We start from the raw sequence: 67,581 nt of genomic DNA, 5'->3' as shown, positions 1-67,581 counted from the left end.
CGTGTCCCCTCCCCAGGTTCCTTCCATGGGGACGTGGGCCACCAGATGCGTCCCCTCCCCAGGTTCCTTCCATGGGGACGTGGGCCACCAGACGTGTCCCCTCCCCAGGTTCCTTCCATGGGGACAGGAGCCACCAGACGTGTCCCCTTGCCAGTCTCCTTCCATGGGGACATGGGCCACCAGACGCGTCCCCTCCCCAGGTTCCTTCCATGGGGACGTGGGCCACCAGACACGTCCCCTCCCCAGGTTCCTTCCATGGGGACGTGGGCCACCAGATGTGTCCCCTCCCCAGGTTCCTTCCATGGGGACAGGAGCCACCAGATGTGTCCCCTCCCCAGGTTCCCTCCATGGGGACGTGGGCCACCAGACGCGTCCCCTCCCCAGGTTCCCTCCATGGGGACGTGGGCCACCAGACGCGTCCCCTCCCCAGGTTCCTTCCATGGGGACGTGGGCCACCAGACGTGTCCCCTCCCCAGGTTCCTTCCATGGGGACGTGGGCCACCAGATGCGTCCCCTCCCCAGGTTCCTTCCATGGGGACGTGGGCCACCAGACGTGTCCCCTCCCCAGGTTCCTTCCATGGGGACGTGGGCCACCAGACGTGTCCCCTCCCCAGGTTCCTTCCATGGGGACGTGGGCCACCAGACGCGTCCCCTCCCCAGGTTCCTTCCATGGGGACGTGGGCCACCAGATGCGTCCCCTCCCCAGGTTCCTTCCATGGGGACGTGGGCCACCAGATGCGTCCCCTCCCCAGGTTCCTTCCATGGGGACAGGAGCCACCAGATGTGTCCCCTCCCCAGGTGCCCTCTATGGGGACGTGGGGAAGGCATGGAGGGGACACGGGGGGACGTGAGGGGACACATGGGGACACGGGCCACCAGACGCATCCCATCCCCAGGTTCCTTCCATGGAGACGTGGGCCACCAGACGCGTCCCCTCCCCAGGTTCCTTCCATGGGGACAGGGGCCACCAGACGCGTCCCCTCCCCAGGTTCCTTCCATGGGGACGTGGGCCACCAGACGTGTCCCCTTGCCAGTCTCCTTCCACAGGGACATGGGGAGGTCACTGAGGGGACGTGGGGGGGACGCGGGGGGAGGTGGGACCCCACATACCCGTCAGCAGGAGGAGCACCGTGATGGGCAGCAGCTCCATGGCCCTGAGGGGGACGCGGAGGAGGGTCAGTGGGGCCACCGGCCTGTCCCTGTCCCCTCCCTCTGTCCCCGCGTCCCCCCTTCCCTCCCGTCTTCCTTCCCTCCTCCCTCCGTCCCCCCTCCTTCCTCCTTCCCATCCCTTCTTCCATCCTTCCTCCTCCTCCTCCTCTCCTTCCCTCCTCCTTCCCTCCCTCTTTCCTCCTTCCTTCCTCCTTCCCTCCCTCCATCCCCCCCTTCCGTCTCCCTCCTTCCGTCCCCCTTCCGTCTCTCCTTCCTTCCTCCTTCCGTCCTCTTCCCTCCTGCCATCCTCCTTCCGTCCCCCCGTCCCCCTCCTCCCAGCTCCCGCCTTCCATCCGCCTTCCGTGTCTTTCCTCCTTCCACCCTCCTCCTGTCTCTCCTTCCATCCCCCTTCCATCTCCCTCCTTCCATCTCTCCTCCTTCTATCCCTCCTTCCATCCACCTTCCGTGTCTTTCCTCCTTCCATCCCTCCTTCCACCTTCTTCCATCCCTCCTTCCATCTCCCTCCTTCCATCTCCCTCCTTCCATCCTCCTTCCATCTCCCTCCTTCCATCTCCCTCCTTCCATCTCCCTCCTTCCATCCCCCCTTCCATCTCTCTTCCCTCCTTCCATCTTCCTTCCATCTCCCTCCTTCCATCCCTCCTTCCATCTCCCTCCTCCCATCCTCCTCCCATCCCCTTCCTTCCATCTCTCTTTCCTCCTTCCATCCTCCTCCTTCCATCTCCCTCCTTCCATCTCCCCCTTCCATCTCTCTTCCCTCCTTCCATCTTCCTTCCATCTCCCCCCTTCCATCCCTCCTTCCATCTCCCTCCTCCCATCCTCCTCCCATCCCCTTCCTTCCATCTCTCTTTCCTCCTTCCATCCTCCTCCTTCCATCTCGCTCCTTCCATCTCCTGCCTTCCATCCACCTTCCGTGTCTTTCCTCCTTCCGCCCTCCTCCTGTCTCTCCTTCCATCCTCCTTCCATCTCCCCCCTTCCATCTCCCCCTTCCATCTCCCCCCTTCCATCTCCCTCCTTCCATCTCCCTCCTTCCATCCTCCTCCCATCTCCCTCTTTCCGTCTCCCCTTTCATCCCTCCTTCCATCTCTTCTCCCTCCTTCCATCTCCCTCCTTCCATCTCCCTCCTTCCATCCTCCTCCCATCCCCTTCCTTCCATCTCTTTCCTCCTTCCATCTCCCCCCTTCCATCTCCCCCCTTCCATCTCCGTCCTTCCATCCCCCCTTCCATCTCCCCCCTTCCATCTCCCCCCTTCCATCTCCCCCTTCCATCTCTCTTCCCTCCTTCCATCTTCCTTCCATCTCCCCCCTTCCATCCCTCCTTCCATCTCCCTCCTCCCATCCTCTTCCCATCCCCTTCCTTCCATCTCTTTCCTCCTTCCATCTCCCTCCTTCCATCCCTCCTTCCATCCTCCTCCTTCCATCTCGCTCCTTCCATCTCCCGCCTTCCATCCACCTCCCGTGTCTTTCCTCCTTCCATCATATTCCTGTCTCTCCTTCCATCCCCCCTTCCATCTCCCCCTTCCATCTCCCCCCTTCCATCCCTCCTTCCATCTCCCTCCTTCCATCCTCCTCCCATCCCCTTCCTTCCATCTCTCTTTCCTCCTTCCATCTCCTCCCTTCCATCTCCCTCCTTCCATGTCTCCTTCCATCTCGCTCCTTCCATCTCCCGCCTTCCATCCACCTTCCGTGTCTTTCCTCCTTCCACCCTCCTCCTGTCTCTCCTTCCATCTCCCCCTTCCATCTCCCCCTTCCATCTCTCTTTCCTCCTTCCATCCCTCCTTCCATCTCTCCCTCTTTCCTCCTTCCATCCCCTTCCCTCCATCCTTCCCCCCTTCCATCTCCCCCCTTCCATCTCCCCCTTCCATCTCTCTTCCGTCCTTCCATCCCTCCTTCCATCTCCCTCCTTCCATCTCTCCCTCTTTCCTCCTTCCATCCCCTTCCCTCCATCCTTCCCCTCCTTCCATCCCCCTCCTTCCATCCCTCCTTCCATCCCTCCTCCCGTCTCTCCTTCCATGCCCTTCCCTCCATCCTTCCCCTCTTCCATCTCCCTCCTTCCATCTCTCTTTCCTCCTTCCATCCCTCCTTCCATCCCTCCTTCCATCCCTCCTCCCGTCTCTCCTTCCATCCCCTTCCCTCCCTCCTTCCCCTCTTCCATCTCCCCTCCGTCTCCCCCCCCGTGTCCCCCGCTGTCCCCTGCCTGTCGTTGCGTGTCCGTCCCTCGTCCGTCCGTGCGTCCGTCCCCGCCCGTGGGTGCGTGTGGCTGTGGGCGCCCAGGGGTGCGGTTGGGGCATTGAGGGCGGGGGTGGATTTGGCGGATTTTGGGAAGGGTTGGGAGGGGCCGGGTCACCGAAAAGGTGGGGGGGAAAGGGTGGGGGGGACAGGAGGGAGGAGGGAGGGACGGGGGGATGGAAAGAGGGATGGAAAGAGGGAGGGATGGGGGGATGGAGGGGGGGATGGAGGGACGGGGGGATGGAAAGAGGGATGGAAAGAGGGAGGGATGGGGGGATGGAGGGACAGGGGGATGGAAAGAGGGATGGAGGGAGGGACGGGGGGATGGAAAGAGGGATGGAAAGAGGGAGGGATGGGGGCATGGAAAGGGGGATGGAGGGACGGGGGGATGGATGGGGGGATGGAGGGATGGATGGGGGGATGGAAAGGGGGATGGAGGGATGGGGGAGGGAGGGGTGGGGATGGAAAGGGGGATGGGGGAGGGAGAGGGAGAGATGGGGGATGGGAAGAGGGATGGATGGGGGGATGGAGGGGGATGGGGGAGGGATGGAAGGAGCGATGGGGGGCGGCGGGGGGGGAGGGAGAGAGGGGTTGGAAGGAGGGTTGGGGCAGGGATGAGGGACAGGGCGGGGGGACGGAAGGAGAGGTGGCCGTGGGGAGGAGACGCTCCCAGGGGTCTGGTGTGTCCCCCCCCGTGTCACCCCCGATGCTCCCAGGGGTCTGGTGTCCCCCCCGGGTGCTCCCAGGGGACCCAGGTGTCCGTGTGTCCCCCCGTGTCACCCCAAATGCTCCCAGGGGTCTGTGTCCCCCCCCATGTCACCCCAGATGCTCCCAGGGGTCTGTGTCCCCCCCATGTCACCCCAGATGCTCCCAGGGGTCTGGTGTCCCCACCCTGTGTCACCCCAAATGCTCCCAGGGGTCTGTGTCCTCCCCGTGTCACCCCAGATGCTCCCAGGGTCCCTGTCCCCCCTGTGTCACCCCAGATGCTCCCAGGGGTCTGGTGTCCCCACCCTGTGTCACCCCAAATGCTCCCAGGGGTCTGGTGTCCCCCCCGTGTCACCCCAGATGCTCCCAGGGGACCCAGGTGTCTGGGGTCCCCCCCATGTCACCCCAGATGCTCCCAGGGGTCTGGTGTCCCCCCCCGTGTCACCCCAGATGCTCCCAGGGGTCCCTGTCCCCCCCGTGTCACCCCAGTTGCTCCCAGGGGTCCATGTCCCCCCCGTGTCACCCCAGATGCTCCCAGGGGACCCAGGTGTCTGGGGTCCCCCCCATGTCACCCCAGGTGCTCCCAGGGGACCTGGGATCCCCCCCCGCCCTGGCCCCCGACGCCACCCCGGATGCTCCCAGTATCCCCCAGTTGGACTGGAAGGCATCTCCCCAGTTTAAGACCGGCCGGGACGGGGGGAGGAAGCGATTGGCGGGCGCCCGGGTTCTCCGCCAGCTCCCCCGGGGAGACGCCGCCCTGCGTTTGTGGGTGCCGGGACGCCGGGGCTCCCCTCCCTCCCGCTGCGGTTTGGCAAAGCTCAACCCCGGCTCCTCCACCGCGGCCTCCCTTCACCCCCCCCCAACCCCCCCCCCCCCCCCCCCCCCCCCCGCCTCTCCGCCATTCCCTGCTCCGGCCTCAGTTTCCCTCCGGCCTCGTTATCTGCCCTAATTACCCCCTCCCCGTAACGCGGCCGGGGCGGGGTGGCGATTCGCCCCGTGACTCACCGCCGCCTTTCCCTCCCGCTGACTCAACCGTCGCGGGGTTTTTGTTGGTTTTTTTTTTTTGGGGTGCTCCCAAAAAAAGCGGGAGGAAGGCGGGGGGCGGGAGGGGGGGGGGAAGGGGTGTCCATCCCTCCCGTCCCCGCAAAAAAAACCCGGTTTTGCCCGTTTTCGCCCGCTTTGGCTTCATTCCTGCCCGATTTGGCCCATTTTCGCCTGCCTTCGCCCAGTTCTGCCCCAGTTAACCCCGCTTCGGCCCAATAGCACCCATTTTTGCCCCGTTTTTCGCTCCCTTCTACCTGGTTTTGGCCATTTCTGCCCATTTTTGCCTCACTTCTGCCCGATTTTGCCCATTTCTGCCTGATTTTTGCCCAGTTCTCCTCAGTATGACCGACTTTGGCCCAATATCATCCATTTTTTGCCCTGTTTTTCGCTCCCTTCTGCCTGATTTTGTCCATTTCTGCCCATTTCTGCCTCACTTCTGCCCAATTTTGCCCATTTCTGCCTGATTTTTGCCCAGTTCTCCTCAGTATGACCCACTTCGGCCCAATATCACCCATTTTTGCCTGTTTTTTTGCTCCCTTCTGCCTGATTTTGTCCATTTCTGCCCATTTCTGCCTGATTTTTGCCTGGTTCTGTTCACTATGACCCGCTTTGGCTCAATATCACCCATTTTTGCCCGTTTTTTCACTCCCTTCTGCCTGATTTTGGCCATTTCTGCCCATTTTTGCCTCACTTCTGCCCGATTTTGCCCATTTCTGCCTGATTTTTGCCCGGTTCTGCTCAGTATGACCCGCTTCGGCCCAATATCACCATTTTTGCCCCATTTTTCGCTCCCTTCTACCTGGTTTTGTCCATTTCTGCCCATTTTTGCCTCACTTCTGCCTGATTTTGCCCATTTCTGCCTGATTTTTGCCCAGTTCTCCTCAGTATGACCGACTTTGGCCCAATATCATCCATTTTTGCCCTGTTTTTCGCTCCCTTCTGCCTGGTTTTGTCCATTTCTGCCCATTTCTGCCTGATTTTTGCCCGGTTCTCCTCAGTAATGACCCACTTTGCCCCAATATCACCATTTTTGCCCGTTTTTTCACTCCCTTCTGCCTGATTTTGTCCATTTCTGCCCATTTCTGCCTCACTTCTGCCCGATTTTGCCCATTTCTGCCTGATTTTTGCCCGGTTCTGCTCAGTATGACCCGCTTCGGCCCAATATCACCCATTTTTTCCCCGTTTTTCGCTCCCTTCTGCCTGGTTTTGGCCATTTCTGCCCATTTCCGCCTCACTTCTGCCCAATTTTGCCCATTTCTGCCTGATTTTTGCCCAGTTCTCCTCAGTATGACCCACTTTGCCCCAACATCACCCATTTTTGCCCCGTTTTTCGCTCCCTTCTACCTGTTTTTGTCCATTTCTGCCCATTCTGCCTGATTTTTGCCTGGTTCTGTTCACTATGACCCGCTTTGGCCCAATATCACCCATTTTTGCCCGTTTTTTCACTCCCTTCTGCCTGATTTTGTCCATTTCTGCCCATTTCTGCCTCACTTCTGCCCGATTTTGCCCATTTCTGCCTGATTTTTGCCTGGTTCTGCTCAGTATGACCCGCTTCGGCCCAATATCACCCATTTTTGCCCTGTTTTTCGCTCCCTTCTGCCTGATTTTGTCCATTTCTGCCCATTTCTGCCTGATTTTTGCCGGGTTCTCCTCAGTATGACCCACTTCGGCCCAGTATCACCCATTTTTGCCTGTTTTTTTCGCTCCCTTCTGCCTGATTTTGTCCATTTCTGCCTCACTTCTGCCCAATTTTGCCCATTTCTGCCTGATTTTTGCCCGGTTCTGCTCAGTATGACCCGCTTTGGCCCAACATCACCCACTTCTGCCCAATTTCGGCTCAATTCCGACTGTTTTTGTCTTACTTCCGCCTGATGTTGCCCCAGTTTTCTCCGCCTTTGCCCAGTTCGGCCCAGTTTGGCCCAGTTCTGCCCAATTTGACCCGCTTTTGCCCGACTTTGGCCCAGTTCTGCTCCGTTTGACCCCGCTTGGCACCTCCCCAGGTGGCCCCCAAGAGGTCAAGAGATGCCGTGGAGATGCGAGGGGGGGGGGTTTATTGAGGGTTGAAGGTGGGTCTGGGGTGGGGTTGGGGGTCTGGGGTGGGGTCGGAGGTCTGGGGTGGGCTCGGTCCATCCGTGGTGGGCTCGGTCCATCCGTGGTGGGATCTCTGGTGGGGTTGGTCCGTCCACGGTGGGTTCTCTGGCGGGCTCGGTCCATCCACGGTGGGCTCGGTCCATCCACGGTGGGATCTCTGGTGGGGTCGGTCCATCCATGGTGGCGTCAGTGCATCCGTGGTGGGGTCGGTCCATCCACGGTGGGCTCGGTCCATCCATGGTGGGATCTCTGGTGGGCTCGGTCCATCCACGGTGGGCTCGGTCCATCCATGGTAGGGTCAGACCATCCATGGTGGGGTCGGTCCATCCGTGGTGGGATCTCTGGTGGGGTCGGTCCATCCACGGTGGGCTCGCTCCACCCACGGTGGGGTCGGTCCATCCACGGTGGGATCGGTCCATCCACGGTGGCATCGGTCCACCCACGGTGGCATCGGTCCACTCATGGTGGGGTCTGTGGTGGGGTCAGTCTGGTCATTGTGGGGTTGGGGGTAGGTTCAGTCCATTCATGGTGGCATCAGGTTGTCCATGATGGGATTCATGATGGATCCGAGTGTCCATGGTGGGGGTCAGCCCAGCCGTGGTGGGGTCAGCCCGTCCACGATGGGGTCAGACCAGTCATGGGGGGGGGGTCCATGGTGGGTTTGGAGTGTCGGTGGTGAGGTCAACCCAACCACGGTGGAGTCCATGGTCGGGCCAACCCGCCCATGACGGGGTCAACCCAACCACGGTGGGGGTCCACGGTGGGGTAGGTGAGTCCATGGTGGGGTTCTTTGGTCCTTGATGGGGTCAACCCAACCATGGTGGGATCCATGGCGGGGGTCAGTCCATCCGTGATGGTGTTGGTGGATCTGCGGTGGGGTTGATCCTTTCTCGGTGGGGTCGGGGGGGGTCCTCGGTGGGTTCCATGGTGGGGTTGGCGGGGCTGTGGTGGGGTCGGCGGGTCCGTGGTGGGCCAAGGAAGACTCAGTCCTCCCCCATTGTCTCCAGGATCCAGGGCAGGTAGTTGTAGACCTGGCTGTAGACCCCCGGCTTCCCCGCCTGCCCGCAGGGGTGGTCGCCCCACGAGACGATGCCTTGCAGGACCCCGTTGCAGATGAGGGGTCCCCCTGAGTCACCCTGGGGACAAAAGGGACCATGACAGGACCCGGGGCGAGGGAGGACACCAGGACGGAGGTGGCCACGGCGGGGGGGGCGAAACGTGGCCATCGATGGGGATGGCGGCTCTTGGGACCCAGAGCTGTGGGACCAGGCGCGGCGAGGGTGGGGTGGCAGGGACTGAAGAGAGGTGGCCGCGGGAGACGAGGAGGTGGCCATGGGGCGTGGTCATGTCTCGAATCCCAGGGGACAAGGGGAGCAAAGGGACGCGGTGGCAAAGGGGGACACGGGGACAGAGCCACATCTCAAAGCCGAGGGGACGGGGGGGACGAAGGCACGTGGCCACGGGAGATGGGTACGTAGGGACGGGACACGGAGATGTGTCCACATTCCAAAGCCCAAGGGACAAGGGGGAGGTGGCTGTGGGACACGGGGACAAGGCGACGGGACGTGGGGACAAGGCGATGGGAGACAGGGACAAGGCGACGGGACGCGGGGACAAGGCGACGGGACAGGGGGACACAGCTACATCTCAAAGGCCAGGAGATGAGGAGGACCAGCCATGGTGGGACACGGGGGCACGGTTGCGTGACATAAGGACGAGGTGATGGGACATGGGGACAGAGCTACACCTCAAAGGCCACGGGATAAAGGGGACCAAAAGGACGTGGCTGTGGGACAGGGGGACGAGGCGGTGGGACACGGAGTTGTGACCCTTCAAAGCCTGGGGACGAAGAGGACCAAAAAGAGGGGACGGTGGGACAAAGGGATGAGGCCGCAGGACACGGGGTGGTCGCCCCACCATGGGACAGGAGGAGGTGACCCCGGGGACGAAGTGATGGGACATGGGGACGCAAAGCCAATGGGACAAGGCGGGGACCAAAGGGATGGGGCTGTAGGACGTGGTGGTGGGACAGGAGGCCGTGGGGAGGGGACAGGAGGTCGTGGGGAGGGGACAGGAGGCCGTGGGGAGGGGCCGTGGGGACGTGGGGAGGGGACGTGGGGACGTGGGGAGGGGACGTGGGGACCTGGAGGTACCTGGCAGGAGTCCTTGCCCCCCGCAGCCACGCCGGCGCACAACATGTCCTTGGTGACTTTGCTGCCGTAGACCTTCTGGCAGTCGTTGTCCCCCACCACGGTGACGTTCACGCACTGGGGGGTGTCAGGGTAGGTCTCTGGGGGGGGGGGAAGGGGCGACACGTGTCCAACGGAGCCCTGGACATCTGGGACCCTTCTCGGAAGAGATGCCACCACCCAACCCAACCCAAGGCAGGTGGAGGCGTCCATCCCTTGGACACCTGAGTCTTGTCTTCAGAGATGCCACCACCCAACCCAATGCAGGTGGAGGTGTCCATCCCTTGGACACCTGGGTCCTGTTGTCCAAGATGCCACCACCCAACCCAACCCAAGGCAGGTGGAGGTGTCCATCCCTTGGACATCTGGGTCCTGTTGTTCGAGATGCCACCACCCAACCCAACCCAATGCAGGTGGAGGTGTCCACCCCTTGGACACCTGAGTCTTGTCATCAGAGATGCCACCACCCAACCCAACGCAGGTGGAGGTGTCCATCCTTTGGACACCTGGGTCCTGTCGTCTGAGATGCCACCACCCAGCCCAACCCAAGGCAGGTGGAGGTGTCCACCACTTGGACATCTGGGTCCTGTCGTCCGAGATGCCACCACCCAACCCAACCCAACCCAACGCAGGTGGAGGCGTCCACCACTTGGACATCTGGGTCCTGTCATCAGAGATGCCACCACCCAACCCAATGCAGGTGGAGGCGTCCACCCCTTGGACACCTGGGTCCTGTTGTCCGAGATGCCACCACCCAACCCAACGCAGGTGGAGGTGTCCATCCCTTGGACACCTGGGTCCATCCCTTGGACACCTGGGTCCTGTTGTCCGAGATGCCACCACCCAACCCAACCCAAGGCAGGTGGAGGCGTCCATCCCTTGGACACCTGGGTCCTGTCATCAGAGATGCCACCACCCAACCCAACCCAACCCAACCCAACGCAGGTGGAGGTGTCCATCCCTTGGACACCTGAGTCTTGTCTTCAGAGATGCCACCACCCAACCCAATGCAGGTGGAGGCGTCCATCCCTTGGACATCTGGGTCCTGTTGTCTGAGATGCCACCACCCAACCCAACCCAACGGAGGTGGAGGTGTCCATCCCTTGGACATCTGGGTCCTGTTTGAGATGCCACCACCCAACCCAACCCAACCCAACGGAGGTGGAGGTGTCCATCCCTTGGACATCTGGGTCCTGTTGTCCGAGATGCCACCACCCAACCCAACCCAAACCAACGGAGGTGGAGGTGTCCATCCCTTGGACATCTGGGTCCCTTCTCTGCAGAGATGCCACCACCCAACCCAACCCAACCCAACGCAGGTGGAGGTGTCCATCCCTTGGACACCTGAGTCTTGTCTTCAGAGATGCCACCACCCAACCCAATGCAGGTGGAGGTGTCCATCCCTTGGACATCTGGGTCCTGTCATCCGAGATGCCACCACCCAACCCAACGCAGGTGGAGGTGTCCATCCCTTGGACATCTGGGTCCTGTCATCCGAGATGCCACCACCCAACCCAACGCAGGTGGAGGTGTCCATCCCTTGGACATCTGGGTCCTATCGTCCGAGATGCCACCACCCAACCCAACCCAACGCAGGTGGAGGTGTCCATCCCTTGGACACCTGGGTCCTGTCGTCTGAGATGCCACCACCCAACCCAACCCAACGCAGGTGGAGGCGTCCACCCCTTGGACACCTGAGTCTTGTCTTCAGAGATGCCACCACCCAACCCAATGCAGGTGGAGGTGTCCATCCCTTGGACATCTGGGTCCTGTCATCCGAGATGCCACCACCCAACCCAACGCAGGTGGAGGTGTCCATCCCTTGGACATCTGGGTCCTGTCATCCGAGATGCCACCACCCAACCCAACGCAGGTGGAGGTGTCCATCCCTTGGACATCTGGGTCCTATCGTCCGAGATGCCACCACCCAACCCAACCCAACGCAGGTGGAGGTGTCCATCCCTTGGACATCTGGGTCCTGTTGTCCGAGATGCCACCACCCAACCCAACCCAATGCAGGTGGAGGTGTCCATCCCTTGGACACCTGGGTCCTGTCGTCTGAGATGCCACCACCCAACCCAACCCCAACGCAGGTGGAGGTGTCCATCCCTTGGACACCTGAGTCTTGTCTTCAGAGATGCCACCACCCAACCCAATGCAGGTGGAGGTGTCCATCCCTTGGACATTGGGGTCCTGTCGTCTGAGATGCCACCACCCAACCCAACCCAAGGCAGGTGGAGGTGTCCATCCCTTGGACACCTGGGTCCTGTCGTCCGAGATGCCACCACCCAACCCAACCCAACGCAGGTGGAGGCGTCCATCCCTTGGACATCTGGGTCCTGTTGTCTGAGATGCCACCACCCAACCCAACCCAACGGAGGTGGAGGTGTCCATCCCTTGGACATCTGGGTCCTGTTTGAGATGCCACCACCCAACCCAACCCAACCCAACGGAGGTGGAGGTGTCCATCCCTTGGACATCTGGGTCCCGTCGTCCGAGATGCCACCACCCAACCCAACCCAACCCAACGGAGGTGGAGGTGTCCATCCCTTGGACATCTGGGTCCCTTCTCTGCAGAGATGCCACCACCCAACCCAACCCAACCCAACCCAACCCAACGCAGGTGGAGGCGTCCATCCCTTGGACACCTGGGTCCTGTCATCAGAGATGCCACCACCCAACCCAACCCAACCCAACCCAACGCAGGTGGAGGTGTCCATCCCTTGGACACCTGAGTCTTGTCTTCAGAGATGCCACCACCCAACCCAATGCAGGTGGAGGCGTCCATCCCTTGGACATCTGGGTCCTGTTGTCTGAGATGCCACCACCCAACCCAACCCAACGGAGGTGGAGGTGTCCATCCCTTGGACATCTGGGTCCTGTTTGAGATGCCACCACCCAACCCAACCCAACGGAGGTGGAGGTGTCCATCCCTTGGACATCTGGGTCCTGTTGTCCGAGATGCCACCACCCAACCCAACCCAAACCAACGGAGGTGGAGGTGTCCATCCCTTGGACATCTGGGTCCCTTCTCTGCAGAGATGCCACCACCCAACCCAACCCAACCCAACGCAGGTGGAGGTGTCCATCCCTTGGACACCTGAGTCTTGTCTTCAGAGATGCCACCACCCAACCCAATGCAGGTGGAGGTGTCCATCCCTTGGACATCTGGGTCCTGTCATCCGAGATGCCACCACCCAACCCAACGCAGGTGGAGGTGTCCATCCCTTGGACATCTGGGTCCTGTCATCCGAGATGCCACCACCCAACCCAACGCAGGTGGAGGTGTCCATCCCTTGGACATCTGGGTCCTATCGTCCGAGATGCCACCACCCAACCCAACCCAACGCAGGTGGAGGTGTCCATCCCTTGGACACCTGGGTCCTGTCGTCTGAGATGCCACCACCCAACCCAACCCAACGCAGGTGGAGGCGTCCACCCCTTGGACACCTGAGTCTTGTCTTCAGAGATGCCACCACCCAACCCAACGCAGGTGGAGGTGTCCATCCCTTGGACATCTGGGTCCTATCGTCCGAGATGCCACCACCCAACCCAACGCAGGTGGAGGTGTCCATCCCTTGGACATCTGGGTCCTGTTGTCCGAGATGCCACCACCCAACCCAACCCAACCCAACGCAGGTGGAGGCGTCCATCCCTTGGACATCTGGGTCCTGTCATCAGAGATGCCACCACCCAACCTAATGCAGGTGGAGGTGTCCATCCCTTGGACACCTGAGTCTTGTCTTCAGAGATGCCACCACCCAACCCAACCCAATGCAGGTGGCGTCCATCCCTTGGACATCTGGGTCCTGTCGTCCGAGATGCCACCACCCAACCCAATGCAGGTGGAGGTGTCCATCCCTTGGACACCTGTGTCTTGTCTTCAGAGATGCCACCACCCAACCCAACCCAACCCAACGCAGGTGGAGATGTCCATCCCTTGGACACCTTGCCCAGCGCCCCCCAACCCAGCCCGAACATCTGGGTCCCCCCCTTACCCTGGGGGCTGGTGGTGGTGCCCCATCCCATGACGGTGCAGTTGGTGCCGGTGGCCGGGGGACTTTTGGGCAGGGCCAAGGGCTGGACGTAGGGGGTGACTTTGAAGGGGGGTTCAACGCGCAGCAGCATGAGGTCGTGGGCGTAGGAGCCGTCCCCGTCCCCGCCGTCGAAGTCGGGGTGGACCACGATGTCCACGGCCGTGGCGAACTGCTCCCGCCCCGTCACCTCCGCCAGGCTGCGCTCCCCGGCCCGTACCTGGATGTGTCTGGGGGACAAGGAGGGGGGGCGGGGGGACACGTGTGGGGACGGGGCACCACCTCGGGGACGCGGTCAGGGTGGGACACGCCCGTGGAGGGGCACTGTCACGAGGGACAAGGGCGTGGTGGGACGTGGCCATGGAGAAGGCGCGGTCATGGTGGGATGGGGTTGGGGACACGGGGGACGTGGCCGTGGTGGGATGTGGCCATGGAGAAGGCGCGGTCATGGTGGGATGGGGTTGGGGACACGGGGGACGTGGCCGTGGTGGGACGTGGTCATGGTGAAGGCGCGGTCATGGTGGGATGGGGTTGGGGACACGGGGGACGTGGCCATGGGGGGACGTGGCCATGGAGAAGGCGCGGTCATGGTGGGATGGGGTTGGGGACACGGGGGACGTGGCCGTGGTGGGACGTGGTCATGGAGAAGGCGCGGTCATGGTGGGATGGGGTTGGGGACACGGGGGACGTGGCCGTGGGGGGACATGGCCAGGAGGGGACGCCACCATGGAAGGACATGGTCATGGTGGGACGGGGACGTTGGAGGGCGTGGTTGAGGACACGGGGGACGTGGCCATGGTGGGACATGGCCAGAAGGGGGATGGCCCCATGGAGGGACATGGTCATGGTGGGACGGGGACGTTGGAGGGCGTGGTTGGGGACACGGGGGACACGGCCATGGAGGGGTGGGGACAAAAGGGATGGGGACAAGGATGGGGACACGAGGGACACGGCCATGGAGGGGTGGGGACACAAGGGATGGGGACACGGGGGACACGGTCTTGGAGGGGTGGGGACACAAGGGACATGGCCATGGAGGGGTGGGGACACAAGGGATGGGGACAGGAGGGACACGGCCATGGAGGGGTGGGGACAGGAGGGATGGGGACACGAGGGACATGGCCATGGAGGGGTGGGGACATGAGGGACATGGTCTTGGAGGGGTGGGGACAGGAGGGACATGGCCATGGAGGGGTGGGGACACAAGGGATGGGGACAAGAAGGATGGGGACACGAGGGACACGGCCATAGAGGGGTGGGGACAGGAGGGATGGGGACAAGAAGGATGGGGACACGAGGGACACGGCCATAGAGGGGTGGGGACAGGAGGGATGGGGACACGAGGGACACGGCCATGGAGGGGTGGGGACAGGAGGGATGGGGACAAGAAGGATGGGGACACGAGTGACATGGCCATGGAGGGGTGGGGACACAAGGGATGGGGACAGGAGGGACACGGCCATGGAAGGGTGGGGACACAAGGGATGGGGACAGGAGGGACACGGCCATGGAGGGGTGGGGACATGAGTGACACGGCCATGGAGGGGTGGGGACAGGAGTGACACAGTCATGGAGGGGTGGGGACAGGAGGGATGGGGACAAGAAGGATGGGGACACGAGGGACACGGCCATGGAGGGGTGGGGACAGGAGGGATGGGGACAGGAGTGACATGGCCACGGAGGGGTGGGGACAGGAGGGATGGGGACATGAAGGACATGGCCATGGAGGGGTGGGGACATGAGTGACACGGCCATGGAGGGGTGGGGACAGGAGGGATGGGGACATGAAGGACATGGCCATGGAGGGGTGGGGACATGAGTGACACGGTCATGGAGGGGTGGGGACACAAGGGATGGGGACAAGAAGGATGGGGACACGAGGGACACGGCCATGGAGGGGTGGGGACAGGAGGGACGTGGCCACGGAGGGGTGGGGACACAAGGGATGGGGACAGGAGGGACACGGCCACGGAGGGGTGGGGACACAAGGGATGGGGACAGGAGTGACACGGTCATGGAGGGGTGGGGACATGGGGGACACGGTCATGGAGGGGTGGGGACACAAGGGATGGGGACAAGGATGGGGACAGGAGGGACGTGGCCACGGAGGGGTGGGGACAGGAGGGACGGGACGTGAGGGACGTGACCCGGGAGGGAGGGATGTGACACAGGTCGTGATGACCCAGTTCTCTTCCCAGTTCCCCTCCCAGTTCCTCCCAGTTCCCCTCCCAGTGCTTCCGACTTCTCCTCCCAGTTCCTCCCAGTACCTCCTGGAGCCTCTCCCAGTGCCTTCCAGGAACGACCTGTGTCCCCAGTGTCCCCAGTGTCCCTCCCAGTACCCCTCCCAGTGTCCCCAGTGTCCCCAGTGCCCCTCCCAGTGTCCCCAGTCTCCCTCCCAGTGCTCCCAGTGCCTGTCCTAGTGCCGATCCCAGTGCTCCCAGTGCCCCCAGTGCCCGTCCCAGTGCCCCCAGTGCCCATCCCAGTGCTCCCAGTGCTCCCAGTGCCCATCCCAGTGCCTCCCAGAGCCTTCCAGTGTTCCCAGTCTCCCCAGCAGCCCCAGTCCCCCTCCCAGTGTGTCCCAGTGCCCCCAGTGCCCCTCCCAGTGCCCATCCCAGCGTCCCCAGTGCCCCTCCCAGTTCCACCAGTTTCCCTCCCAGTGCTCCCAGTGCCCCCAGTCTCCCTCCCAGTGCCACCAGTCCCCCTCCCAGTGCATCCCAGTCACCCCAGTCTCCCTCCCAGTGCCCCAAGTGCCCATCCCAGTGCCTCCCAGTGCCTTCCAGTGTTTCCAGTCCCCCTCCCAGTGCCTTAAGTGCCCATCCCAGTGCCTCCCAGTGCCCATCCCAGTGCCTTCCAGTGCCTCCCAGTGTTCCCAGTCCCCCTCCCAGTTCCCCCAGTGTCCCTCCCAGTGTTCCCAGTCTCCCTCCCAGTGCCTCCCAGTGCCTTCCAGTGTTCCCAGTCTCCCTCCCAGTTCCCCCAGTGCCCCTCCCAGTGTTCCCAGTCTCCCTCCCAGTGCCTCCCAGTGTTCCCAGTCTCCCTCCCAGTGCCCCAAGTGCCCCTCCCAGTGCGTTCCAGTGCCCCCAGTCTCCCTCACAGTGCCCCCAGTCCCCTTCCCAGTTCCCCCACTGCCCCTCCCAGTGCCTCCCAGTGTCCCCAGTCCCCCTCCCAGTTCCCCCAGTCTCCCTTCCAGTGCCCCCAGTCCCCTTCCCAGTGACCCCAGTGCCCCTCCCAGTGCATTCCAGTGCCCCCAGTGCCCCTCCCAGTGCCTCCCAGTGTCCGTCCCTGTGTCCCCCAGTGCCCCCAGTCCCCCTCCCAGTGCCTCCAGTGCCCCTCCCAGTGCCTTCCAGTGCCCCCAGTCTCCCTCCCAGTGCCCCCAGTGCCCCTCCCAGTGCCCCCAGTGCCCCTCCCAGTGCCTTCCAGTGCCCCCAGTCTCCCTCCCAGTGCCCCCAGTCCCCCTCCCAGTGCCTCCAGTGCCCCTCCCAGTGCCTTCCAGTGCCCCCAGTCTCCCTCCCAGTGCCCCCAGTGCCCCTCCCAGTGCCTTCCAGTACCCCTCCCAGTGCCTTCCAATACCCCCAGTCCCCCTCCCAGTGCCCCCAGTCTCCCTCCCAGTGCCTTCCAGTGCCCCCAGTCCCCCTCCCGGTGCCCCCAGTGCCCCTCCCAGTGCCTTCCAGTGCCCCCAGTCCCCCTCCCAGTGCCCCCAGTGTCCCCCCCAGTGCCTCCCAGTGCCCCCAGTCCCCCTCCCAGTGCCCCCTGTGCCCCTCCCAGTGCCTTCCAGTGCCCCCAGTCTCCCTCCCAGTGCCCCCAGTGCCCCTCCCAGTTCCTTCCAGTGCCCCCAGTCCCCCTCCCAGTGCCTCCCAGTGCCCCCAGTCTCCCTCCCAGTGCCTTCCAGTGTTCCCAGTCCCCCTCCCAGTGCCCCCTGTGCCCCTCCCAGTGCCTTCCAATGCCCCCAGCCTCCCTCCCAGTGCCCCAGTCCCCCTCCCAGTGCCCCCAGTCTCCCTCCCGGTGCCTCCCAGTGCCCCCAGTCTCCCTCCCAGTGCCCCCAGTGCCCCTCCCAGTGCCCCCAGTCCCCCTCCCAGTGCCTTCCAGTGCCTCCCAGTCTCCCTCCCAGTGCCCCCAGTGTCCCTCCCAGTGCCCCCAGTCTCCCTCCCAGTGACCCCTGTGCCCCTCCCAGTGCCTCCCAGTGCCCCCAGTCTCCCTCCCAGTGCCCCCTGTGCCCCTCCCAGTGCCTCCCAGTGCCCCCAGTCTCCCTCCCAGTGCCCCCAGTGCCCCTCCCAGTGCCTCCAGTCCCCCTCCCAGTGCCCCCAGTGCCCCTCCCAGTGCCTTCCAGTGCCCCCTGTGCCCCTCCCAGTGCCTCCCAGTGCCCCCAGTCTCCCTCCCAGTGCCCCCAGTGCCCCTCCCAGTGCCTCCCAGTGCCCCCAGTCCCCCTCCCAGTGCCTCCCAGTGCCCCCAGTCTCCCTCCCAGTGCCTTCCAGTGTTCCCAGTCCCCCCATCCCAGTGCCTCCCAGTGCCCTCAGTCTCCCACCCAGTGCCCCCAGCCTCCCTCCCAGTGCCCCCAGTGCCCCTCCCAGTGCCCCCAGTCCCCCTCCCAGTGCCCCCTGTGCCCCTCCCAGTGCCTTCCAGTGCCCCCAGTCTCCCTCCCAGTGCCCCCTGTGCCCCTCCCAGTGCCTTCCAGTGCCCCCAGTCCCCCTCCCAGTGCCCCCTGTGCCCCTCCCAGTGCCTCCCAGTGCCTCCAGTCTCCCTCCCAGTGCCTCCCAGTGCTCCCCCCCCCCGCCCCAACCTAGTCTGGCAGTGGGCGGCCGTGAGCACCCACTGGGTGCTGAGCAGGGCCCCCCCGCACTGGTGCTGGTCGAAGTAGAAGAGGAGGACGAGGCCGGGGTGGGCCGACGTGGGGCACTCGCGGCCCCCCAGGATCCGCTCGCCCCACGGCGAGCCTGGGGGGGGGGGGGGGGGGGGAGGAGGGGGGGGAGAAGAAGGGGGGGGGGGGTATGTTGGGGGCTACCCCCTTGTACCACCCCTTGGGACCCCCCCGCACCCCGACCCCCACCTTGGGGACCACCCCCCCCACCTCCAGACCCCCATGTCCGTGTCGCTCCCCCCACCCCCCCCCCCCCCAGCAACCCCCCGACCCCCACCTTGGGGACCCCCCCCCCCCCCGGACCCCCTTGTCCCCACCCTGCCCCCCCCCATGGACACGCCCCCCCCCGCACCTTGGACCCCCAGAACCCCCTCCCCAGACCCCCTTGTACCACCCCTTGGGACCCCCCCGCACCCCCCTCCCCGACCCCCTTCACCTCCCCCCCCCCCCCCCCCGGCACCCCGACCCCCACCTTGGGACACCCCCCCCCCCCCCAGACCCCCTTTCTCCCCATCCTGGGCACCCCCCACCCCCTCCCGAGAATCCCCCCCCCCCGCACCCCGACCCCCACCTTAGGACCCCCCCCCCCCCACACCAGCCCCCCATGTCCGTGTCCCCCCTCCCCCCCAAAACCCCCCCTCCCATGTCCCCCCCACCCCCCCCAGCAACCCCCCTGCCCCCCCCCCCCCCCCCCCCCGACCCCCATCTTGGAGACCTCCCCCAGACCCCCTTGTTCCCCCCCCCCCAAAAGAGCCCCCCCTCCCCCCCCGCCCCCCCCCCCCGGCCCCTCACCGGGGGTCGCCAGCGCCAGGAGGACGAGGAGAAAGCGAGGGGCCGCCATGGTTGCGGGGTTGGGGGGCGGGGGGGGGGCCCTGGGCTGTTGTGGGGTGGGTGGGGGGGCTGGGGTGGGGGGGCCCCCCGGTTATCAAAGCTCTTCGTTAATTATTAACGAGGCCTCATTAACCCGCCCCCCCCCCCCCCCCGCAAACGACCTTGTTTGCTCCTGACGGGCAGGTGCCACGTTCACACCCCACCCCCCCCCCCCCCCCAAACACCCCCCCCCCCCATCAAGGCTGTGGGGCGGCCATGGGGCTGAGTTGGGGGGTGGGGGTTGGGGGGGGGCCGGATGCCTGGGTGCACTCCCCCCACCCCCCCCCGGGCGCCGTGGGGCTGAGTCAGGCAGTCACGTTGGGGTGATTGTGTGGGGTGACGTGGGGCAGCCAGGATGCCTGGGTTCCCCGATGGTATCTATGGGGTGATGTGGGTCCCCTATGGTCTCTATGGGGTGATGTGGGCCCCCTATGCTATATCTATGGGGTGATGTGGGCCCCCTATGCTTTATCTATGGGGTGAGGTGGGTCCCCTGTGGTCCCTATGGGGTGAAGTTGGTCCCCTATGGTCTCTATGGGGTGATGTGGGCCCCCTATGCTTTATCTATGGGGTGAGGTGGGTCCCCTATGGTCCCTATGGGGTGAAGTTGGTCCCCTATGGTCTCTATGGGGTGAGGTGGGCCCCCTACGCTTTATCTATGGGGTGAGGTGGGTCCCCTGTGGTCCCTATGGGGTGAAGTTGGTCCCCTATGGTCTCTATGGGGTGATGTGGACCCCCTATGCTATATCTATGGGGTGAGGTGGGTCCCCTATGGTCCCTATGGGGTGAAGTTGGTCCCCTATGGTCTCTATGGGGTGAGGTGGGCCCCCTATGCTATACCTATGGGGTGATGTGGGCCCCCTACGCTTTATCTATGGGGTGATGTGGGCCCCCTATGCTATACCTATGGGGTGATGTGGGCCCCCTACGCTTTATCTATGGGGTGAGGTGGGTCCCCTGTGGTCTCTATGGGGTGAAGTTGGTGCCCTACAGCCCCTATGGGGTGATGTGGGCCCCCTATGCTTTATCTACGGGGTGATGTGGGCCCCCTACACTTTATCTATGGGGTGAGGTGGGTCCCTATGGGGTGATGTGGGCCCCCTATGCTTTATCTATGGGGTGATGTGGGCCCCCTACGCTTTATCTATGGGGTGAGGTGGGTCCCTATGGGGTGATGTGGGCCCCCTACGCTTTATCTATGGGGTGAGGTGGGTCCCTATAGGGTGATGTGGGCCCCCTACGCTTTATCTATGGGGTGAGGTGGGTCCCCTACGGTCTCTACGGGGCGAGGCGGGTCCCCTGTGCTCTACCTATGGGGCGATGTGGGGCGGGGTGCCCCCCTGCCGGCTTACCGTGGGATTAAAGCAAATCCCGGCGCGACGCGGTGGGAGCGGGGCCGCGCCCTGGGCGTGGGGCGGGCGCCCGAGGTCGTCGGATGGGTCGGCCCTCGTTAACGCTAATTACCCTCCTAAACGATTTTAAGGGCCATAAACGAGGCAACACAACAGCCCGGTTCGCCCGGATTGGGCCCGGGGCTGCCGATTGGTTGCCGGCGGCGGCCACGCCCCATTAGGGGGAGGTGGTGCCCCCTCGTGCAGGCCTCCCCACCAATGGTGTGGCCCCATTTTGGGGGTGGGCGGGACTTGGGAAGAGCCCAACCAATGGAGCTTCCCCAACCTGAGGACCTCCAACCAATCGGGTTGCCCCACTTCGGGGTGGGCGGGTCTCGGGAAGAGCCCAACCAATGGGATGTCCCCCCTCGAGGGTGGGCGGGACTTGGGAAGAGCCCAACCAATGGAGCTTCCCCAACCTGAGGACCCCCAACCAATCGCGTTGCCCCACTTCGGGGTGGGCGGGTCTCGGGAAGAGCCCAACCAATGGGATGTCCTCCCTCGAGGGTGGGCGGGACATGGGAAGAGCCCAACCAATGGGATGTCCCCCCTCGAGGGTGGGCGGGACTTGGGAAGAGCCCAACCGATGGGATGTCCCCCCTCGAGGGTGGGCGGGACTTGGGAAGAGCCCAACCAATGGAGCTTCTCCAACCTGAGGACCCCCAACCAATCGCGTTGCCCCACTTCGGGGTGGGCGGGTCTCGGGAAGAGCCCAACCAATGGGATGTCCCCCCTCGAGGGTGGGCGGGACTTGGGAAGAGCCCAACCAATGGGATGTCCCCCCTCGAGGGTGGGCGGGACTTGGGAAGAGCCCAACCAATGACGTGCCCCCCTCTCCCCCCCCGGTGGGGGGAGGTGGGTCTGGGGAAGAGCCAACCAATGGTATTGCCCCAGCTTGAGGTGGGCGGGACTTGGGAAGAGCCCGACCAATGGTTGACCCTGCTTGGGTTGGGTTGGGTTGGGTTGGCCAACCAGCGGTGGTTGGGCGACCCCGGTTGGGTTGGCCAATCACCACCGGCTCGGTTGACCCTTGGGTTGGCCAACCCAACCACGGGTGGAGGGGTGACCTCCGTCGATTGGGCGCCCCTTCGCTTGCGTTGGCTGATGCTCCCGGGCTCCTTCACTCCTATTGGCCGTCGCCTATCGGCGAGGCCATCGCTGGATGCCGACCTCCAGGGTTGTCCCTGGACAACCTCCAGGCGTTGTCCACCAACGTCCTTGACGTCATCGAGAGGCCGCCGGGGCCACGGATCTCGGTCCTCGGGAGGCGACGGGGAGAAGCGAGCGACGGGAAACCGGGTTTCTCTTCCAATAAAACCCATTTCTCCTCCCGGAAAATCGGACATTTTGGGGGGGGGGGGAATCTGACCTCAAAAATGAAGCCCGTGACCACCAGAGGCCACCGGGCCGGTGGACAACCCTGGAGGAGAGGAGATGTTTGGGTTTCATCTCGACGTCTATTTTTTTTTTTTTTTTTTTTTTTTTTGTTGGGGGGGGGGGGGCGGGGGGGGCAGGTTGAAAGGACCAAATTTCCCACCGAACGTCACAAGGCTTTAATTTCGCGTGTCTTCTTCTCCCCCACCCCCACCCCCCCACCGTCTCACCGGCTTCACCAGGTGACCCTGGTTCCACCCCCCCAACCTCGTCATAGCCTCTCTTCTCCCACCATCCTGCCCCGGCGAGGGGTGGTGGCGGCGCGTGGACGTGGTCCTCTGACCTCCCCCCCGCCCCCCCCTCCCCAGCGGCCCCCCCTCGGCCACTTGGAGGTAGCTGGAGCGTCACTAGTTGTCCTTCATGGTCTTCTGGATCCACTGGGCGTATCTACAGACCTTGGTGTAGACACCAGGTCTCTTGGGTTGCCCACATTTCTCCATGCCCCAGGACACGATACCTTGGAGGGTCCCGTTGCACACCAGAGGTCCTCCGGAGTCACCCTGCGGAAAGACGTGGTGCGAACCCAACGTTCTCCACGGGGTCAACCCAACCCTTCTCGGCTCGGCCAACTCTCCGCCGTTTCCCCCGCCATTGTCGGGCCTCTTTGGGGCGGGCGGCCTCCTTGGGTTGGGTGACCTCTTTGGGTTGGGTGGTCTCTTTGGGTTGGGTGACCTCACTGGGTTGGGTGGTCTCTTTGGGTTGGGTGACCTCCTTGGGTTGGGTGGTCTCTTTGGGTTGGGTGACCTCACTGGGTTGGGTGGTCTCTTTGGGTTGGGTGACCTCCTTGGGCTGGGTGGTCTCTTTGGGTTGGGTGACCTCACTGGGTTGGGTGGTCTCTGTGGGTTGGGTGACCTCTTTGGGTTGGGTGGTCTCTGTGGGTTGGGTGACCTCCTTGGGTTGGGTGACCTCCTTGGGTTGGGTGGTCTCTTTGGGTTGGGTGACCTCCTTGGGTTGGGTGGTCTCTTTGGGTTGGGTGACCTCACTGGGTTGGGTGGTCTCTTTGGGTTGGGTGACCTCCTTGGGTTGGGTGGTCTCTTTGGGTTGGGTGACCTCACTGGGTTGGGTGGTCTCTTTGGGTTGGGTGACCTCACTGGGTTGGGTGGTCTCTTTGGGTTGGGTGACCTCTTTGGGTTGGGTGGTCTCTGTGGGTTGGGTGACCTCCTTGGGTTGGGTGGTCTCTTTGGGTTGGGTGACCTCCTTGGGTTGGGTGGTCTCTGTGGGTTGGGTGACCTCTTTGGGTTGGGTGGTCTCTTTGGGTTGGGTGACCTCCTTGGGTTGGGTGGTCTCTGTGGGTTGGGTGGTCTCTTTGGGTTGGGTGGTCTCTGTGGGTTGGGTGACCTCTCTGGGTTGGGTGGTCTCTTTGGGTTGGGTGACCTCACTGGGTTGGGTGGTCTCTTTGGGTTGGGTGACCTCCTTGGGTTGGGTGGACTCTGTGGGTTGGGTGACCTCACTGGGTTGGGTGGTCTCTGTGGGTTGGGTGACCTCACTGGGTTGGGTGGTCTCTTTGGGTTGGGTGACCTCACTGGGTTGGGTGGTCTCTGTGGGTTGGGTGACCTCACTGGGTTGGGTGGTCTCTTTGGGTTGGGTGACCTCCTTGGGCTGGGTGACCTCACTGGGTTGGCCATCACTGAGTTGGCCAAACGCCATTGGGACAGTCACCTCCAACTGGTTTGGTCACCTCTAACTGGTTCGGTCACCTGCAACTGGTTTGGTCACCTCTAACTGGTCAACCCCCAGTTTTGGGGGGGGTGGAGGTGGGGGGGGGGGTGTTGATGATCTACGACTGGGTTCACCAACCCGTGACATTGGCCTGTCCAACCCTTGAGTTGTTCCACCATCGCTGTGTTGGGCGACCACCTCCCCTTGGGTCACCTACTGCTTGGTGGCTTCTTGAACCGCCACTGGGTTGGCCGCCCACCCCAGTAGGTTGCCCACCCACCCCCGCTCGGTTGCCCAAATCTCTCTTTGGCTTTTCCAGCCCTCGCCGCCGTTGGCCAAGTCTACTTGCGTTGGCCAACCCTCGTTGGGTTGAAGAACCGACACCGCGTTGGCCAACCCTTGTCGGGTCCGTGAGCCAACCCGAGGCTGGCCAACAGAGGAAGACCCCCCCCGCCCCCCCCCACCATGGCGACGCCAAGGGGGACACGTCCCCCTTCTGTCCCCGAGCTCCACCTGGGAGCCAACCCGCCCCCCACCGGTGGGAAAAAAAAGGCCGAAGAGGACATTTTTGGCCCTACCTGGCAGGAGTCCCTACCGCCTTGGAGACTCCCGGCGCACAACATGTTGTCGGTGATGGAACCAGGGTACAACCGCTGGCACTCGGCTGCCGAGAAGATGGTGACGTTGACGCACTGCAAGACGTCCGGGTAAGTGACTGAGACGGGACAACGCAGGGACGGGGCCGGGGTTGAAGGGGGGAGGGAAAAAGAAAGAAACCAGAGCAATCGACCCAGGAACCGACAGAAATTCGGGCGCGTGTCCCCACCCCCCCCCCCCTCAATACCCCACCCCCACCCCCAAAAAAACCTCCCCGCCCCCCCCAACCCCCCCCTCCCCCCCCCGAAGAGGGTGTTGTGTCTCCCCCTTTGAATTCCCGCCGGGGCTGCGTCTCCGGCTCGGTTTGGGGGTTTGGGGGGAGAAAAAAAAAAAATGAGCTTTTTTTTTTTCTCTTTTTTTTTTGGGGGGGGGTGTGTGTGGTGTTTCCAACTCTCCGGCGGAAAAAATCACCCGCGGGAGACACAGCCCCCGGCGGTGGGGGGGGGGGAAACCTCCTCCTGGGTGGAGGACCCCAGAAATTGCCTCTTTTTTTTTTTTTGGGGGTGGGAGGGGGGGGTGCCTTCTCCTAAATTCCGTCTTGTTTCACATCGCTGCGTTTCTCCTTCCCTTGCCCCCCGTTTAATTTCAGGATATCGTTACTTTCATCCAATTTCGGCTCTTTTGTTTGTCTCCCGGGGTTTTTTCCCTTTCTCCTTTACTCCGTTATTCGGTTTCGAGGACTTTAGATGTTCCTCCTTATGGCTTTTCGCCGTATTCGCTATAAAATAACCTAATTTCATGATATTCTCTTCCCTTTCCTTCTCTGATGCCCTTTTTTTTCGGTTCCCATTGCTTAGGAGAGGACCCAGGTATCCAGGAGAGGATCCAGGTGTCCAGGAGACCACCCGGATGTCCAGGAGACCATCCAGATGTCCAGGAGAGGACCCAGATGTCCAGGAGACCGCTCAGGCCCGTGAGGGAGGATCCAGGCACTCCTGAGAGGACGCCAGGGCCCAGAAGGGGACTTGAGTGTTCAGGAGAAGACCCAGGTGTCCAGGAGAGGACCCAGGTGTCCACGAGGGGACCAGGATGTCCAGGAGAGGACCTGGGTGTTCAAGAGAAGACCCAGATGATGTCCAGGAGAGGACCTGGGTGCTCAGGAGAAGACCCAGGTGTCCAGGAGAGGACCCAGGTGTCCACGAGGGGACCAGGATGTCCAGGAGAGGACCTGGGTGTTCAAGAGAAGACCCAGATGATGTCCAGGAGAGGACCTGGGTGCTCAGGAGAAGACCCAGGTGTCCAGGAGAGGACCCAGGTGTCCATGAGGGGACCAGGATGTCCAGGAGAGGACCCAGGTGTTCAAGAGAAGACCCAGGATGTCCAGGAGAGGACCCAGGTGTCCATGAGGGGACCAGGATGTCCAGGAGAGGACCTGGGTGTTCAGAAGACCCAGGTGTCCAGGAGAGGACCCAGGTGTCCACGAGGGGACCAGGATGTCCAGGAGAGGACCTGGGTGTTCAAGAGAAGACCCAGATGATTTCCAGGAAAGGACCTGGGTGCTCAGGAGAAGACCCAGGTGTCCAGGAGAGGACCCAGGTGTCCATGAGGGGACCAGGATGTCCAGGGGAGGACCTGGGTGTTCAAGAGAAGACCCAGATGATGTCCAGGAGAGGACCCAGGTGTCCATGAGGGGACCAGGATGTCCAGGGGAGGACCTGGGTGTTCAAGAGAAGACCCAGATGATGTCCAGGAGAGGACCTGGGTGTTCAGGAGAAGACCCAGGTGTCCAGGAGAGGACCCAGGTGTCCACGAGGGGACCAGGATGTCCAGGAGAGGACCTGGGTGTTCAAGAGAAGACCCAGATGATGTCCAGGAGAGGACCTGGGTGTTCAGGAGAAGACCCAGGTGTCCAGGAGAGGACCCAGGTGTCCACAAGGGTACCCAGATGTCCGGGAGAGGATGTAGGTGTCCAAGAGGGCACCTGGGTGTCCAGGAGAGGACCCAGATGTCTATGTGGGGGCCCAGATGTCCAGAAGAGGACAGAGGTGCCCGGGAGGGGACTTGGGTGTTCGGGAGAAGACCCAGGTGTCCAGGAGAGGACCCAGGTGTCCACGAGGGGACCCAGATATCCATGAGGGGACCCAGAAGTTCAGAAGAGGACGTAGGTGCCCAGGAGGGGACTCGGGTGTTGAGGTGACCCAGGCATTTGGGAGGGGACCCAGGTGTCCAGAAGAGGACCCAGGTGTCCAAGAGAGGACCCAGGTGTCCAAGAGAGGACCCAGGCACTCATGAGAGGACCAAGGTGCCAAGGACATGACCCAGATGTCCAGGGCGGGGGGAAACTCAGACCTCCAGGAGAGCACCCACACCTCCAGGAGGGGACCTAGACCTTCAGGAGAGGTTCCAGACCTCCAGAAGGGGACCCAGACCTCCAGAAGAGGCCACGGGTACTGGGTACCTTCTGGGGAGGTGGTGGCCCCCCATCCCGAGGTGATGCAGGTGGTGCCTGGCTCTGGGAGGCAGGAGGCCACGGGGACGGGCTGGATCCTGCTGGTGAGGGTGACGGGCGTCAGGAGCTTGATCATCATGATGTCGTTGTCCTTGGTGGTGGGGTTGTAGTCGGGGTGGGACACCAACTTCTGCACCATCTTCTGCACCTCGCCCCACTCCCGCGTGTAGAGGTTGTGCTTGCCCAGGCGGATGGTGGTGACCCTACCGCAGGCAGGAGGGGGCGCGTGGGACACGTGGCAAAGGCGGCCGAGGTCACGCGCGGGGCTTGGAGGCCGCGGCGCGGCCGGGCCACTCGCGGGGCACGGCGTGGCTGGGACGCAAGGGGAGAGGGGCGCCCTGGGACAGCTATGGGTCATAGAGACCGGGACGTGGCCACGGCTCCTGTGGGACGTGGCATGGCCAGGACACGTGTGGCACGTGGGGACTGCAGCGTGGCCACGGCATACGTGGGTGGTGGCCAGGACGCGCGTGAGACACGGCCCGGCCCGCGAGGGGAACGCGGAGACCGTGGCGCGGCCATGGCGCGTGGTGGGACACAGCGTGTCCGGGACACGGGTGGGACACGGAGGGCGTAGTCCCACGGGCGGGATTCGGAGGCTGCGACGTGGCCACAGCACTCGTAGGACACGGGTGGGACGTGGGGTCTGCAGGGCGGCCGGGACACGCGTGGGAGGTGACACAGGGACGTCGGGGAAGGGCGCCTGCGTGCCACGCGTGGGGCACGGCCTAGCCAGGACACGCCTAGACCCACGGAGACCACGACCCGTGGGACCGGGGCGCACGGCGGCAAGGTGGGGTGATCCACCCGGGCGCCCGAGCAACGTGTGGGGCAGGGGACAAAGGGACGAACGTGGGGCTTCAAGCCGTCACCCTTACCCCGGCGTGGTGCAGTGGGCCGCCGTCACCACCCACTGCCTGGCCACCAGGACGCCGCCGCAGTAGAGCTTGTACATGTCCAAGATGGCCACCTGCCAGGGCTGCGAGTGGGGCTCGCAGTCCATGCCCCCCACCACGCGCGTGTCACCCGCCACCGCGGTTGCTGCAAGGGACGAAGGACGGGGGGGGGACGGGGGGACACGCGCGTTAGTGCCACCGCCGTGCGTGTCTTCACCACCCCTGGTGGGACCCTCCACCCTCCTGCTCACCTGCGGATGCCACCAAGAGCAGGGTCCCCAGCAGCTTCACGGTGCCCCATAGCCCGGGGGCCGCCATGGCTCGCCCCTCCGTCGCCGTGGCCGCTGTGGGGCAGAGCCGTTAGTCCCGTGGTGGGGGTTCGGGGGCTTTGCTTGGCCCCGTTGCCCCACTCCAGGAGAAGGTGAGATGGTCCTCGGGGCATCTTAATGGGTGGAGGGAATCGCGGTGGGTCTACACCATTTGGGGGTCTACACCGGTGTGGTGGGGGGTCGACCCCCACCCTTCGGTCCCCTCCGCCCGGGGGGTCAGAGCCGCCCAATTCGCCCCGTCATCCCGCGGTTTTTGCAAGGCGGGGTGACGTCACCAGCCCCAGCGCCACGGCGCGGCAATCAACACAGGCGTCGTTAAGGAGAGCCGTAATTACGGGCTCCACCAACTCCTCCGCCCTCCCCCTCCTTGTCTCGAGGCGATTGACCTCCCAGAACCTCACGCTGCCCTTGGATGCCTCCCTCGGGCTGGGGATGTGGGTCGCGGCCCCCCCCCCTCCCCTCCCGGAGATATGGGTCGCGGACCCCCCTCCCTCCCTCCCCTCCAAGGTTGGGGGCGGGGGCCCGGTTCTTCGAGGCTGTGGGGTGGATGTGGGTCAGTGCTCCCTGTGGATGTGGGTCGTGGGTTGCAAGGACACGGGTCATCGCTCCTGGTGGTTGCGGTGCCCCCCCGGCTGTGGGTCGTGGTTGCCCGTGGGTCACGGTTCCCCATGGCCGTGGGTCACCGTTCCCCGTGGTTCTGAGTCATGGTTCCCCATGGCCGTGGGTCGGAGGCACCCATGGCTCTGAGTCATGGTTTCCCATGGCCATGGGTGCCACCAACCCTTGGCCGTGGGTCATTGCTCCCCATGAGCGTGGGTCATGGCTCCTCATGGCAGTGGGCCATTTCTCCCCATGGAGGAGGGTTGCGGGCCCCATGGAAGCGGGTCAAGGCTCCACGTGACTGTGGGTCGCGGTTCCCATGGCCATGGGTTGGAACCACCCGTGGGTGTGGGTCACCACGCCCTGTGGACGTGTGCCAAGGGCCCCACAGATAAAGGAAATGGGTCCCATGGGCACGGGTCATTGCTCCCCATGGACACGGGTGGTGGGCCCCATGGACAGAGGTGGTGGGCCCCATGGATAGAGGTGGTGGGCCCCCACGGATGGAGGCGGTGGACCCCACGGACGTGGGTGGAGGTTCCCTGTGGAGAGGTTGGATGAGGATGGGAGGCAGTGGGAGGAAGGCTGAGGATGGAGGAGGGAAGGAGGGATGTGGGGAAGGAGGGACGGGGCCAGGAGGGAGAACGAGGGAGGGACGGAGACCACGGAGGAAGAAGGATTGGTGGAGGAAGCATGGAGAAGGAGGGATGGAGCGATCATGGAGAAGAAGAGATGGGTCAAGGGATCATCTGGGATCAAGGGATGGAGGAAACATGGAGAAGGAAGGAAAGATGGAGGAAACGTGGGGAAGGAAGGGTGGATGGAGACGGAGAAAACATGGAGAAGGAAGGAAAGATGGACATCGGGGATGGAAAGAATGCGGAGAAAGAGGGAAGGATGGAGATCGGGGGTGGAGGAACTGCGGAGAAGGAGGGAAAGATGGAAAAAAAGGTGGAGAAGGAAGGAAAGATGGAGGAGATATGGAGAAGGAAGGAAAGATGGACGTCGGGGATGGAGGAAACATGGAGAAGGAAGGAAAGATGGAGGAGATATGGAGAAGGAAGGAAAGATGGACGTCGGGGATGGAGGAAACGTGGAGAAGGAAGGAAAGATGGAGGAGATATGGAGAAGGAAGGAAAGATGGACATCGGGGATGGAGGAAACACGGAGCAGGAAGGAAAGATGGGGATCGGGGATGGACCAAGCAAGAAGATGGGAGGGATGGAGCCCAGGAGCAGCAGGTGGAAGGAAGGACCATGTCCCCATCACACCCCCCCCCCCGCCCCAACCCGCCCCCCCCTCCCACCCCCCCCATCCCAGCAAACCTCTCCGCAGGTCCCCGCTGTGCCCCGCCGGGGGCCGGGGCCGCCCCGTTCCTTCCCAGTCGAGCTCTCCCAGTTCCCGGCCGACGTCCCCTTCCTTCCGGAGACGGGAGCAGGGGGGGAGGGTGGCAAAAATCCTCGCGTCCGTGTCTCTCCCCAACCCTCCCACCCCGCCCCCCCCCGTCCCCCCTCCCCCTTCCTCCCCTCCAAAAAAAATAAAATGAAATAAAATAAAATAAAAAAAATAACCCTCAACGTTGCCCCCCCCTCGCTAAAAATAATAAAAATAATTTAAAAAAAAAAAAAATCTGTCCCAACTGGCCCCGGCGCGTCTTCTCCTCCGTCGCCGACGCTCCGCGCCCGTCCCTCCCACGTGAGCGCCGGGGTTTTTATAACGGCGTCGGGGCCTGTCCCCGTCCCGTCCTGTCTTGTCCCCTCCCGTCCCCTCCCGTCCCACCCCGGGGTTGAGCTGGAGGCGTCCGGTCGGGCCCGAAGCTGCCGCCTCGTCGCCTCCTTCCCTTAATCCCTCGGCGCTTCCTCGGCACCGCCTTGGCCTTGCGTCACCGGCGGGGCGTGCCGATTGGTCGGTCGGTCGGCGGTCGGTCGATTTTGGGTGGTGGCGTTGCGGGGGGGGGGGGTCGTTGGTTGGCTGGGAGCCGGGCGACCCCACGCCGCCATTGGATGCTCGGTTGTGGGGATGTGAAAGGTGGCGGGAGGTCAAGAGGCTTTGGGGAAGGCAAGGGAGATGATTGGTTGGTTGGTCAGTTGGTCGGTCAGTTGGTTGGTTGGTCGGTCGGTCGGTCAGTCGGTCGGTTGGTTGGTCAGTTGGTCGGTTGGTCAGTCGGTCGGTTGGTTGGTCGGTCGGTTGGTTGGTTGGTTGGTCGGTCGGTTGGTTGGTCGGTCGGTCGGTCGGTTGGTCGGTTGGTCGGTCGGTTGGTCGGTTGGTCGGTCGGTTGGTCGACTGGTCGGTCGGTCGGTCGGTTGGTCGGTTGGTTGGTCGGTCGGTCGACTGGTCGGTTGGTCGGTCGGTCAATTGGTCGGTTGGTTGGTTCGTTGGTTGGTTGGTTGGTCGGTCAGTCGGTCGGTCGGTTAGTTGGTCGGTTGGTTGGTTCGTTGGTTGGTTGGTTGGTCGGTCAGTCGGTTGGTTGGTCGGTTGGTTGGTCGGTTGGTCGGTTGGTTGGTCAGTTGGTTGGTCGGTTGGTTGGTCGGTTGGTCGGTTGGTCGGTTGGTTGGTTGGTCGGTTGGTTGGTTCGTTGGTTGGTTGGTCGGTTGGTCGGTTGGTCGGTCGGTTGGTCGGTTGGTTGGTCGGTTGGTCGGTTGGTCGGTTGGTTGGTTGGTTGGTCGGTTCATTGGTTGGTTGGTTGGTCGGTCGGTCGGTCGTGGAGGCGCAAACGATGGCGGGAGGTCAAGCGGCTTTGGGGAAGCCAAGGGAGATGATTGGACGGTCGTGGCGGAGGCAGACACACGGGGTTGGCCGGCAGCTTTTGGAGACCAACGTGATCCAATTGGCCAATGACTTTGGCAACTTGGGCATGGCGATGGGCCGGTTGGCTTTGAAGATGTGGACATGTTGATTGGCTAATGGCTTTGGAGATCGGCATGGGCTGGTTGGCCAATCAGCTTTGGAGACCACCGTGTGTGATTGGCCAATCAGCTTTGGAGCCCACCACGTGCTGGTTGGCCAATCAGCTTTGGAGACCTGGACATGCTGGTTGGCCACCTGGCTTTGGAGTCCACACGTCCATGACACACCCCCCCCCCCCACGACACACTTCCACAAGTCCCTGAGAGATGTCCCCAACACGCGTCCACACGTCCCCACATCTGTGACACACGTCCACGTGTCCACACACCCACAACACACGTCCACATGTCCACGACACGCGTCTGCACGTCCATATGGCCATGACACATGTCCACACGTCCACGACACACGTCCACACGTCCATAAGTCCATGATAAATGTCCACTACACACGTCCACACGTCCACAACACATGTCCACACGTCCACATGTCCATGGTACATGTCCACACGTCCACGACGCAAGTCCACAACCTGCGTCCACATGTCCACATGTCCATGACGCACGTCCACAACACACGTCCACACGTCCATATGGCCATGATACATGTCCACACGTCCACGACACACATCCACACGTCCACAACACGCATCCACATGTCCATATGGCCATGATACATGTCCACAACCTGTGTCCACATGTCCACGACGTGCGTCCACATGGCCACAACTGCGTCCGCATGTCCATATGTCCATGATACATGTCCACACGTCCATGACACACATCCACATGTCCACAACACGTGTCCACACGTCCATATGTCCATGATACATGTCCATGACACACATCCACACGTCCACAACACGTGTCCACATGTCCATATGGCCATGATACATGTCCACACGTCCACGACACAAGTCCACACGTCCACAACACGCGTCTACACGTCCACAACATGCGTCCACACGTCCGTATGGCCATGATACATGTCCACAACCTGTGTCCACATGTCCACGACGTGCGTCCACATGGCCACAACTGCGTCCACACGTCCATATGTCCATGACACACGTCCCCACCAGGCACTTCACGCCCATCCCCCCGCACACCCATGTGCTCCCCCTGGCACTGGGGGGCGCCGTCGCCCCGTGCCTCTTGCACGTGAGTTGGGGGCGGGGCTTCTGGCCCAGGGATGGGGAGGGGCCAGGCGGCGGGAGGGGGCGGAGCTTCCTCCTCCTCTTCCTCCTCCTCTGGGTAGATCCCGCCGGGTGTCAGTGGTGTAAACAGGGCGGCGCGGCTTCTCGGGCGGAGCCGCACGCCGCGGCCTTGGCCCGACTGGTTCTCTCGGTGCGGGGGGGGGGGCCCTCGTTAGCGGCCGCCTCATTAGCCAGCTCTTAATTGGCGCCGATTAGGGCGCCCACGCGCTCCCAGGAGGAGCCACCAGCTGCCTGCTTCGCTCCTGGGTGACACCAGCCCTGCCGTAACCCCGGGGTTGTGGGGCGTGGGGTGTCACCAACACGTGGTGGTGGGGCCAAGATGGGGTGGTGGTGGTGGGGGGGGTTTCATGGTGGGGGGACGACACGTGGCACCATGTGGGGCGGGGACACACCAGCCGTGGCCACCAGGCTGGACATACGCAGTGGTGGGTCGCCGTCCGTGGCTTCCTGAGCTGCACGTGTGTGTCCTCCAGGCTCGGACATGGGTGTTGTCCTGCTGTGGGACATACGTGGCCTCCAGACGGTGACATGGGATCTCCAGACCTGGACGTACGTGTCCTCCAGATCTGGACATACGTGTCCTATAGACGCGGACAGATGTTCTACAACCTGGACATGTATCCTCCAGATCTGGATGTACGTGTCCTCCAGACCTGGACATACGTGTCCTATAGACGCGGACAGATGTTCTACAACCTGGACATGTATCCTCCAGATCTGGACACACGTGTCCTCCGGACCTCAACATACATCTTCCGGAGCTGGACGCCAGACACGTGGTTGCAGGTAGCCACCATGGCCACCAGCACCAGATACCCACGGTCACGAGTTGTCCGCCGTGGTGGACGGCACCAGATATGTAGTTGGAGGTTGCCACCGTGACCAAAAGCACCAGATACATGTGGCCATGAGTGTCCTACCATGACCACCAGCACCAGATACGTGTGATTGGAGGTTGCCACCAGATACACATGGTTGGAGGTTGCCACCATGACCACCGGCACCACACATGTGGTTGGAGGTTGCCACCATGACCACCAGCACCAGACATGTGGTTGGAGGTTGCCACCATGGCCACCAGCACCAGATACATGTGGTCACAGGTTGCCACCATGGCCACCAGCACCAGATACATGTGGTCACAGGTTGCCACCATAATCACCAGCACCAGATACATGTGGTCGCAGGTTGCCACCATGACCACCAGCACCAGACATGTGGTTGCCACCATTGCCACAGCGCATGGTCCACCACGGCCACCAACTCCAGCCCTCAGAACCGGGGCGATTTCCTCACCATGCTCATGGTGGCCACGATCCTCCCTCAACTTCCCTCCCAGCCCCATGGCCTCGGTGGCCACGGGGAAGCCACGGGCCGGTGGAAGGTGGCCACGTTTCACAGGGCTTTATTCCAGGAGCTCTTCCCCAGCCGAGGTGGGGTGGGAGAAGGGAGAAGACGACCCCTGGTGTTTTTTTAGGGGGGGAGGGGGGACACAGGGTGAGGAGAAGACTCTTCCTTGCGGGGGGGTCGGTGGCTCAGACGTGGCTGTTCCTCCTCATGGTGTCTTGGATCCAGGAGGTGAACTCGCAGACGCGGGTGTAGACCCCCGGTTTGCCCCGTTGCCCGCAGACCTGCATGCCCCACGAGACGATGCCCTGCAGCTCGGCCCCACAGACCAGAGGACCTCCCGAGTCGCCCTGCGGGGGGGGGGGAGGGGAGAGAAGAACCCCATGAGATGGGCCCAGGGTTGGGTCCCCCAACCTCAGCCCAAACTCCACCCCATGGGGACCCTTCAGGCCCCACGGTTCTCCCTCGGGCTCCACCATGTCCTGTGGGGTCAAGACATGAAGACCCCCATGGCCTATAGGGTTAAGGCATGGAGACCACCATGGCCTATGGGGTCAGGGCAATGGAGACCACCACATCCTATGGGGTGAGGGAAAGGAGACCACCATGCCCTATGGGGTGAGGGCATAGAGACCACCACGTCCTATGGGGTGAGGGCATAGAGACCACCATGGCCTATGGGGTGAGGGCAATGGAGACCACCATGCCCTATGGGGTGAGGGCATAGAGACCACCACGTCCTATGGGGTGAGGGAATGGAGGCCACCACGTCCTATGGGGTGAGGGCATGGAGACCACCATGGCCTATGGGGTCAGGGCAATGGAGACCACCACGTCCTATGGGGTGAGGGAAAGGAGACCACCATGCCCTATGGGGTCAGGGCAATGGAGACCACCACGTCCTATGGGGTGAAGGCATGGAGATCATCATGGCCTATGGGGTCAGGGCAATGGAAACCACCACGTCCTATGGGGTGAGGGAAAGGAGACCACCATGCCCTATGGGGTGAGGGCATAGAGACCACCACGTCCTATGGGGTGAGGGAATGGAGGCCACCACGTCCTATGGGGTGAGGGCATGGAGACCACCATGGCCTATGGGGTCAGGGCAATGGAGACTACCACGTCCTATGGGGTGAGGGCATGGAGACTACCACGTCCTATGGGGTGAGGGCATAGAGACCACCACGTCCTATGGGGTGAGGGCATGGAGACCACCATGCCTATGGGGTCAGGGCAATGGAGACCACCACGTCCTATGGGGTGAGGGAAAGGAGACCACCATGGCCTATGGGATGAGGGAAAGGAGACAACCATGGCCTATGGGGTCAGGGCAATGGAGACTACCACGTCCTATGGGGTGAGGGCATGGAGACCACCATGCCCTATGGGGTGAGGGAAAGGAGACCACCATGGCCTATGGGATGAGGGAAAGGAGACCACCATGGCCTATGGGGTCAGGGCAATGGAGACCCCCATGCCCTATAGGGTCAAGACATGGAGACCCCCATGTCCTATAGGGTTAAGGCATGGAGACGCCCTATGCCCTATGGGGTCAGGATATGGAGACCCCCATGCCCTATGGGGCCAGGGCGTGGAGACCTCTATGCCCTGTAGAGCGTTGGAGCTGAGATCCGGGAGGTCCCCATGGCACTGAGGAGGTTCCTATAGTGGCCGTGGGGTCCCTGTAGCACCCGGGGGGCGGGGCGGGGGTTGTAGAGCTCTTGGGGGTCCCAGGCTTTCCTCTAACACCCTGGGGGGGTCCTATAGCACCCAGGAGGGCCCCCGATTGTCTTGGGGGTCCCTAGAGCACCGAGGAGCCTGTGCCCGGCCTGGGAGTCCCTATAGCACCCAGGAAGTCTCTCTGGCCCCCAGGGGTGGGCATGGTGCTTGGTGAGGGGGGGTCCCTATAGCACCCCAACGTACCCATGGAACCCCCTTCCCCCCCCATAGCACCCAAGGGTCCCTACAGCAGCCCGTGTCCCCAAGCCCGACCCACCACGGAGTCGGGTTCCTCTTACTGGTCCTCAAGGCCAAGCGGGGAGGGTGCCCTCATCCCAGTTCTCCGCTGGGGTGTCTCCTTTTGGGGGGGGGGGGGTGTGGAACCAGCCGGACCCCCCCACCTTGCCCCAACCCCCCCCCCCCACTTTCCCCCAGACCTACCTGGCAGGAGTCGGTGCCCCCCGTGGTGACGCCGGCGCAGAGCATGTTCTTGGTGATGCCTTTAGGGTAGAGCTTGCCACACTCTTCGTTGGGCATGGTGTAGACCACGCCGCACTGGAGAACGTCGGGGAAGTACCCTGGGGACAGCGGGACACGGTCACCCACCTCGGCCCCCTCCCCCCGCCCCCGCCCCGGGGTAGGGTCCCAGGGGAGCAGGGAAAGAGTGGGGCCCTCTCCCTCCTAGGGTGACGTGGGTGGGGACAGCCCCACCATGGAAGATGCCCTCAAGATGAGGGGGGAATGGCCACCTTGGAGGAAACTGGAGCCTCCTGTGGTCACGGCGTGGACCTGGTGGAGAATGGAGGCTTCCACAGCCACCCCACGGACCACTGATGGACCCAGGCCTCCCCCCAAGGGCACATGTCCCCAAGATGCTGAGATGTCCCCAAGACAACTGAGATGTCCCCAAAATCCTGAGATGCCCCCAGGTTGCTGAGATGTCCCCGAGAGCCTGACATTTCCCCAAGAGCCTGAGATGTCACAAAGACACTGAGATGTCCCCAGGACACTCCCCAAGGATGCTGAGATGTCCCAGGAGCCTGAGATGCCCCCAGGTTGCTGAGATGTCCCCAAGAGCCTGAGATGTCCCCAAGATGCTGAAGAAGTCCTCAGGTTGCTGAGATGTCCCCAAGAGCCTGAGATGTCCCCAGGACACTGAGATGTCCCCAAGATGCTGAGATGTCCCCCGAGGACCACCCCACCACGTGGCTCAAGGAGATGTTTCCACCTACCTTCAGGGCTGCTGGTGCTGCCCCAGCCCGACACGATGCACTCGGTGTTGGGTGGGGGACAACGCTTGGGGAGGGCCACCGGGTGGACGCGCTCGGTGAAGCGGGCCGGCTTCTGGAGCTTCAGGAGCATGATGTCACTGTCATGGCTGCTGGGGTTGTAGTTGGGGTGGACGAAGGCCTTGGCCGAGTTGATGCACTGCTCCGTCCCCTCCTTGGTCTTCAAGCTGTGGTCACCCATGCGGATGGGGATGGGCCTGGGCAACGGGGTGGGGGGGGTGGTGGAGAAAAGACCGTGGTGAGGTTCCCTGGTGGACGTGACAGGGAAGGTCCACGTGGTGGAGAAAGGACCACGGTGAGGTTCCCCGGTGGACATTCCAGGGAAGGTCCACGGGGTGGAGAAAGGACCACGGTGAGGTTCCCCAGTGGACATTCCAGGGAAGGTCCATGGGGGTGAAGAAAGGACCATGTGGTGGAGAAAGGACCACGGTGAGGTTCCCCGGTGGACATTCCAGGGAAGGTCCATGGGGGTGAAGAAAGGACCATGTGGTGGAGAAAGGACCACCGTGAGGTTCCCCGGTGGACATTCCAGGGAAGGTCCATAGGGGTGAAGAAAGGACCATGTGGTGGAGAAAGGACCACGGTGAGGTTCCCCAGTGGACATTCCAGGGAAGGTCCATGGGGGTGAAGAAAGGACCATGTGGTGGAGAAAGGACCACGGTGAGGTTCCCCAGTGGACATTCCAGGGAAGGTCCATGGGGGTGAAGAAAGGACCATGTGGTGGAGAAAGGACCACAGTGAGGTTCCCCGGTGGACGTGCTGTGGAAGGTCCACGCGGTGGAGGGTGGGAGGAGCTCGCCAGAAGCCGGGCAAAAGTCTTCTCCTCTCATGAACGTCTCCAACCAGATGGGGAAACTGAGGCCAGGAACCCGATGTGGCCCAGCCAGAAGAGTTGGCCACCGCCACCCGAGTCCTCCTTGGACCAACCCCAGTTGGAGAAGAACCAAGTCCAACCTGAGGACCTGGATGTCCTGACCACTCTCTGGGTCCTCCCCGCACCCAACTAAAACCTAAAATTGGGATTTTTTTTTTTTTTTTTTTTTTTTGCCCCAATTTTTTTTTTTTTTTCTGGCAGGTCCTACCCGGGCGTGGGGAGAAACTCAGACCACCCAAAAAAAATGTCCACATTTCTACCTCGAGAAGGTGGCAGGAGCTACCGTGGTGGAGGGGACGGTGGCCTCTGTGGTCCTCCCGTGGGCTTGGCATGTGAGTGCCCCTGCCCAGGCCAGTCACACCAGTGCCACAGGCTCCTCAAACTGGTTTGCCCCCTCCACCCAACCTGGCCTGTTCCAGGTCCCAGTCCACAGAGCTGGATGGTTGTGGTGGCCAACGCGGTGAGATGGTCATTCTGGGAGCCCACCTAGACGGTTGTGGTGGCCAACCCAGTTAGATGGTCATTCTGGGAGCCCACCTAGATGGTCGTGGTGGTCAACCCAGTTAGACGGTCCTACTGGGAGCCCAGCGAGATGGTTGCGGCGGCCAACCCAGTTAGACGGTCATACTGGGAGCCCACCTAGACCCTCCCCACGATGACCATTGAGGTTCTCCAGCCGTGTTGAGATGAATCCCGACCAGGTCTTCCCATGACCGGGGCCACCTCCAGCTCCTGGTGGACCTCTCCATGGCTCCTCCCAGTAGCCCGTGGCCAAAAAGCAGGGGGGGGACCCCACCCCACCCCCACCCCACTGGGTTGGGGGGGGGGGGAGTCACCCCCACCTCTTGGTGTCGCAGTGGGCGGCCGTCAGCACCCAGAACTTGTCGATGAGGACCCCACCACAGTGGATGTTCTTCTGGGGGCCCAGGAGGACCACCTGGTAGGGGTGACGCTTCTTCTGGCAGCTCCGGCCCCCCACGATCCGGTTCTCGTCCCCCACGGCAGCTGTGGGAGCGGAGACGGGGTTGGGGGGGAAGTCAGCACCCACCAGTCCCTCCCAGTGTCTCCCAGTTCCCTCCCGGTTCCCTCCTACTGGGTCTCCTGGGCCCCCCCCAGCACCTCCCCGTGTCGCCCCCCCCGTGTCCCCACAGCTCTCCCTCTCCCTCCCAGTGCCCCCAGTGACCTACCGCGTCTCACCCACTGCCTCCCAGTGCCTCCCAGTGCCCTCCCAGTTCTTTCCCAACACTGCCTCGTTCCCCCGCCGTGGCCCCCAGTGCCTCCCAGTGCCTCCCAGTGTCACACTGTTTCCTCCCGCTGCCTGCCAAGTTTTCCCAGTTGACTCCAGTTCCCTCCCCCTGCCCCCAGCTCCCCCCGCCCAGTACACCCTCAGCACTTCCCAGTTCCCTCCCAGTACCCCTCAGTGTCTCCCCGGTGCCTCCCATTGCTTCCTCATTCCTTCCCACGTGCTCCCTGTGGCCCCCAGTTCACCTCCAGCTCCTTCCCAGTACCCTCCCAGTGCCCTCCTGCAACCTCCTCATTCCCTTCGACGCTCCAGTGCTCCCAGTGCTTCCCAGTGCCCGCCTTGTAGGCTTCCCCAGTACCTTCTCTTTCCCTCTGACCCACACCAGTGCGCTCCCACTGCCTCCCAGTGCCCCCAGTCCACCCACGGCTCCCTCCCAGTACCAGTTCCATGCCATCCCGGCGCTTCCGCTTTCCCTCCCACTCACACCAGTATGCTCCCACTGCCTCCCGGTGTCCCCAGTTCAACTCCAGTTCCTTCCCAGTAGTCCCCAGTGCCCTCCCAGTGCCTCCTGGGGCCTCCCAGTGCTCTCCCAGCACCTTCTGGTGCTCCCCAGTTCCCTTCCAGTGCCCCCCCCCGCCCAGTGCCCTCCCAGCATCCCCAGTGCCCTCCAGTGCCTTCCCAGTGCCCTCCAAGTGCCTCCTAGCTGCCCCCAGCATCCTCCCAGTGCCCCCCGTGCCCTCCCAGTGCCCCCCAGTGTCCCCCAGTGCCCTCCGGGTGCCCCCTGGTGGCCCCCAGCGCCCTCCCAGTGCCCCCCAGCCCCCCTTCCAGTGCCCTCCCAGTGGCCCTTAGCGTCCTCCCAGTGCCCCCCGTGCCCTCCCAGTGCCCCCCAGTGTCCCCCAGTGCCCTCCAGGCGCCCCCTGGTGGCCCCCAGCGCCCTCCCAGTGCCCCCCAGCCCCCCTTCCAGTGCCCTCCCAGTGGCCCTTAGCGTCCTCCCAGTGCCCCCCGTGCCCTCCCAGTGCCCCCCAGTGTCCCCCAGTGCCCTCCAGGCGCCCCCTGGTGGCCCCCAGCGCCCTCCCAGTGCCCCCCAGCCCCCCTTCCAGTGCCCTCCCAGTGGCCCTTAGCGTCCTCCCAGTGCCCCCCGTGCCCTCCCAGTGCCCCCCAGTGTCCCCCAGTGCCCTCCGGGCGCCCCCTGGTGGCCCCCAGCGCCCTCCCAGTGCCCCCCAGCCCCCCTTCCAGTGCCCTCCCAGTGGCCCTTAGCGTCCTCCCAGTGCCCCCCGTGCCCTCCCAGTGCCCCCCAGTGTCCCCCAGTGCCCTCCGGGCGCCCCCTGGTGGCCCCCAGCGCCCTCCCAGTGCCCCCCAGCCCCCCTTCCAGTGCCCTCCCAGTGGCCCTTAGCGTCCTCCCAGTGCCCCCCGTGCCCTCCCAGTGCCCCCCAGTGTCCCCCAGTGCCCTCCAGGCGCCCCCTGGTGGCCCCCAGCGCCCTCCCAGTGCCCCCCAGCCCCCCTTCCAGTGCCCTCCCAGTGGCCCTTAGCGTCCTCCCAGTGCCCCCCCAGTGGCCCCCAGCCCCCTTCCAAGGCCCTCCCAGTGCCCCCCTAGCGTCCTCCCAGTTGCCCCCCCAGTGGCCCCCCCAGCGCCCTCACCAGCAGCCAGGAGCAGCAGCGGCAGGAGGCGCTCCATGGCGGCGGGAGGAAGAGGAGGGTGGCGGGTGCTGGGCCCAGCTCCTTAAATCCCCATCGGGCCCCGCCTGGGCTGGGGCCACCCCGGGAGGGAGTGGGGCCGGTCGGGGCGGTCTCACCCTCCCGCCCCACCCCGGCCCGGGGCGGCGCAGGTGTCAACCAGTGCCTCCCAGTGCTTCCCAGTGCCTCCCAGTGCCTTCCGAGGGTCTTCGCGGTGCTTTCCCAGTGCCTCCCGGGGCATCCCAGTGCCTCCCAGTGCCTCCCAGTGGCCTCCAGAGCTCCCCAGTGCCTCCCGGGGCATCCCAGTGCCTCCCAGTGCCTCCCAGTGGCCTCCAGACCTCCCCAGTGCCTCCCGGGCCATCCCAGTGCTTCCCAGTGCCTCCCAGTGGCCTCCAGAGCTCCCCAGTGCCTCCCATGGCATCCTAGTGCCTCCCAGTGCTTCCCAGTCCCTCCCAGTGCCTCCCAGTGGCCTCCAGTCCTTCCCAGTGCCTCCCGGGCCATCCCAGTGTTTCCCAGTGTCTCCCAGTGGCCTCCAGAGCTCCCCAGTGCCTCCCGGGCCATCCCAGTGCTTCCCAGTGCCTCCCAGTGGCCTCCAGAGCTCCCCAGTGCCTCCCATGGCATCCTAGTGCCTCCCGGTGCTTCCCAGTGCCTCCCAGTGTCTCCCAGTGCCTCCTGAGGCCTCCCAGGGCATCCCAGTGCCTCCTGGGGCATCCCAGTGCCTCCCAGTGGCCTCCAGTCCTTCCCAGTGCCTCCCAGTGCCTTCCGAGGGTCTTCGCGGTGCTTTCCCAGTGCCTCCCGGGATGTCCCAGTGCCTCCCAGCGGCCTCCAGACCTTCCCAGTGCCTCACGGGGCATCCCAGTGCTTCCCAGTGCCTCCCAGTGGCCTCCAGACCTTCCCAGTGCCTCCCGGGGCATCCCAGTGCCTCCCAGTGGCCTCCAGACCTCCCCAGTGCCTCCCATGGCATCCTAGTGCCTCCCAGTGCTTCCCAGTGCCTCCCAGTGTCTCCCAGTGCCTCCTGAGGCCTCCCAGTGCTTCCCAGTGCCTCCCGGGCCATCCCAATGCCTCCCAGTGGCCTCCAGATCTTCCCACTGTCTCCCAGTGCCTCCTGGGGCCTCCCAGTGCTTCCCAGTGCCTCCCAGTGGCCTCCAGACCTTCCCAGTGCCTCCTAGGGCATCCCAGTGCCTCCCAGTTCTTCCTAGTGCCTCCCGGGCCATCCCAGTGCCTCCCAGTGCCTCCCAGTGGCCTCCAGACCTTCCCAGTGTCTCCCAGTGCCTCGCAGTGCTTCCCAGTGCCTTCTGGGGCACTCCAGTATCTCCCAGTGCCTCCTGGGCCGTTCCAGTGCTTCCCAGTGCCTCCCAGCGCTTCCCAGTGCCACCTGGTGCCTCCCATTGCATCCTTGTGCCTCCCAGTACAACCCAGTATGCCCCATTGCCTTCCAGAGCATCCCAGTAAATCCCAGTGCCTCCCAGCATTTCCCAGTGCCTCCCAGTCTACCCCAGTGCCTCCTAGAGTGTCCCAGTGCATCCGGGCACCTCCCAGTTCGTGTCCCAGCGTCCCCGGGGCAATGCCCTGCTTCCCTGGGGCCTCCCAGTATATCCCAGTACACCTCAGTGCATCCCAGTGCACCCCTTGAAGCTCCTCTAGGGCCTCCCAGTGCCCCCCAGTGCCCTTCCCAGTGCCTCCCAGTCCATCCCAATGCTTTCCAGTGCCCTCCCTGTCCTTCCCAGTCCTTCCCAGCCCATCCCAGTGCTTCCCAGTGCCCTTCCTGTCCTTCCCAGTACTTCCCAGTGCCTCCCAGTCCATCCCAATGCTTCCCAGTGTCCTCCCTGTCCTTCCCAGTGCTTCCCAGTGCTTCCCAGTGCCCCCCAGTGCCCTCCCTGTCCTTCCCAGTGCCCCCCAGTGCCCTTCCTGTCCTTCCCGGTGCTTCCCAATGCCCTTCCCAGTGCCCTTCCCAGTGCCTCCCAGTCCATTCCAGTGCTTCCCATTGCCTCCCAGTGCCCTTCCCAGTGCCTCCCAGTCCATCCCAATGCTTCCCAGTGCCCTCCCTGTCCTTCCCAGTGCCCCCCAGTGCCCCCCAGTCCATCCCAGTGCTTCCCAGTGCCCTTCCCAGTGCCTCCCAGTCCAGCCCAATGCTTCCCAGTGTCCTCCCTGTCCTTCCCAGTGCTTCCCAGTGCTTCCCAATGCCCCCCAGTGCCCTCCCTGTCCTTCCCAGTGCTTCCCAGTGCCCCCCAGTGCCCTTCCTGTCCTTCCTGGTGCTTCCCAATGCCCTTCCCAGTGCCCTTCCCAGTGCCTCCCAGTCCATTCCAGTGCTTCCCGTTGCCTCCCAGTGCCCTTCCCAGTGCCTCCCAGTCCATCCCAATGCTTCCCAGTGCCCTCCCTGTCCTTCCCAGTGCCCCCCAGTGCCCCCCAGTCCATCCCAGTGCCTCCCAGTGCCCTTCCCAGTGCCTCCCAGTCCATCCCAGTGCTTCCCAGTGCCCTTCCTGTCCTTCCCAGTGCTCTCCAGTGCTTCCCAGTGCCCTTCCCAGTGCCTCCCAGTCCATCCCAGTGCCTCCCAGTGCCCTTCCCAGTGCCTCCCAGTCCATCCCAATGCTTCCCAGTGCCCTTCCTGTCCTTCCCAGTGCTTCCTAGTGCCCTTCCTGTCCATCCCAGTGCTTCCCAGTGCCCTTCCCAGTGCCTCCCAGTCCATCCCAGTGCCTCCCAGTGCCCTTCCTGTCCTTCCCAGTGCTTTCCAGTGCCTCCCAGTGCCCTCCCCAGTGCCTCCCAGTCCATCCCAATGCTTCCCAGTGCCCTTCCTGTCCTTCCCAGTGCTTCCTAGTGCCCTTCCTGTCCATCCCAGTGCTTCCCAGTGCTTCCCAGTGCCCTTCCCAGTGCCTCCCAGTCCATCCCAGTGCTTCCCAGTGCCCTTCCTGTCCTTCCCAGTGCTTTCCAGTGCCTCCCAGTGCCCTTCCCAGTGCCTCCCAGTCCATCCCAATGCTTCCCAGTGCCCTTCCTGTCCTTCCCAGTGCTTCCTAGTGCCCTTCCTGTCCATCCCAGTGCTTCCCAGTGCTTCCCAGTGCCCTTCCCAGTGCCTCCCAGTCCATCCCAGTGCTTCCCAGTGCCCTTCCTGTCCATCCCAGTGCCTCCCAGTGCCTCCCAGTGCCCTTCCTTGGGCCTCCCAATCCATCCCAGTGCTTCCCAGGGCCTCCCAGAACCCCACCGTGCCTCAGTTTCCCCCGTCGCCCTCCCCCACAATCCTGTAATCACAGGGTGGGGCCCGGCCACACCCCAGGGTGGGCGGGGGCGGGGGGGGGGGAGGTGGGGGGGGGCACCCATGACATGGGGGGGGGGGGGGGGGGGGGCTGAGAAAAGGGGACCCCAAAATAGGGGCGGGGTTAAGGGGACCCTAAAAAAGGGGGGGGGGGACCCTAAGGGAGGGGGGAATTAAGGGGACCCCCAAGGGGGGGGACAAAGGGGACCCCAAAGTTGGGGGGGGGGCAACGCTGGTGACACCGACACCCCCCTCCCCGGTGTCCCCGGGGTTGTCACCTCCCGGTGCCAGGCAACAGGAAGGTCCTGGGGGCCACCGGGGTGGGGCCACCGGGGTGGGTCCGTCCCCCCCCACCGATGTCCCCACCCTCCCTCTGTCCCTCCGCCCCCGCGGGGTGGCCTCGGTGACACCTCGGTGTCCCCAAATCCCCTGGCGGGGACCTCGGTGGCTCCTGGTTGCCACCGAGGCCACCCGCCGTCACGTGGCACCTCCTGCTTTCACGGCTTTCCGGGGACGGGTGGCCACGTCCTCGTGTCCCACCCCCGTGTCCCCAACCTCAGCTGCGTCGTCATCGTCACCTCCTTTGTCACCTCCTTTCTTGAGCCCCCGCCAGGAACCGGGGTGGCCGGTTTGGGCACCCGGAGGTGGCACCGGGACAACGGGTTGGCTTTGGGGACCCTGGGAAGGGGGTTGGGGACAAGGGACGGGGGATGGGGACGGGACTGGCGGGGAGCTCAGAGGGATGTCACCCATGGGGACAGTGTCCCCAACGCCAAGGTCAGATGCCACCAACGGGGACAGACACCCACCACAGGTGAAGATGCCACCCATGGGGACGGGCATCTGTCCCCAACTCCAAGGTCAGATGCCACCAACGGGGACAGACACCCACCACAGGTGAAGATGCCACCCATGGGGACGGGTGTCTGTCCCCAACTCCCAGGTCAGATGCCACCAGCGGGGACAGACACCCACCACAGGTGCAGATGCCACCCATGGGGACACGGTCTGTCCCCAACTCCAAGGTCAGATGCCACCAACGGGGACAGCCACCCACCACAGGTGAAGATGCCACACATGGGGACGGGCGTCTGTCCCCAACTCCAAGGTCAGATGCCACCAACGGGGACAGACACCCACCACAGGTGAAGATGCCACCCATGGGGACGGGCATCTGTCCCCAACTCCAAGGTCAGATGCCACCAGTGGGGACAGACACCCACCACAGGTGAAGATGTCCCCAACTCCAAGGTCAGATGCCACCAGCGGGGACAGACACCCACCACAGGTGAAGATGTCCCCAATTCCAAGGTCAGATGCCACCAGCGGGGACAGACACCCACCACAGGTGCAGATGCCACTCATGGGGATGGGTGTCTGTCCCCAAATCCAAGGTCAGATGCCACCAACGGGGACAGCCACCCACCACAGGTGAAGATGCCACCCATGGGGACGGGCGTCTGTCCCCAACTCCAAGGTCAGATGCCACCAACGGGGACAGACACCCACCACAGGTGAAGATGCCACCCATGGGGACACGGTCTGTCCCCAACTCCAAGGTCAGATGCCACCAATGGGGACAGACACCCACCACAGGTGAAGATGCCACCCATGGGGACGGGTGTCTGTCCCCAACTCCCAGGTCAGATGCCACCAGCGGGGACAGACACCCACCACAGGTGCAGATGCCACCCATGGGGACACGGTCTGTCCCCAACTCCAAGGTCAGATGCCACCAACGGGGACAGCCACCCACCACAGGTGAAGATGCCACACATGGGGACGGGCGTCTGTCCCCAACTCCAAGGTCAGATGCCACCAACGGGGACAGACACCCACCACAGGTGAAGATGCCACCCATGGGGACGGGCATCTGTCCCCAACTCCAAGGTCAGATGCCACCAGTGGGGACAGACACCCACCACAGGTGCAGATGCCACCCATGGGGACGGGTGTCTGTCCCCAACTCCCAGGTCAGATGCCACCAGCGGGGACAGACACCCACCACAGGTGAAGATGTCCCCAACTCCAAGGTCAGATGCCACCAGCGGGGACAGACACCCACCACAGGTGAAGATGTCCCCAATTCCAAGGTCAGATGCCACCAGCGGGGACAGACACCCACCACAGGTGCAGATGCCACCCATGGGGACGGGCATCTGTCCCCAAATCCAAGGTCAGATGCCACCAACGGGGACAGCCACCCACCACAGGTGAAGATGCCACCCATGGGGACGGGCGTCTGTCCCCAACTCCAAGGTCAGATGCCACCAACGGGGACAGACACCCACCACAGGTGAAGATGCCACTCATGGGGACACGGTCTCTCCCCAACTCCAAGGTCAGATGCCACCAACGGGGACAGACACCCACCACAGGTGAAGATGCCACCCATGGGGACACGGTCTGTCCCCAACTCCAAGGTCAGATGCCACCAGTGGGGACAGCACCCACCACAGGTGAAGATGCCACCCATGGGGACACGGTCTGTCCCCAACTCCAAGGTCAGATGCCACCAACAGGGACAGCCACCCACCACAGGTGAAGATGCCACCCATGGGGACACGGTCTGTCCCCAACGCCAAGGTCAGATGCCACCAACGGGGACAGACACCCACCACAGGTGAAGATGCCACCCATGGGGACAGGCGTCTGTCCCCAACTCCAAGGTCAGATGCCACCAATGGGGACAGACACCCACCACAGGTGAAGATGCCACCCATGGGGACACGGTCTGTCCCCAACTCCAAGGTCAGATGCCACCAGTGGGGACAGCCACCCACCACAGGTGAAGATGCCACCCATGGGGACACGGTCTGTCCCCAACTCCAAGGTCAGATGCCACCAACGGGGACAGCCACCCACCACAGGTGAAGATGCCACCCATGGGGACACGGTCTGTCCCCAACTCCAAGGTCAGATGCCACCAACGGGGACAGACACCCACCACAGGTGAAGATGCCTCCCATGGGGACGGGCGTCTGTCCCCAACTCCAAGGTCAGATGCCACCAGTGGGGACAGCACCCACCACAGGTGAAGATGCCACCCATGGGGACGGGTGTCTGTCCCCAACTCCAAGGTCAGATGCCACCAACGGGGACAGCCACCCACCACAGGTGCAGATGCCACCCATGGGGACGGGCATCTGTCCCCAATTCCAAGGTCAGATGCCACCAACGGGGACAGACACCCACCACAGGTGAAGATGCCACCCATGGGGACACGGTCTGTCCCCAACTCCAAGGTCAGATGCCACCAACGGGGACAGCCACCCACCACAGGTGCCGATGTCCCCAACTCCAAGCTCCGATGCCACCCATGGTGGCGGGCACCCATCCCCGGCACAGCACATGGTGGCACTGATGGTGACGGCCACCTGCGGCCCTCCTTGTCACCACTTGGCCAACGGTGTCCCCAAGGTGTCCCCAGGGTGTCCCCCTGCCTCCCCCCGGGGTCTCCCGCGAAGTTCTCATGAACGTGTCCCCCAAAGGGACGTGTCCCCCCAAGGGACGTGTCCCCCAAGGAGCTGCTGCCCCTCGAGGACTCCATGACCTTGGGGACATCTGGGGACAGTCCCCAGAACAGTCACCTCAAAGGGCTGTTCCCTTCCCGAGCTCCCCCCAGGCCTAATTAAAGGCTTAATTAGTCCTAACGAGGTTCTCCCAGCCCCGGGTGCCCAAGGACCTTCCACGAGGTCCTCGTGTCCCCATGTCCCCAGAGACACCCCCCCACCGCCCCTTCCCTGGGTGACCTTGGCTTTCAACGAGCCTCCTAATTAGCACCGTTGTCCTTAATTCATTAATTAATTGCCTAATGAATTAGGGCGGGCTCCTAACGAAGCTGCCTCGAGAGTCGGGGAGAAGAAAGCTGCCGGCTCCGGGAGGTGAGCAGGGATTGGGCTGAGGATTAATTAGTCTCATTAGTTAGTCTCATTAGTTAGTCTCATTAGTTAGTCTCATTAATTAGCCGTATTAATTAGCCGTATTAATTAGTCCAATTAATTAGTTCCTTTCCCCAGCACAAGGGGGCAGGAGGAAGGACGGGTGTCGGGGCGCAAGCGGAGAGGGGGGTTCTCGTTAGCGCTAACGAGGGAAATCCCGCCGGGTCGCTAATTAAATGCTTGTGTCCCTCCCCCTCCCCACTCCCCCCCCCCCGAAATCCTAAAGCCCCCCCCCCCCCAGTCACCCCCAATTCCCACTGCCTCCCCCCAGTGCTCCCAGTGCCCCCAGTTCCCCCCCCCAGTGCTCCCAGTCGCCCCCAGTTCCCAATGCCCCCCCCCAGTGCTTCCAGTCACCCCCATTTTCCCCCCCCAGTTCTCCCAGTGCCCCCAGTCGCCTCCCCAGTGCTCCCAGTCCCCCCCTAATTCCCACTGCCCCCCCCAGTGCTCCCAGTGCCCCCAATTCCCCCCCCCAGAGCTCCCAGTCATCCCCAGTTCCCATCGCCCCCCCCCCAGTGCTCCCAGTTCCCCCCCACAGGGCTCCCAGTCACCCCCAATTCCCATCACCCCCCCAGTGCTCCCAGTGCCCCCAATTCCCAGTGCCCCCAGTTCCCATCGCCCCCCCTCCCCAGTGCTCCCAGTCCCCCCCCCAATTCCCACTGCGCCCCCCAGTGCTCTCAGTGCCCCCAATTTCCACTGCTCCCAGTTCCAGTTCCCACTGCCCCCCCCAGTGCTCCCAGTGCCCCCAGTTCCTCCCCCAGTGCTCCCAGTCATCCCCAGTTCCCATCGCCCCCCCCCAGTGCTCCCAGTGCCCCCCTAATTCCCACTGCCCCCCCCAGTGCTCCCAGTGCCCCCAGTTCCCCCCCCCAGTGCTCCCAGTCACCCCCAGTTCCTATCGCCCCCCCCCAGTGCTCCCAGTCATCCCCAGTTCCCAATGGCCCCACCTCCCCAGTGCTCCCAGTTCCCCCCGCAGTGCTCCCAGTCGCCCCCAGTTCCCAATGGCCCCCCCTCCCCAGTGCTCCCAGTCCCCCCCCCAATTCCCACTGCGCCCCCCAGTGCTCCCAGTGCCCCCAATTTCCAGTGCTCCCAGTTCCAGTTCCCACTGCCCCCCCCAGTGCTCCCAGTGCCCCCAGTTCCTCCCCCAGTGCTCCCAGTCATCCCCAGTTCCCATCGCCCCCCCCCAGTGCTCCCAGTGCCCCCCTAATTCCCACTGCCCCCCCAGTGCTCCCAGTGCCCCCAGTTCCCCCCCCCAGTGCTCCCAGTCACCCCCAGTTCCCATCGCCCCCCTCTCCCCAGTGCTCCCAGTCATCCCCAGTTCCCAATGGCCCCCACTCCCCAGTGCTCCCAGTCACCCCCTAATTCCCACTGCGCCCCCCAGTGCTCCCAGTGCCCCCAATTCCCAGTGCCCCCAGTTCCCACTGCCCCCCCAGTGCTCCCAGTGCCCCCAGTTCCCAATGGCCCTCCTCCCAGTGCTGCCAGTCCCCCCCCTAATTCTCACTGCCCCCCCCAGCGCTCCCAGTGCCCCCAGTTCCCAATGGCCCTCCCTCCCCAGTGCTCCCAGTGGCCCCAGTTCCCCCCCCAGTGCTCCCAGTCATACCCAGTTCCCATCGCCCCCCCTCCCCAGTGCTCCTAGTGGCCCCAGTTCCCCCCCCAGTGCTCCCAGTCATACCCAGTTCCCATCGCCCCCCCTCCCCAGTGCTCCCAGTGCCCCCAGTTCCCAATGGCCCCCCCTCCCCAGTGCTCCCAGTGCCCCTAATTCCCATCGCCCCCCCCCTCCCCAGTGCTCCCAGTGGCCCCAGTTCCCTCCCCAGTGCTCCCAGTCATCCCCAATTCCCATCGCCCCCCCTCCCCAGTGCTCCCAGTTCCCCCCCACAGGGCTCCCAGTCACCCCCAATTCCCATCACCCCCCCCAGTGCTCCCAGTGCCCCCAATTCCCAGTGCCCCCAGTTCCCACTGCCCCCCCAGTGCTTCCAGTGCCCCCAGTTCCCCCCCCCCAGTGCTCCCAGTGCCCCCAGTTCCCAATGGCCCTCCTCCCAGTGCTCCCAGTGCCCCCCCTAATTCCCACTGCGCCCCCCAGTGCTCCCAGTGCCCCCAATTCCCAGTGCCCCCAGTTCCCACTGCCCCCCCCAGTGCTCCCAGTGCCCCCAGTTCCCAATGGCCCCCCCAGTGCTCCCAGTCCCCCCCTAATTCCCACTGCTTCCCCCAGTGCTCCCAGTGCCCCTAATTCCCATCGCCCCCCCCCCCAGTGCTCCCAGTGGCCCCAGTTCCCCCCCCAGTGCTCCCAGTCGCCCCCAGTTCCCAATGGCCCCCCCTCCCCAGTGCTCCCAGTGCCCCTAGTTCCCAATGGCCCCCCCTCCCCAGTGCTCCCAGTTCCCCCCGCAGTGCTCCCAGTCGCCCCCACTTCCCAATGGCCCTCCTCCCAGTGCTCCCAGTCCCCCCCTAATTCCCACTGCCCCCCCAGTGCTTCCAGTGCCCCCAGTTCCCCCCCCCAGTGCTCCCAGTGCCCCCAGTTCCCAATGGCCCCCCCTCCCCAGTGCTCCCAGTGGCCCCAGTTCCCCCCCCAGTGCTCCCAGTCATCCCCAATTCCCATCGCCCCCCCTCCCCAGTGCTCCCAGTCGCCCCCAGTTCCCATCGCCCCCCCTCCCCAGTGCTCCCAGTCGCCCCCAGTTCCCACCCCCCCCATCCAATCTCTCCGCTTTCGCTCTTTTTTTTTCTTTTGTTTTTTTTTTTCCCCTTTATTTTTCCACCCAAATGTTGTGTGTGTGTGTGTCCCCCCGCCCCCCCACCCCCCCACCCCCCCCCTTCCCCACCCCCCGCCTTCCCCAGGGCATTCCGGGAAAAATGGCCATCTCCTGCCCACCCCACCCCAATGGGGTTGGTGGGGGGGGGGGGGGAGGGGGGGAAATTTGGGAGGGGGGGGGGAGGGGGGGGTGATGACCCCACCTGGGTGGCGGGGGGGGGGTGAGTTTGGGGGTGGGGGAGGGGCTCAAGGCCTCCCGATGGTTTTGCGGATCCAGGAGGTGGCCCGGCAGACGTTGGAGTAGACGCCGGGTTGCCCCCGGCGCCCGCAGACGGCCATGCCCCAGGAGACCACGCCTTGCAGCACCCCGTTGCACACCAGCGGACCCCCGGAGTCACCCTGTGGGGAGAAGGGACAGCGGTGGGGACTCACCTTGGGTGGGGGGGGGGGCGGGGGGAGACAACGCGGAGACCTCACGTGGGGCCGGCGACGTGCTGTGACCCGGCCCCGGTTCCGTAGATCGAGTAGAAGGTCTTTGGTGGGAACCCAAACTACGTATGGGCCCATCCGTGACTCAGCCCCGCTTCCGTGGGTTCAGCAGAAGGTCTTGATGGACCCGTCCGTGACCCATCCTCAGCCCCCACGGCTCAAGTAGAAGGTCTTTGGTGGGAACCCAAACCTTGTACGGACCCATCCGTGACCCAGCCCCATCTCCATGGGTCCAGCAGAAGGTCGGTGGTGGGAAACCAAACCTTGTACGGACCCATCCATGACCCAGCCCCATCTCCATGGGTCCAGCAGAAGGTCGGTGGTGGGAAACCAAACCTTGTACGGACCCATCCATGACCCAGCCCCATCTCCATGGGTCCAGCAGAACGTCAGTGGTAGGAACCCAAACCTCGTACGGACCCACCCATGACCCAGCCCCAGCTCCGTGGGTCCAGCAGAACGTCAGTGGTAGGAACCCAAACCTTGTACGGACCCATCCATGACCCAGCCCCAGCTCCATGGGTCCAGCAGAAGGTCAGTGGTGGGAACCCAAACCTTGCGTGGGCCCTTCCACGCGTAACACCTCGTTACAGCGCATGAACCCTTCCCTGATGTTACGGGTTGGAGGTAACGGTGGAGGAACCCAAACCTCGCACGGGTTTGGCCACATGCCAGGACCCAGCCCCACGGCTGAAGCATGAGGTAGTTGTGGAGAACCTTGACCTGGCATGAACTCGTCCACGTGTGGCCCTTCCCAGATTTTATGGCTTGGGTTGGAGATAACACCTTGAGTTGGAGATAATGGAGGAACCCAAACCTTACGTGGACTTGTCCACGTGCCAGAGCCCCTCCCCAGCTCCGCCGCTGAAGCATGAGGTAGTTGTGGAGAACCTCAACCTTGCATGGACCCATCCATGTGCCGTGGCCCTTCCCTGATGTTCGGGGTTGGAGATAACAGTGGAGGAACCCAAACCTCGCATGGGTTTGTCCACGTGCCAGAGCCCCTCCCCAGCTCCGCGGCTGAAGCATGAGGTAGTTGTGGAGAACCTCGACCTTGCATGGACCCATCCACGTGCTGTGGCCCTTCCCTGGTTTTATGGCTTGGGTTGGAGATAATGGAGGAACCCAAACCTTGCATGGACTTGTCCACGTGCCAGAGCACATCCCCAGCTCCGCGGCTGAATCATGAGGTAGTTGTGAAGAACCCACACCTTCCATGGACCCATCCACGTGCCGTGGCCCTTCCCTGGTGTTCGGGGTTGGAGATAACGGTGGAAGAACCCAGACCTTGCATGGACCTGTCCATGCGCCGGGACCCACCACCGGCTCCACGGCTGAAGCATGAGGTAGTTTTGGAGAACCAAAACCTTGCATGGACCTGTCCACGCGCTGGGACCCACCACCGGCTCCACGGCTGAAGCATGAGGTAGTTTTGGAGAACCTCGACCTTGCATGGACCTGTCCACGCGCCGGGACCCACCACCGGCTCCACGGCTGAAGCATGAGGTAGTTTTGGAGAACCTCGACCTTGCATGGACCTGTCCACGCTCCGGGACCCACCACCGGCTCCACGGCTGAAGCATGAGGTAGCTGTGGAGAACCCACACCCTTCCATGGACCCGCCCACACGTGGTGGCCCTTCCCTGGTTTAAACGGCTTGGGGTGAAGCAACCCAAGACTTCCACGGCTCCAATCCCACCGTGCGTTTGAACTCCAAGCCACACCAAGGCCCTCGGCAGCGAGCTGGGAGGTGGCTGAAGGGATGGCACACCCCACCCCACCCCACCCCACCCCACCAGCCCTTACCTGGCAGGAATCGATGCCCCCCTGGGGGACGCCGGCGCAGAACATGTTGGGGGTGAGGGCATTCCCGTAGGCCCTGGTGCACTTGTCCCTCCCGAAGGCCTGGATGGCGGCACACTGGAGATTTTTGGGCAGCTTTGCTGGAGAACAAGGCGGGGGTGAGAGAGAAAAGGGGGTGAGAAGGGGCAGCCCCCTCCCGCTGAGGCCTGAGGAGACCTCGTTACACTTCTGGTCGGGTTCTACGGAGAGTGGAGACGCCTCCATCCGAGACGGGTAGGTCAACATCAAGGAAACCCAACCCCGAAGGGAAAACCCGACTCGAAGTCCTTCTCCGTGGGGAGCTGCTCTCTGGGCAGAGTTCGGGTGACATCAAGGAAGCCCTGGTCCCTTTTTCCCAGCTGAGAAGGCCACCAGGTCTCCTTGGTGACCCTTTCCCCTGCCCGCTCGCCTCCCTCCATCCCACCTCTTCCACCGAGGTGTCCATCGCGAGCCGGTACCTCCAGGGGATTTGGTGGTGCCCCAACCGGAGACGCTGCACCTCATCCCGTCCATGGGACACTTCGTGGCCAATCTGATCTTCTTGATGTTGGTGCTGAACTGAACTGGCTTGTTCAACCTCAGGAGCATGAAGTCGTTGTCGTTCCTGCGGGGGTTGTAGGCCGGATGGACCTGGATCCTTGAGATGGACCTCACTTGCCCCGTCCCGTCTCGTAACGTGTCCGTCCCGATTAATACCTTGAGTTCTCTGGATTTGGGGGTGGAGGGAGGGAAAGAAGGACAAGAAATCAGTGTTGGTGCCTCCAGAGGAGACACGGAAAGCCCTGGCCTCAAGGGTTTTCCATCAAGGAGATGATCAAGACCTGTCCATTGAAGCTTCTCCACAGGGTAGAGTTAAGGTGACATGGCCGTGGGACCACCTTATCCCATTTCCCAGGAAAACACGCTCATGCCTTGAGGATTCATGAGCCAGATCTCCTCCGAGAGCTCTTTGAAGGCTCGGGTACCCTGGGGACATCTCCCATCTCCATGGGACACTGTTACGTCTCTTGACTTCAACCCCTTGGCTTCATCTTCCTCCAGGAGAAACATCTCAGCACCGTTGCCCTGAGCCCAACTTCTTGTCAACTTTTCTCCTGCTTTTTCTTGTTTTCCATCATTTCCCTTCCAAAAGGTCCACCTTCCTCTCACAGGACCTTGAGGAGAAGCTGGAGAAACTTGGTTGGGGGGGTGGAACCTGCTCCACTTAGTGTCCTCCCCTGGAAAAAGGGGGCGACTGGACCCCAAAGTGGGGTGGGGTTGGCTCTCTTAGGGGTTCGTAGCTGGGGGTTGTCACCCTGCAAAGGACACAGCAACTCCTCCGGTCTCCACGTGGAGGATGGTGGGGCCTTCATTGTCCTCTAGGGGTACCACCATCTGGACACCACCATCTGGAGGTGCCCATGGCTGGAACATCAACATCTAGAGCTACTGGCCGTGGGCCACCAGACTCGGGAGGTAACATCTGGGGTACAAACAGATGGACATACCAACATCAGGAGGTGCCCGTCTCTGGAGCTACCAATCTCCGGAGGTACCAGACGCCCAAATCTGGAGGTGTTCATGTCTGGAGGCAACGAACTCGGGAGATGCCCACAGCTGGGGCATCTCTCTGGGGATCCCACCACTTGGAGGCCTCACCCTCTGGAGATCCCAACACCTGGGCCCACCTGGAGGTGTCCAACACCTAGAGGACCCACCTCTTACCCTTGGTCGTTAAGGGCATCCGGGGAAAGGAGACGACAGCTCATAGGAAGCCACGGGGCACACGACCACGGACCTGGGCTTACCTGATTGGTTGCCGGCAGTGGGCGGCTGTCAGCACCCATTGGGCGTCTACCAAGCTTCCCCCACACAGGATTTGACCCCTCTTGGTGAGGGCGACTTGGAAAGGGCGTTGGGTGATGGAGCAGGGTCTCCCGCCGATGATACGGGACTCGTCCTCCTCCGGCACTGGAAGACAAGAGCCCCAAAGGTCACGTGACCGCAGCCAGCCCCCGAGTTTTCCGAAGAAACAGCCCCCGGTTTGGGTTGAAACGCAGGCGAAACGTGGCCCAAAAAAAAGAAAAAAAAAAAAAGAGTCTTAAAAGAAGGTGAAACGAAAGAGAAAAGGGGAAAATAACCTGTCGTCGGCTTAAACTGCCCATCAGAACACTCAAAATCATCTTAAAAAACTAAAAATAACGTTGGTTTGTTTTTTTTTTAATTTAACGAGCCACCTATCCACTTACTGGGCTTTTTTGGTTTGTTGGGTTTTTTTGGTTTGTTTGTTTTGTTTTTTTTTTTTTTGTAAGAAAACGAGGCGATTTGGGGGGGACAAGTCGAAATCCAACCGTTTGTAGCCGAGATTGAAGCAGCCCTTGAAGGTCTGTGTCCTCCTGGCGCCGTTTGATGGAGCCTGGCACTCCATGACCAGATGGAGGACCGAGGTGGGAGGTCCCACAAGGAGACAACCCCCCCCACCACCCCCCCGCCCCGGCCCCCGGGACCGGTCCGTCATTGCCAGGGTTGTCCCAATGAGCTGTCCTGGAAGTCATCACGCATCAGGAAGTCACCGAAGGCCACTTATCTCCGCCGGTTTCACCACGTGCCTCTGGGAGGGGCATCCGTTCCACCTCTAAGATTCCTCCCAGCCCAAGATTGGACTCCAAAAAGGAGATGACGCACCCCTAAAAGAGCTGAGCTCTTCATCCTCGCTCCGTGAGGAAGCCTGTAGGACCAGCTCGAAATGCCTCCTACCTCCTGGATGCCTCACGTACCCAGGACTCCTCGTTAGGACCAGGCTAGGAGCCGGTTGCATCAACACAAGTAGGAGAAGTCCTGACGCAAGGAGAAACGACGAGAGGAGTTCACTCAGGAACGCGAGTCTTTCTGTCGCTTCGGAGCTGAGATGTCTTGGTCCCACCAGGGTGGTTGAGAAGAAAGAGCGAGAGCCATCAAACTTGGTTTGAGGGGGTGTCTTTGTCTAGCCATATCGTAGGAAGAGGGTCCCACCACTTGAAGCCCCCACTTCTGACATGGATCTCCCAATCTTCCATAGCTCTGGAGGCATCTCCCTTGGCTTTAGGTGGCCGCAGAAGCGTCTCCCTTGGCTTTAGGTGGCTGCAGATGGGTGTCCGCTGGAGTTGGCCAACTTTGATGGGCCTCGGAGAGAGGGAGGGACCATTCTGAGAGGCGATCCCACCCCATCCGACATCCGACGTCTACAAGACGGGGTGCCCTTGGCAGGATATTGATGATGAACGAGGTTTGCAGGGTGACCGTCGTGAGGCCGTGACCATCTTGAGGCCGTGACCGCGCACAGCTCCGCTTGGGTGGCCGCGCAACGGGAGGCCAAAGGCTTGCGATGTGCTGCTGGTGTCCCTCCCGGCCTCCACCTACAGCTGCATGCAGCTGTAAGAACCTCAGGGGGCACCTCTGCCAAGGCCGCTGGAGAAGTTCCCTGATGCTGAGCTTTATCCGAGTGGGAGGAGACAAGATTTTTTTTTTTTTTTTTTTAAAAAAAAAAAGAGGCCAATCAGCACCAAAAAAAGGTGGGGTTTTTTTTCCAAGAAAAAGGCCTCCCTCTCACCCCGAAACCCTGCGGTAGGACTTTCAAACGGGAGAGATCAAGTCCTTCTGCTCTGAGGTCTTCTCGTGGGTGTTGGGGCCGAGTCCTCCACCCCACGGTTTGGGGCAACCCAGACGGTTTGGGCTATTTTGGGGAGAAGTCGCGCCTCCAAGCATTGACCACCTTGGCGAAGAGCTCTACGGATGGCGGCGCGGGCTCCGGTCCATGACACCTGGCTCCAATTGCCTTCCACCGAAGGTTGGGACATTGGAATTTACCAGTGGGACTGGTTTGTGCTGGTGGGGATTACAGCCTCTGATGGGTGGCAATGGGAGACGCCCGAGTTTCAAGCCACCTGGAATTCGCCACTATCCGGTCCTGGCAGAGGTGCCAAAGTCAGAGGGTGGGAACCATCCCGTAAATGCTCATCGGAGAAGCATCCCTGGTCAACCCAAGGACCGACCTTGACCCTTTAGAGACCAACCAGCGGGTATAGATTCCCCCTAGCTCCTTGAAGGCATCTCAGCGGCTTCCCTGAGCTCCCAGGGTGGAGGGGTATCCATCAGCCAAGGTCAATCGGTAGAGATAGATGGAGGCGCTGCGAGATGGTGGATCCTGCCCTGTGGTAGAATCCGTCCCCCTGGATTTCCAGAGGCCACTGGCAACCAAGAGAGCTCCAACCCAGATGACGGTGTCTCCATCCCAACCGATAAACCTGCCCCCCAAGAAAACAGTTCTTGGACAGCCATGGGGCAAATTATCCAGCCATTGGGTCTGGATATGACCTGGTTCCTTCTCCGCAGGACCTGGGGATTTCGGATTCAGCTCCAGAGACACAGGTTTGGGTTAAGAGGCACCGACATGGGGATCAGATCCGAGGTCTTTGCATCCAACAGTCAGAAATCACGGGAATCCTCTTTCCACCCTAACTGAGACTCATCCTTTGGGATTCTCCTTCAGCAGAGCATCATTTTGGAGGCCAGAAGAAAGGAAGAGGATGTTCCTGTTGGGATGAAGTCTCTCCTTTCTTTCCCTCACCCCTTTTTGTCTCCTTCTTTTTGTGGCTGTGACAGAAATCCCTGTAGGAACTTCCAGAGAAGGGAAAGAAGTTATCCCAGGGGTCCCAGCCCCTCCAACGGGATGTGGGAACGTCCCTCTCCCTCTCTTTCTCCACACCGAGGGGGTTGCTTTACCTCAGCTCAAAACCAAAACAGGTTTCGAAACTGTAGGGCCTTGCCCAAACCTTCCCGTCGGCAAGATTCCCACGAGCCGAGGGAAGGCATCTCCCCATCCCATCCCATCCCATCAGACACATTTCCCCTACAAGGTGCCCGTGAAACACCCGTGGTGTCTCCATCCCCCTCTCCGTGGCCACCGGTTTGACTTACGCTCATCGCCTTCGTTGCCCGTTGCCTGAGCTCGCGTCGTCAGTGGGGCGGCCAGCAGCAGTCCGGCTGCGAGGATGAAGATGGGGATGAAGCCGAAGGCCCTGTGCCCGTCACAAGCCATTCCTGGGGCAGAGAAACCAAACTGGATCAGCGCCGGGGGCCACAGGAGAACGGCCGGTGCCACCCGGGGGCTCCAGGGGAAGGTCCTCATTGGTGTCCTTCTGCCTCCCGCGTGGGACGGAGGTGATGTCACCGAGATGCTGGTGGTGTTTTGGTGCACCTTCACCCTTATGGACCTCTGGGGGAGGGAGGTCTTGGACCCTCTTCTCCACCATGTGTGGGTTGAGTTCAGCTGGCCGGTGGCATCAAACCCACCTGCACGAGCTCAGGAAGGACCACCTCCCTCCCCAACCCCACGCAACCGGGAGATCCGAAGTAAACCGGGATCCGGAGGGTGTTCCCACCCAACCCATCCAAAACAGAGCCACCACGTGAGCTGAGCGCGCGGGGCTGGCCGGATCCGACCCGTGGGAAAGAGCCACCAAGAGACGGGGAACCCCTGGACGCCTGGTTCCCACCCCACCCCACAGCCTCCGTCCCTCGGAGGGATCTCCATGGTCCTGGCCACGGGGGTGGGATGGACTCACCTGCTGGAGGAGAAGGACGGGGCCGGCTCGGCGCGTCGGGAAGTCGAGAGCCGGTGGCTTGGGCATATTTATACCCGGGATGAAAAGTAGGCCGTGTCTTCGGCGGGGTGAGTCAAGAGCGGTTGGGCGAGCAGTCCGCGGCGGCAGCAGGACGAGCGTGACCCCGTGGGTGTCTCCCCGGTCCCAGGGGAGGTGGGGGGGGAAGGGGGGGGAAGGGCGGGGAGGTTGAGGTTGGGGGGGGGGGGGGGGGCGGTGGTGTGTGATTACCGCTTTGAAGTCCCAGAGGAAACGCCGTCGGGCTCCCGGGCGAAAGGGGAAACGCCCGCTCCTCCCATCGGCAAAAGAGCCGCCCCGGACACGGGGGTGAGGAGTCCCCAAAAAACATCTCGTCCGGGTGGACCGGGTGGTTCACCCCTCGCCGCGTCCCGGAGGGGGGGGGGGGCCCAAAGCAGGGGGTGGGGGGTGGGGGGGGTGTGTCCCTTCCCCTCACCCCACCCCACAGCAGGATGGGGTTGTCGGGGTGTCCGCCCGGCCCCCGGGGGTTGTGAAATGTGATGGTGCTGCCTTCCTGCCCCTCCTGCCGGCTGGCTGGCTGGCCGGCCGGCCGGCTGGCCGTAAGTCCGCCCAGCAGGCTGCCCGTCCATCCATCCGTCCATCCATCTGTCCACCCGTCCGTCCATCCACCCATCTACCTGTCCATCCATCCATCCATCCACCCATCTACCCGTCCATCCATCCATCCATCCATCCACCCATCTACCCGTCCATCCATCTACCCATCCATCCATCCACCCACCTGTCCATCCATCCACCCATCCGTCCGTCCGTCCATCCATCCGTCCGTCTGCCGATCCAGCTGTCTGTCCGTCCGTCCGTCTGCTGATCCAGCCGTCTATCCATCCGTCCATCCCTCCGTCCGTCCGCCCACCTATCTGCCCATCCCTCCATCCATCCCTCCGTCCATCCCTCCCTCCCTCCATCCATCCGTCCGTCCGTATGGCCGTCTCTCCAGTGAGCTGGATTGCTTTTTGTCCGTCTGTCCTCCTATCGACCCATCCGTCCACCTATTGATCCATCCTTCCTTCCATCCATCCATCCATCCATCCATCCATCCATCCGTCCGTCCATCCATCCATCCTCCTGTCCACCTCTCCACCCATCCATCCATCTCTCCGTCCCTCCATCGACCCACCCCTCTGTCCGTCCGTCCCCTCCTCCATCCGCCCTCCCCGCGTCACACCGACACACTGGAAGCCGGGTAGACATCACGGGACACGCACGCGTGCGCACACGCTCCCCCCCCCTCCATGCACACACGTGTGCAAGGACCAGGGAGGAGCGGGGCGGGGGGGTTGGCTCCCAGCCCAGGATGCCACCTCCAAGGAGGGACCCTCGCGGCTCCAGGGCTGGGGACGCGGCCCCTGGGGGACCACCACGGGACTGGAGGTCCCCAAGGACCTTTCCCCTTTGGCACCCGGCGCCGGTTGCACGTCCCCAATGAGTAACGCCGCGGATGTGGGTGAGCGATGGGCGAGGCCACGTCCCGCTGCCGACCCAGCTGAGCCCTGCGAGTTTGCTTCTGGTGAGTCAAGGGGACACCGGGGACGGGGGTGCCACTTGTCCTTCCACCAGCTGGACACTGTCCCCAAACCCCGGAGGTGTGCCACCTCCCCTTCCTTGCTCCCCCAACCCCAACCTCACCGGAGGCGTTTGGAGGGTCTTCAAGGTGGGAGGTGACCACCCCACACCCAGAGAGGGTGACCCAGGTGCAATCGGTGTCACCCACCGTCCCCAGGGCCACCTGGGGCATCTCTGCCCGGGGATGGTGGCAGCAGCCGGGGACCCTGGCATCTCCCGGCCCTTCTCAGGGTGTGTTTTGGGTGCGTGTCAGGGCGTGAGCCAGGCGCCGCGTGGACGGGGTGGGTGGCCTGAAATTCCTGCTGAGCTCAGCAGTTGTCACCGGCCGCTCTGGCATCTCTTTCCAGGAGGTTCAAGGTGCCTTCACTGATGGTTCTCCTCCCCTGGAGCTCCGGCATGTCCTGCAGCGAGAAGGTCCCAAAAGGATTTTAGACACCGATGGGTCCTCTAAAGCCACCCCAGCCTGGCCACCCTCGACGCTGGTGGGACCAGAGCTGCAACGTGGGTGCAGGAGCTCCAGGGCTGGTGTGAAGGAACCTCTGTGCCTCTTCAATGGCCCCTTTGGCAGGGCCAGGAGAGGAGCCGAGGCTGGGAGCAGCTCAAGGCAATTAACAACCTGATGAGCAATTAAGGGCGGGGAAGCCCAGGAGCCGAATCCTGACGAAAGGAAAGGACCGGTTGGGATGAATCACGGTTTGGAGATGCTGATCTCGCTCTCTGCTGGTGGCAAGAGGAAGCCCGGGGCTGGGTTTGGTCCTAAAGCTAGAGGTGAAGCTGGAGCTCCTGGAAGAGCAACTGTCCCAGCAAACCCATGGAGATCTGGTGTGTGGAGATCCTCAGCGAAGAGGTTGTGGCTTTGGGGAGCTCATCTCTGGAGGCCTGGCCCATGGAGATCTCACCTACCAGGATGGCATCCCCGTGGAGATTCCGTTCCATGGAGTTCTAGTCCATGGAGACCTAATCCACCACGGTGATCTCCCCTGGAGATCCGGCACACAAAGATCCCATCCACCAGGATCCTGTCCACAGAGACCCCAGCCCATGGAGGCCTGGTCCAGTAAGATCCCATCCATGGAGATCTGGTCCATAGAAATCCCATCCATGGAGGCCTGATCTGGGTTGATCTCGGCTACGAGGATGCTGTCAGTGGAGATCTTGTCCATGCAGTGGTCAGCTGCAGAGATCACCTGGGGCGATCCCATCCGTGGGGATCCCTTCTACAGGGCTCCTGGACCATGGTCATCCCTGTGCGGAGATCTCATCCGCTGGGATCCTGTCCATGGAGATGCCACCCATGAAGGGCGAGGACATGGTGATCCCGGACCATGGAGGCCGATTCTGCAAGGCTTCAAACCATGAGGATCCCATCCTTGAGGATCCCCCCTACAGATACCATCAGCCGTGGAGATCTGGTCTGCAGAGATCCCACCCATGGGGATCCCGTCCGTGGGGATCCGCTCTGTAGACATCCTCGGCCACGAAGGTTCCACGGGGATCCCATCCATGGGGATCCCATCCATGGGGATCCCGGCCGTGGGGATCTGCTCCATAGACATCCTCGGCCATGAAGGTCCAGGGGAATCCCACCCATCAGCATCCCTGATCCCCTGGGGACAGCGAGGGGACTGGGGGACTTCGCAAGGTGACACGGGGGCTCCCGAGGGGAACAGAGATCCTGGGTGGGGACAGGGGACGTGTGAGCTCATGGGGGGGGACACGCACTACCCAAGGGGACTTGAAGGGACATTGGCGGGGGGGGACGTGAGGGGACAGGGAGGTCATGAGGGCACGCGGAGCACATGAGGGGACACGGGGGCACGAGAAGACACAAGGGGACATGGGGAACCCATGAGGGAAGATGGGGACACACAAAGGGACGTGAGGGGACTTGAGGAGACCCAAGGGGACATGGGGAGCAGAAGAGGGGACAGGAGGGGACACAGGGGGCACATGGCAGGGACATGAGGGGACACAAAGGACCGTGAAGGGACATAAGGGCACATGGAGGGGTCATGAGGGGACAGGGGAACACTTGGGGGGGACAGGAGGGGAGACAAAAGACCATGAAGGGACAGGAGGGCACATGGAGGGGTCATGAGGGGACACAGGGGACCAAGAAGGGACATGAGGGGACCAAGAAGGGACATGAGGCCGCATGGGGGACACATGGGGGTGGTGTCATGAGGGGACAAGGGAGCACATGGGGGGACAGGGGAGCACAAGAGGGACAGGAAGGGACACGAGGGCACATGTTGGGGGGTCGTGAGGGGACAGGGGAGCCGATGAGGGGGACACCGGTACGCACGGGGACATGGTGGGACATAGGGACCACGAGGGGACATAGCGGCAGGCGAAGGGACGTGGGGAGGGATGTGGGGGGGCCCGGGAGACCGCGGTGGGGGTGGCGCAGGACGTGGGGCACAACAAGGGGATAGGAGGTGACATGGAGGGACACGAGGGGAGGTGGGGGACACAGACGAGGACACGTTGGGGACAGGTGGAGACCCGCGGGGGGAGCGCACGAGGGGCCCCAGAGCCCCACGGAGATGGGGGGTGGGGGCGATAACGTCAGCGCAGCGCTGGGGGCTGGGTCCAACCAGTTCCGCCAGTTCCTCAGCTCCCATCTCGGGGGCGTAATTAGCGCTAATTACCTAATTACCCGGCGGCCCCAGGCAGAGCCAGCCTGGGCCTGCCACCCGCTGCCAGGGCCACCCAGGACCTCCTGCTCCCCTCCGCCAGCTTCCAGTGGCAGGGAGGGGACATGCCACCCCCCCCCATCCCTGTCCCCTCCCAGATGTCCTCACAGCCCTGGGAGCGCTGTGCCCTGGGTGGCCCTGGGTGACACAAGAGTTGGCAGTGCCCTGGGTGACACGGTAGGTGGCCCTGGTTGACACATGGGGTGGTAGCACCGTGGGTGGCAGCGCCCTGGGTGACCCTGGCTGGGGGGTGGCCCTGGGTGACGCATGGGCTGGCAGCAGCGTGGGCGGCAGTGCCCCGGGTGACACAAGGGGGTGGCTCGGGGGACACGGGTGACACGGGAGCGGCGGTGTCGGGTGCCAGCGGTGCCAGTTTCTTGGACGCAGCGGCAATGGCTGCGCTGCAGCTGCTCCTGCCATGGTTCGATGTCACCTCCACGGAGATGGGGACTTAGCAGATCCCATGGACCTGGCTGGGTCATCTACGTCTCTAGGAGCAGCTCGGCTTGTCCCCAAGGGCTCCAAGGCCTCGTTGCATTGACCCCAACAATGTGATGACCATCCCTCCTCCATGGGTACAAGGAGTAGACCTCATTAGACCTCCATAACATGTTAGGTAGACCCCAAGAGATACCTTCACGAACATGTTGCTGGATCCCAGTGGACACGTTGACCAGACCTCCACACACACGTTGAGTAGACCCCAACAGCCACATTGACCAGACCTCCACGGACACGTTGAATAGACCTCCACAAACACGTTGAGTAGATCCCAACAGCCACATGGACCAGACCTCCACGGACACGTTGAATAGACCTCCACAAACACGTTGAGTAGATCCCAACAGCCACATTGACCAGACCTCCACGGACATGTTGAATAGACCTCCACGGACATGTTGAATAGACCTCCACAAACACGATGACCAGACCTCCACGGATGATGGAGAACCTGGAGCTGCTTGTGCTGAAGCTCAATGTGGCAGCCCACCGCGGCTGATGGCCACCAACACAGGACCCTCCAAGCCAAACCTCTTTCAGGGGCTCCTGAAAGGTGGTTGAACCTTCCCGTCAAGTGCTGAGCAAGAGCTGGAAGTCACCAGTGGCCACCGTTGGCCCCAGCCATGACGGGCAATCACTTTTCCACCTCCCTGGGGATTTGGACCCGGCCCAAAAACCTCTTTCCCCACCGCGGCGGCCAGACAAGGCCCACACCCTCCAACGCACCGGGCTTCAGCCACGTGGGGGAAGAGGGAGGGTGACACCTTGCGCAAGGTGACCGGCGTCGCTCCCTGCCCCGCTGAGCCACGGGGGACAACACGTGACGGCGTGACCTTGCCGGGTCTCCTCTTGCACTGGGGAAGGATCTCGAGGTGGTTTTTGCAGCCCACCAACATCCACCGCGTCCTGCAGCCACGCTGCGGGGAAGCCGGGCACCATTCTCTGGCCCACCCCACCACCAAGATGGGACCATGGTGACCCCATGGAGGGGGAAAATTCCCCCCCTCTGCCCTTTTCTCCTTCAAAATAGAGGCCTCACCTCCGTGCGAGCGGGTAAATTTGGCCTCCAGCGGGTGATTTCTCGTGAGCCAGCGTGGCCTGGGTGGATGCTCCTCACCGGGGAGGCCAAACAGCCCCTGATCTGCTGCCAAGTTACCCCAGGTGGGGAAATTTGGCCCCTTCTGCTCCCGCTGAGTCACGGGGAAATTGCTCCCCTCTGGGATGGAAAGTCCTTCCCCCGGTCGCGCATTGGCCTGTGGAGACGGGGCTGGGATGGGGACACCAAGAAGGAGGGTTTGGCTCCGGGGCATCGCAAGGGTTTGTTGCTCTTTTGGGGGTGGCACCAAGCTGGATTTTGGCCCCCCCCCCCATGACGGTGCAAAGAGCCCTGGGTGATCCTGACACAGCCAACGGGTCTGCCCCATGGTGGGGCCCAACAGATCTACCTGTAGTAGGGTGAACAGGTCTGCCCCGTGGTGGGGTCAACAGGTCTACCCGCAGTGGGGTCTACAGGTCTGCCCCCTGGTGAGGCCAACAGGTCTACCTGCAGTGGGGTCTACAGGCCTGCCCTATGGTGGGGTCACCAGGTCTCACTGCAGTGGGGTCTACAGGTCTGCCCCATGGTGAGGCCCACAGGTCTACCTGCAGTGGGGTCACCAGGCCTGCCCTGTGGTGGGGTCACAAGGTCTACCTGCAGTGGGGTCAACAGGCCTGCCCTATGGTGAGGCCCACAGGTCTACCTGCAGTGGGGTCACCAAGTCTACCTCCTGGCCAGGGCAATGGGTCTACCCCATGGTGGAGCCAACAAGTCAACCCCATAACAAAGGCCAACAGGTCTACCCCAAAGGGGGTGAACTGGGTCTTCTCCTGCCCCTGTGAGATGGGGGGGGGGCAACTCGGGGCACCTTGACCTGCCAGAGCTTTTTCTCCACCCACGGAAGACATGGTGAAAAGCCACGTCACAAAAAACTTTATTCACCGCCATCTCGACAGGGTCCCACGGTCAACTCCTGCCCCCCCCTGCCCCGCCCCAGGGCATGTGCCCCAGCGCTCGGACCGGCCGGCTCTGGGGACCTTCGTCAGGGAGGAGGAGGAGGAGGAGGAGCTGTGAGGTCCATCCTGTGGCCACGGGGGCGCTGGGGACGGATCGGGGAGGCTGGGGATTCAGTTCCTTCTCATGGTGTCCTGAAGCCACCGGGTGTATTTGCAGAGGTTGACGTAGACACCGGGTTTCTTGGGGTCCCCGCAGATGCCCGGGCCCCAGGAGACGATACCCTGGAGCCGCCCATCGCACATGAGGGGTCCCCCGGAGTCACCCTGACGAGGCAAGAAGGGAGGGGGGGCATGTGGGGATCTGGGACTCCCCCCAAAGGATCCCCCCCCAAACCTGAGGCCGCTTCAAGGCTCTCCGCCCACAAAATCCCACCACGGAGAAGGCCTCCTCTCCTCCCACCGAGCGAAGCCATCTCCCCTCCCACCCCGTGTACCCAAATCCCAGTTAGGTGCCGCCGGCTGCACCGAATCGTGCCCGTTCTCAGCCCCCAAACCCTTCCCTCGTGGGGTTTTGGGGTCCCTGCACCCACCTGGCAGGAGTCAGCCCGACTGCGGGACTCGCCCGCGCACACCATGTTGGAGGTGATGGAGTCGGGGTAGATGCGCCGGCACTGCTCTTCCGAGACAATGGTCACCTTGGTGCAGTGAAGGTCCTCGGGGAAGTTGACTGTGGGGATGATGGAGGGCACGAGGTCACCTGGGGGAAGGGGGGGACGGACCAAGTGATCCAACTTGGACCCAGCTTGGACCTCTTGTCCTCTTTGCCCATCCCTCCTCTTCCTCTTGGTGGCACCAAGCAGGAGCTCCGAGGCTTCCTGGGGCCCTGAGCAGGTCCCCCAGATGCCTGGGTTCCCTCGGGGGGTCTAACCCTTGTTAGACCAGGACCAGGGTGGGAAGGGGACTTTGGGGGATCCCGGACACCTGGGTCCTTGAGGAGAAGACACACATCTAGGGGTTATTAGTGCACCCCAGATGTCTGGGTGAGAAGCTTCCTACCTTCAGGGCTGGTGGTGGACCCCCAGCCCGAGATCTGGCAGGTCTTGCCGGGCACGGGGCAGTGGGAAGCCAACGGCAACGGTTTCACCTCCTTGTTGATGTGGACGGGCAGGAACAACTTGATGAGCATCAGGTCACCATCCTTGTTGGTCTCGTTGTAGCGCGGGTACCTGAAGACCTTGGCCGAGCGCCGCCGCTGCTCGGTGCTACCCGAGTCCTTGTGGCTCCGGCCCCCCAACCGCACGTTGATGAAGCTGATGAAGCCGAAGGCATGAGGGTTGTTGGTGGTGGTGGGTCCACGTTGGACATAGCGGGGACCACAGCACCCCACACAAAGCAAGGGGCGGAGGCAGAGCCGTGGTCCCAGAAGGTGGTGACACGGGCAGAAGAAGCAAAAGTAGAAAAGGGCAGAGTTTCGGTTACGCGTGGGTGGAAAAGGGGCAGAGTGAAGCCCTCTGAGATGCCACCAACCCTCCCAGCTCTGCTTGGCTGGAAAGCAGGAGCCCAGGTGTCACCCAGCACCGATTCCTGCTCCGTCTCAGCCCATCGACACCAAACCCAACCGGGCACCGCTGTCCCCGTGGCCTCCTACCCTGAGACGTGGCAGTGGGCGGCCGTCAGCACCCAGTTCTTGTCCACCAGCGTCCCCCCGCAGATGAACCTCTCGCCTTTGAAGAGGGCGGCCTGCCAGGGCAGGTCGCAGGAGGTCCCCTCGATCACCCACAGGACGTTCCTCGAGGCTGTTGGGGACAAAGGGACACGGGCACAGGGTAGGTTGGGACCCTCTGGTGTGACATGGTCACCCCTAGTGGCCCCGTCCCCATGTCTCCTAGACAAGGGGTGAATCGGTGGTGGAAGTGGCCGTCCAGCGTGGGAGAGACCAGGAGGTCTATGGGGTGGAGAGGGGGCACCTGGGACAGATGGGGGTCCCTGGGATGAATGGTGAGGTGTCCCATGGGTCCTTGGGGCAGACATGGGGCACCCGGGTGGATGTGCAGCTTCTGGGGAAGACATGGCGGGGTCTCACGGGTGGACGTGGGGCCCATGGGGTGG

At 62.9% G+C, this 67,581-nt stretch overlaps 6 protein-coding genes across 6 annotated transcripts in view; all 6 read right to left on the bottom strand.

The window, feature by feature from the left end:
- The window catches only part of LOC134508034 (kallikrein-14-like), a 9,511-nt gene extending 8,361 nt beyond the window's left edge, over positions 1–1,150 (bottom strand). Inside the window, exon 1 of the mRNA XM_063319103.1 lies at positions 1,111–1,150. Within this exon, the coding sequence (XP_063175173.1) occupies positions 1,111–1,150 (40 nt within the window). The remainder of the gene's footprint in view (positions 1–1,110) is intronic.
- Positions 1,151–8,218: 7,068 nt separating this feature from the next.
- Positions 8,219–19,151, bottom strand: LOC134508033 (trypsin-like). The gene is made up of 5 exons (XM_063319102.1): positions 19,103–19,151; positions 18,233–18,386; positions 13,423–13,688; positions 9,389–9,525; positions 8,219–8,371 (listed from the first exon to the last, which is right to left on the bottom strand). The coding sequence occupies exons 1-5, from the start codon at positions 19,149–19,151 to the stop codon at positions 8,219–8,221; spliced, it is 759 nt and encodes a 252-aa protein (XP_063175172.1).
- A 3,201-nt stretch (positions 19,152–22,352) lies between these two features.
- LOC134508032 (kallikrein-14-like) lies at positions 22,353–27,984 on the bottom strand. Its single transcript, XM_063319101.1, has 5 exons — positions 27,918–27,984; positions 27,649–27,811; positions 26,720–26,973; positions 24,243–24,379; positions 22,353–22,505 (listed from the first exon to the last, which is right to left on the bottom strand). The coding sequence occupies exons 1-5, from the start codon at positions 27,982–27,984 to the stop codon at positions 22,353–22,355; spliced, it is 774 nt and encodes a 257-aa protein (XP_063175171.1).
- A 6,209-nt stretch (positions 27,985–34,193) lies between these two features.
- Positions 34,194–40,808, bottom strand: LOC134508031 (trypsin-like). The gene is made up of 5 exons (XM_063319100.1): positions 40,772–40,808; positions 38,733–38,895; positions 36,960–37,213; positions 36,169–36,305; positions 34,194–34,355 (listed from the first exon to the last, which is right to left on the bottom strand). Exons 1-5 carry the CDS (start codon positions 40,806–40,808, stop codon positions 34,194–34,196), a joined length of 753 nt encoding a protein of 250 aa, XP_063175170.1.
- Positions 40,809–50,978: 10,170 nt separating this feature from the next.
- On the bottom strand, positions 50,979–61,839 carry LOC134508030 (kallikrein-14-like). The gene is made up of 7 exons (XM_063319099.1): positions 61,677–61,839; positions 61,317–61,457; positions 57,999–58,121; positions 54,851–55,013; positions 53,522–53,769; positions 53,028–53,164; positions 50,979–51,131 (listed from the first exon to the last, which is right to left on the bottom strand). Exons 1-7 carry the CDS (start codon positions 61,837–61,839, stop codon positions 50,979–50,981), a joined length of 1,128 nt encoding a protein of 375 aa, XP_063175169.1.
- A 3,646-nt stretch (positions 61,840–65,485) lies between these two features.
- The window catches only part of LOC134508059 (kallikrein-8-like), a 2,693-nt gene continuing 597 nt past the window's right edge, over positions 65,486–67,581 (bottom strand). The window contains 4 exon segments of the mRNA XM_063319128.1: positions 65,486–65,796; positions 66,063–66,229; positions 66,529–66,782; positions 67,121–67,268. Coding sequence (XP_063175198.1) covers positions 65,644–65,796; positions 66,063–66,229; positions 66,529–66,782; positions 67,121–67,268 — 722 coding nt within the window. The 3' untranslated portion in view covers positions 65,486–65,643.

The sequence above is a fragment of the Chroicocephalus ridibundus genome, chromosome 30, assembly GCF_963924245.1.
Source record: "Chroicocephalus ridibundus chromosome 30, bChrRid1.1, whole genome shotgun sequence".
NCBI classification, from domain to species: domain Eukaryota; kingdom Metazoa; phylum Chordata; class Aves; order Charadriiformes; family Laridae; genus Chroicocephalus; species Chroicocephalus ridibundus.
The sequence above is the reverse complement of the archived record's forward strand: the minus strand, read 5'-3'. Positions and strand labels throughout refer to the sequence as shown.

Coding starts and splice junctions, on each gene's coding strand:
- LOC134508033 (XM_063319102.1), bottom strand. CDS start 19,151: ATGGCGGCCCCTCGCTTTCTCCTCGTCCTCCTGGCGCTGGCGACCCCC. Junction 13,689..18,232: donor GCCGCCCACTGCCAGACTAG/GTTGGGGCGGGG, acceptor CTTGTCCCCCAG/ACACATCCAGGTACGGGCCG. Junction 8,372..9,388: donor GGGGCAAGGACTCCTGCCAG/GTACCTCCAGGT, acceptor TTTTGTCCCCAG/GGTGACTCAGGGGGACCCCT.
- LOC134508030 (XM_063319099.1), bottom strand. CDS start 61,839: ATGTCTATGGAGCAGATCCCCACGGCCGGGATCCCCATGGATGGGATC. Junction 58,122..61,316: donor CCAGGCCTCCATGGGCTGGG/GTCTCTGTGGAC, acceptor TCTCTGCCCCAG/GAATGGCTTGTGACGGGCAC. Junction 51,132..53,027: donor GGGGCATCGATTCCTGCCAG/GTAAGGGCTGGT, acceptor TTCTCCCCACAG/GGTGACTCCGGGGGTCCGCT.
- LOC134508032 (XM_063319101.1), bottom strand. CDS start 27,984: ATGGCGGCCCCCGGGCTATGGGGCACCGTGAAGCTGCTGGGGACCCTG. Junction 27,812..27,917: donor GCTCTTGGTGGCATCCGCAG/GTGAGCAGGAGG, acceptor CGTCCCTTGCAG/CAACCGCGGTGGCGGGTGAC. Junction 26,974..27,648: donor GCCCACTGCACCACGCCGGG/GTAAGGGTGACG, acceptor TGCCTGCGGTAG/GGTCACCACCATCCGCCTGG.
- LOC134508031 (XM_063319100.1), bottom strand. CDS start 40,808: ATGGAGCGCCTCCTGCCGCTGCTGCTCCTGGCTGCTG. Junction 37,214..38,732: donor GCCCACTGCGACACCAAGAG/GTGGGGGTGACT, acceptor CCCGTTGCCCAG/GCCCATCCCCATCCGCATGG. Junction 36,306..36,959: donor CAGCACCAGCAGCCCTGAAG/GTAGGTGGAAAC, acceptor CGCTGTCCCCAG/GGTACTTCCCCGACGTTCTC.